Raw genomic sequence first — 70,699 nt, 5'->3', positions numbered from 1 at the left:
TCACATTTTCAGAGCAGGGCTGCCGGAAGAGACCGGTGCGGACCCCCAAAGATAATTTTGACATCTGAGATTGCAAAAGAAGCAATCAACCCCAATCTCTGTGCCTCTGTGCGAGCAGTGCCATGGGCAGATGAGGCTGAACAACATCTTTCCAGGCTAGCTCTTTCTGGTTGCGAGCTGTCTGCAGACGTTTGCACTTCTAGAGCAGAGCTGCCGAATGTGCCCTGCATGGACCACCTAAGATACGTTTGAAGTTTGAGGGGGCAAGACAAGCAAGCAGCCCCAGTCTCTGTGCCTCTGTGCGAGCAGTGCCATGAACAGACCAGGCTGAGAAAGAGCTTTCCAAGCCAGCTCTTTCTGCCTGCGTGTTATCTGCAGACGTTCGCATTTTCAGAGTAGGTGTGCCGGAGGCGGCCTCACGGACCATCTAAACTACGTTTGATGTTTGAGGTTGGAACACAAGAAAGCAGCCCTTGTCTCTGTGTCTTTGAGCGAGCAGAGCCATGGGCAGATGAGGCTGAGCAACAGCTTTCCAGGCTAGCTCTTTCTGCCTGTGAGCTATCTGCAGACGTTCGCATTTTCAGAACAGGCCTGCAGGAGGTCCTTTGCTCGGACCCCCAAAATTATGTTAGAAGTTTGAGGGGGCAAGACAAGCAAGCAGCCCCAGTCTCTGTGCCTCTGTGCGAGCAGTGCCATGTGCAGATGAGGCTGAGCAACAACTTTGCAGCCTAACTCTTTCTGTCTGCGAGCTATCGGCAGGCGTTCGCTTTTTCAGAGCAGGGCTGCCTGAGGCGCCTGGCACGGACTCCCAAATCTACGTTTGAAGTTTGAGGTGGCAAGACAAGCAAGCAGACCCAGTCTCTGTGCCTCTGTGCGAGCAGTGCCATGGCAGATGAGGCTGAGCAACAGCTTTCCAGGCTAGCTCTTTCTGCCTACGAGCTATCTGCAGACGTTCGCATTTTCAGAACAGGCCTGCCGGAGGTCCTTTGCTCGGACACCAAAGCTATGTTTGAAGTTTCAGGGGGCAAGACAAGCAAGCAGCCCCACTCTCTGTGCCTCTGTGCGAGCAGTGCCATGGGCAGATGAGGCTGAGCAACAGCTTTCCAGGGTAGCTCTTTCTGCTGCAAGATTTCTGCAGACGTTCGCATTTTTAGAGCAGGACTACCGAAGGCTCCCGGCTCGGAACCCCTAAGATACGTTTGAAGTTTCAGGTGGCAAGACAAGCAAGCAGCCCCAGTCTCTGTGCCTCTGTGCGAGCAGTGCCATGGGCAAATGAGGCTGAGCCACAGCTTTCCATTCTAGCTCTTTCTGGCTGCAAGCTATCTGCAGACGTTCGCATTTTCAGAGCAGGGCTGCCGGAGACCCTCTGCATGGATAACCTAAGCTACGTTTGAATTTTGAGGTGGCAAGACAAGAATGAAGCCCCAGTCTCTGTTCCTCTGTGCTAGCAGTGCCATGGGCAGATGAGGTTGAGCAACAGCTTTCCAGGCTAGCTCTTTCTGGCTGCAAGTTATCTGCAGACGTTCGCATTTTCAGAGCAGAGCTGCCGGAGACCCCGTGCACGGACCCCCAAAACTATGATAGAAGTTTGAGGGGGCAAGACAAGCAAGCAGCCCCAGTCTCTGTGCCTCTGTGCGAGCAGTGCCATGGGCAGATGAGGCTGAGCAACAGCTTTCCAGGCTAGCTTTTTCTGGCTGCTATCTATCTGCAGACGTTCGTATTTTCGGAGCTCTTCTGCCGGAGGAGCCTGACAAGAACCACCAAAGCTACGTTTGAAGTTTAAGGGGGCAAGACAAGCAAGTAGCCCCAATCTCTGTGCCTCTGTGCGAGCAGTGCCATGGGCAGATGAGGCTGAGCAACAGCTTTCTAGGCTAGCTCTTTCTGGCTGCGAGCTATCTGCAGACGTTCACATTTTCAGAGCAGAGCAGCCGCAGGTCCCTTGCACGTGCCACCTAAGCTACGTTTGAAGTTTGAGGTGGAAAGACAAGCAAGCAGCCCCAGTCTCTGTGCCTCTGTGCTAGCAGTGCCATGGGCAGATGCGGCTGAGCAACAGCTTTCCAGGTTAGCTCTTTCGGGGTACGAGCTATCTGCAGACGTTCGCATTTTCTGAGTAGGGCTGTCGGAGAGCCCTTGAACGGACACTCAAAGCTACATTTCAAGTTTGGGGTGTCAAGACAAGCAAGCAGCCCCTGTCTCTGTGACTCTGTGCGAGCATTGCCATGGGCAGATGAGGTTGAGCAACAGCTTTTCAGGCTAGCTCTTTCTGCCTGCGAGCTATCTGCAGACGTTCGCATTTTCAGAGCATGGATGACGGAGACGCGTGGCACGGAACACCTAAGACACTTTTGAAGCTTGAGGGGGCAAGACAAGCAAGCAGCCCCAGTCTCTGTGCCTCTGTGCGAGCAATGCCATGGGCAGATGAGGCTGAGCAACAGCTTTCCAGGCTAGCTCTTTCTGGCTGCCAGTTATCTGCAGACGTTCGCATTTTCAGATCAGGGCTGCCGGAGATGGCCGACAAGGACCACCTAAGCTACGTTTGAAGTTTGAGGTGGCAAGAGAGGCAATCAGTCCCAGTCTCTGTGGCTCTGTGCGAGCAGGGCCATGGACAGATGAGTCTGAGCAACAGCTTTCCAGGCTAGCTCTTTCTGCCTGCGAGCTATTTGCAGACGTTCGCATTTTGGGAGCAGGGCTGCTGTAGGTCCCAGCACGAACCACCTAAGATACATTCAAAGTTTGAGAGGGCAAGACAAGCAAGCAGCCCCAGTCTCTGTGCCTCTGTGCGAGCAGTGCCCTGGGCAGATGAGGCTGAGCAACAGCTTTCCAGGCTAGCCCCTTTTGGCTGCGAGCTAGCTGCAGATGTTCGTGTTTTGGGAGCAGGGCTGCAAAAAGGGCCCAGCAGGGACCCCTTAATATACGTTTGCAGTTTGAGGTGTCAAGACAAGCAAGCAGCCACAGTCTCTGTGCCTCTGTGCGAGCAGGGCCATGTGCAGATGAGGCTGAGCAACAGCTTTCCAGGCTAGCTCTTTCTGGCTGCGAGCTATCTGGAGACGTTTGCATTTTCAGACCAGGCTGCGAAAAGCGCCCGGCAGGCACCCCTGGTCTACTTTTGAAATTTCAGATAGCAGGACAAGCAAGCAGCCCCAGTCTCTGTGCCTCTGTGCGAGCAGTGCCATGGGCAGATGAGGCTGAGCAACAGCTTTCCAGGTAAACGTCTTCTTGCTGCGATCTACATGCCCTAATACTAGAAGCATATGTGTTTAGCACAGAAGAAAATTTGTTTAGGAATAACTACTGAAGAAGGAAACATCAGATATACAGTTTCTGTAATGAGATGTAACACTATTTGAATTAATTTTTTGTTTGGACATAGGGAAAGTGTACATAGCTAAGAACCTATCCCTGAGGGAATACATATATTTTTTTTTTGCAACCTGTCCAAGCAATTAATTCTGTTTTCTTTCTTTCTTCTCTTCTGTTGTGTTCACATGTAGTGTTCTCTTGCGTTCTGTAATGTTGTGTTGTGTTCTCCTGTGTTCTGGTGTGTACTCATGTTTAGTGTTCTGTTGTTTTTTGTTGTGTTCTTTTGTGTTCTGTTGTGTTCTGATGTGCAGTGTTCTGTTGTATTCTCTTGTGTTCACCTGTAGTTCTCTGTTTTTTTCTGTTTTGTTCTGCTGTGTTCTCTTGTGTTCTGCTGTGTTCTGTTTTTTTTCTGTTGTGTTCTGATGTGTTCTGACGTGTTCTATTGTGTTCTGATATGTTTTCTTGTGTTCTCATTTATATTGTTCTCCTGTGTTCTGATGTGTTCTGTTGTGTTCAATTCTGTTCACATGTGTAGTGTTCTCATGTTCTGTTGTGTTCTGATGTGTTCTCATGTGTAGTATTGTGTTCGGTTGTGTTCTTTTGTGTTCTGTTGTGTTTTCATGTGTAGTGTTCTGTTGTGTTCTGTTGTTTTCTGATGTGTTCTCATGTGTAGTGTTCTGTTCTGTTCTCACGTGTAGTGTTCTGTTGTGTTCTGTTGTGTTCTGCTGTGTTCTGTTGTGTTCAGTTGTGTTGTGTTCTCTTGTGTTCTCTTGTGTTCACTTGTAGTGTTCTGTTGTGTTCTGTTGTGTTCTGTTCTGTTCAAATGTGTAGCCTTCTGATGTGTTCTCTTATGTTCTATTGTGTTCTCTTGTGTTCTGTTGTCTTCTGTTGTGTTTTCAAGTGTAGTGTTCTGTTTTGTTCTGTTGTGTTCTGTTGTTTTCTGTTGTGTTCTGCTGTGTTCTGATGTGTTCTGTTGTGTTCTGATGTATTGTGTTCTGTGGTGTTCTGTAGTGTTCTCCTGTGTTCTGATGTGTTCTTATGTGTAGTGTTCTCTTGTGTTCTGTTGCGTTCTGTTGTGTTTTGAAGTGTTCTCATGTGTAGTGTTCTGTTGTGTTCAGTGGTGTTCTGTTGTGTTCTGTGTGTTCTGTTGTGTTCTGAAGTGTTCTCATGTGTTCTCATGTTTAGTGTTCTGTTGTTTTTTGTTGTGTTCTTTTGTGTTCTGATGTATTCTTTTGTGTTCTGCTGTGTTCTGCTGTGTTCTGTTGTGTTCTAATGTGTTGTGTTCTGTTGTGTTCTGTTGTGTTCTGTTTTGTTCTGTTTTGTTCTGATGTGTTCTGCAGCGTTCTGTTGTGTTCTGATGTGTAGTGTTCTGTTTTGTTCTGCTGTGTTCTGATGTGTTCTGTTGTGTTCTGTAGTGTTCTTCTGTTTTCTGATGTGTTCTTATGTGTAGTGTTCTCTTGTGTTCTGTAGTGTTCTGTTGTGTTCTGTGGCGTTCTGTTGTGTTTTGCTGTGTTCTCATGTGTTGTGTTCTGTTGTGTTCAGTGGTGTTCTGTTGTGTTCTGTGTCTTCTGTTGTGTTCTGATGTGTTCTCATTTGTAGTGTTCTGTCGTTTTCTGTTGTGTTCTGTTGTTTTATGTTGTGTTCTGCTGTGTTCTGATGTGTTCTGTTGTGTTCTGTTGTGTTCTCATGTGTAGTGTTCTGTTGTGTTCTGTTGTGATCTCTTGTTCTCTTTTGTGTTCTCTTCTGTTCACATGTAGTGTTCTGTTTTGTTCTGTTGTGTTTTGTTGTGTTCTGTTGTGTTCTCTTGTGTTCTGTTGTGTTCTCATATTTAGTGTTCTGGTTTTTTTTATTGTGTTCTATTGTTTTCTCATGTATTCTGTTGTGTTCTGCTGTGTTCTGTTGTGTTCTGATGTGTAGTGATCTTTTGTGTTCTGTTGTTTTGTGATGTGTTCTCATGTGTACTGTTCTGCTTTGTTCTGTTTTGTTCGGTTTTGTTCTGTTGTGTTCTCATGTGTAGTATTCTATTCTGTTGTGTACTTTTGTGTTCTGTTGTGTTCTCTTTTGTTCTCATGTGTAGTGTTCTGCTGTGTTCTGTTGTGTTCTGTTGTGTTGTGACGTGTTCTGATGTTTTCTCATCTGTAGTGTTTTGTTGTGTTCTGTTGTGTTCTGATGTGTTCTCACGTGTTGTGTTCTGTTGTGTTGACTTGACTTCAGCAAGGCTTTTGTCACTGTCTCCCACAATATCCTCCTAGGGATGCTCAGGAAGTGTGGGCTGCATGAGTGGTCAGTGAAGTGGATTGAGAACTGGCTGAATGGCAGAACTCAGAGGTTTGTCATCAGTGGCGCTGAGTCTAGTTGGAGGCTGGTAACTAGTGGTGTCCCTCAGGGGTCAGTGCTGTGCCCAGTCTTGTTTAGCTTCTTCATCAACGACCTGGATGAAGAGTTAGAATGTACCCTCAGTAACTTTGCTGATGACGCCAAACTGGGAGGTGTGGTGGACACAGCGGAAGGCTGTGCTGCCATTCAGTGTGGCCTGGATAGGCTGGAAATTTGGGCAGAGAAGAACCTGAGGAGGTTTAACAAAGGCAAATGCAGGGTCCTGCACCTGGGGAGGAACAACCCCATGCATCAGTACAGGCTTGGGGTGGACCTGCTGGAGAGCAGCTCTGCGGAGAGGGACCTGGGTGTCCTGGCAGACGACAGGTTAACCATGAGGCAGCAGTGTGCCCTGGCTGCCAAGAAAGCCAATGGGATCCTAGGGTGCATCAAGAAGAGTGTGGCCAGCAGGACGAGGGAGGTTCTGCTTCCCCTCTACACTGCCCTGGTGAGGCCTCAAATGGAGTACGCTGTCCAGTTCTGGGCTCCCCAGTTCAAGAAAGATGAGGAGCTACTGGAAAGAGTCCAGTGGACGGCTACAAGGATGGTGAGGTGAATGGAACATGTTCCCTACGAGGAGAGGCTGAGGGAGCTGGGCTTGTTCAGCCTGAAGAAGAGAAGGCTGAGAGGGGACCTAATAAATGCTGATAAATCTCTGAAGGGTGGGTGTCAGGAGGATGGGGGCAATCTCTTTTCAGTAGTGCCCAGTGACAGGACAAGGGGCAATGGGCACAAACTGAGGTACAGGAAGTTCCACCTGAACATGAGGAAGAACTTCTTCCCTCTGAGGGTGACGGAGCACTGGAACAGGCTGCCCAGGGAGGTTGTGGAGTCTCCTTCTCTGGAGATATTCAAGACCCGCCTGGACAAGGTCCTGTGCAGCCTACTGTAGGTGTCCCGATGTCTTGGGTTTGGCCAGGACAGGGTTAATTTTCACTGGACTCCAGGAAGGGGCACAGCCGGGGGGTGGGGGCTGACCCCACCTGGCCAAACAGAGCCCGGTATTCCATACCATGTGCCGTCACGCTGGCTTCTGGTGGGGGGGGCTGCGCAGCGGATAGGGACTCACGGCTTGGGGGGGTGCGGCGCCGGTGCTGTTCGGGAGAGCGGCTGTCTGGGTCGTGTGGTTCGTGGTTGTGTTTTCTCCTTATTTGTACCGTAGTTGTTCCTGTTTCCCTCTGTCTGCTGTTCTGTTAAACTGCCCTTATCCCGACCCACCAGTTTCTGCCTTTTTCTTTTCATTCTCCTCCGCACGCCTGCGGGGGGAGGGGCGGCTGCGTGGCGCTTTTGTTGCCGGCGGCAGCCGAAACTGAAACATTAAATTGGCGCCCAGACGTGGAGCGGGGATAACGGCAGGGCTGAGCAGCGGGTGTTAAAACTGCTTTCATAGATTTTGTTAAAATTTATTATACGCATTTACTGTGCTAGTTAAAGTCGCCGGTAAAAATGTTTCTGACTTTGATCAAATATCTGTGCTACGTAAATCCTTACTTGCTGTATGTGTTTGCCGCCATGCTGTTTGTTACCTCGGGAAAAAAGATCAGGATGATGATTTTTCTGTACTGTACGATATCGACTTATGATATGATAACATCACTGTGCATGAAATTAGTCTTGTATTTGCATGCGGGACTGCGGTCATTTCCGTACCTCGGGTCCTATGTCTTAGATTGTGTTAATAATCAGACCCAATCTGTGGGGAAAACCGAAGGGGATACCTTCCCCCACTCTTTCGCCCCCCCTCTCTTCCTCAGGCTGGTCCTTACTGCTTTTGAGAATTTCGAGTACCCGTGGGATGCTCAGGGCAGCACTCTCCTTTTGTTATGCCTCCTGAATGGGTTGCAGGTTTCGTTCAGGGTTAAGCAAGTCGTTAAGAACATCGTGCAGAGACCTGCCCCGGGGCCGGATAGCTGTGAGTGGCTGGGTGTGTGGGACAGCATGGGCAAGTACCTAGGGCAGTGGGCACCACCGGTGTTTTTTAAATTCACCCCTGAACAAATACAGAATCCAGACAGTCTAGTAAAATATCTGCAAAACTTGTGCTGCCACCCGGGGAACTCCAGAGAGACACAGATCACTGCAACAGGCTGGGGTCTGGCCCACGCCTACCGAGCTTCAGTGTTCAACACTGTTCAGTGCCCTAAAGGGGAAAAAGGGGGAAACGAAGCGGCAGGCACTGCGACTGGTGCTGCCGCCCCAGCCGGCCCTGCAGCCCCTCCAGCCCAGCAGGCAGTCACAGCCCCCCCGACTGGCACCACGGCTGCTGCAGCCACAGCTGCAGGGTCTGCCTCAGTTTCCCTGGCAGGCACAGCAGCTGCTGCAGCCCCAGCTCCAGCTGCAGGAATCGCGGCTGAGCCCAGTGACCAACCTGTGCCGGTAGCAGTCGCCCCCGTAAAACTAAAGAAAGACGCAAAGAGAGCAGATCGCTCCGGGAGGGATGACGATGAGCCAGGGTCATCACAGGAGATAGAGACAGAGATCATCACCCGGTCCCTGTCCCTGGGCGAGCTGCGAGACATGCGGAAAGATTTCAGCCGCCACTCAGGCGAGCACATTGTCACCTGGCTGCTGCGGTGCTGGGATAACGGGGCCAGCAGCTTGGAATTAGAAGGCAAGGAAGCCAAGCAGCTGGGATCCCTGGCCAGGGACGGGGGCATTGACAAGGCCATTGGGAAAAAGGAACAAGTCCTCAGTCTCTGGAGGAGACGTCTCTCAGGGGTGAGGGAGAGGTACCCCTTCAGTGACGATTTTGTATGTCATCCTGGCAAGTGGACCAATATGGAAAAGGGTATTCAGTACTTGAGGGAATTAGCTGTGCGGGAGCTGGTTTATAATGAACCAGACGATGACCAGTTACCCACAGACCCAGATGAAGTCCAGTGCACAGCATCTATGTGGAGGAAGTTTGTGCGGAGTGCACCCTCCTCATATGCCAACTCACTGGCAGTTGTAAACTGGAAAGGTAAAGAGGCACCAACAGTGGACAAGGTGGCTGTCAGACTCCGGCAATATGAGGAAAGTCTGTCTTCCTCCCTTGTCTCAGCTGTGAATAAATTGTCCCGACAGTTCCAGCAATTCAAAGAGGATATGTCCTACTCCCCACCTGTATGGGCCAGTGTCTCAGCTATTAGGGGCAGGCGTTTCTCTGCTCAGGAGAGGGAATACAGAGGCTATACACCCCGGGGCACCCTGTGGTTTTACCTGCGTGACCACGGAGAGGACATGAGGAAGTGGGATGGAAAACCCACCTCAAGTCTAGAGGCACAAGTCCGTGAGTTGCGAGGTAAAACAATCACAAAAGGGGATTCTGTTAGGAAAAATGCAGCTGCAGTTTCCAGAAGCCAGCTCTCCAGACCAGGTAGACAGTTTGACCTTGATTCCGATCCTCGGAGGGGACCTCCAAGTCATTCTTACAGCAAGTGAGCAGCAAATTCTCTGACGAGGATTAGAGGGGCCCTGCCTCCAGCCAGGTGGAGGAAAGGGACAACCGTGTCTATTGGACGGTGTGGATTCGGTGGCCTGGCACGTCAGATCCACAAGAGTATAAAGCTCTAGTGGACACTGGTGCACAGTGTACTTTAATGCCATCAGAGTTCAAAGGGTCAGAGTCCATTTGCATTTCGGGAGTGACAGGGGGGTCCCAAGAGCTGAGTGTACTGGAGGCTGAAGTGAGCCTCACTGGGCAGGACTGGCAGAAGCACCCCATTGTAACTGGCCCCGAGGCTCCGTGCATCCTTGGGATAGACTATCTTAGGAGAGGCTACTTCAAGGACCCAAAGGGGTATCGGTGGGCTTTTGGCATAGCTGCTGTGGAGACGGAAGAAATTAAACAGCTGTCCATTTTGCCTGGTCTCTCGGAGGATCCTTCCGTTGTGGGGTTGCTGAGGGTTGAAGAACAACAGGTGCCAATCGCGAACACAATGGTGCACCGGCGACAGTACCGTACCAACCGAGACTCCCTTCTCCCCATTCATCAGCTGATCCGCCAGCGGGAGAGTCAAGGAGTGATCAGCAAAACTCGCTCACCCTTTAATAGTCCCATATGGCCAGTGAGAAAATCTACTGGAGAGTGGAGACTGACAATAGACTACCGTGGCCTGAATGAAGTCACACCACCGCTGAGTGCTGCCGTGCCAGACATGCTAGAACTTCAATATCAGCTGGAGTCAAAGGCAGCCAAGTGGTACGCTACAATTGACATCGCTAATGCATTCTTCTCCATCCCTTTGGCAGCAGAGTGCAGGCCACAGTTTGCTTTCACCTGGAGGGGCATCCAGTACACCTGGAATCGACTGCCCCAGGGGTGGAAACACAGTCCCACCATTTGCCATGGACTAATCCAGACTGCACTGGAAAAGGGTGAAGCCCCAGAACATCTGCAGTACATCGATGACATCATTATATGGGGCGACACAGCGGAGGAGGTTTTTGAGAAAGGGGAGAAAATAGTTCAAATCCTTCTGAAAGCCGGTTTCGCCATTAAGCGAAGTAAAGTCAAGGGACCTGCTCAAGAGATTCAGTTTTTGGGAATAAAGTGGAAGAATGGGCGCCGTCAAATCCCAATGGATGTCAACAACAAAATAGCAGCTATGTCTCCACCAACCAGCAAAAAGGAAGCACAGGCCTTCCTGGGTGTTGTGGGTTTTGGAGGATGCACATCCCAAATTACAGCCAGATTGTAAGTCCTCTGTACCACGTGACCCGGAAGAAGAATGATTTTGAATGGGGCCTGAGCAACGACAGGCATTTGAACAGAGTAAACGGGAGATAGTTCATGCCGTAGCCCGTGGTCCAGTCCCATCAGGGCAAGATGTTAAAAACGTGCTCTACACCGCAGCCGGGGAGAATGGCCCAACCTGGAGTCTCTGGCAGAAATCACCAGGGGAGACTCGAGGTCGACCCCTGGGGTTCTGGAGCCGGGGATACAAAGGATCCGAGGCCCGCTATACTCCCACTGAAAAAGAGATTCTGGCAGCATATGAAGGAGTTCGAGCTGCTTCAGAAGTGGTTGGCACTGAAGCACAGCTCCTCCTAGCACCACGATTGCCGGTCCTGGGCTGGATGTTAAAAGAGAGGGTCCCCTCTACGCATCATGCCACCGATGCTACGTGGAGTAAGTGGGTTGCTCTGATCACCCAGCGCGCCCGAATGGGAAACCCCAGTCGCCCATGAATTCTGGAGGTAATCATGGATTGGCCATAAGGCAAAGATTTTGGAGCATCGCCAGAGGAGGAGGTGACACGTGCTGAAGAGGCCCCACTGTATAACCAGCTGCCAGAAGATAAGAAACAGTATGCCCTGTTCACGGATGGGTCCTGTCGCATTGTGGGGAAGCAGCGGACGTGGAAGGCTGCTGTATGGAGCCCTACACAACAAGTCGCGGAAACTGCCGAGGGAGAAGGTGAGTCCAGCCAGTTTGCAGAGGTGAAAGCCATCCAGCTGGCTTTAGACATCGCCAGTCGAGAGAAGTGGCCAGTGCTCTGTCTTTACACCGACTCTTGGATGGTGGCCAATGCCTTGTGGGGGTGGCTGCAGCAATGGAACAAGAACAACTGGCAGCGCAGAGGCAAACCTATCTGGGCTGCCCCATTGTGGCAAGATATTGCTGCCCGCCTGGAGCAGTTGGTTGTAAAAGTGCCTCACGTGGACGCTCACATCCCTAAGAGTCTGGCCACTGAGGAACATCAAAACAACCACCAGGTAGATCAGGCTGCTAAGATTGAAGTGGCTCAGGTGGATCTGGACTGGCAACATAAGGGTGAACTCTTTATAGCTCGGTGGGCCCATGACACCTCGGGCCACCAAGGAAGAGACGCGACATACCGATGGGCTCGTGACCGAGGGGTGGACTTGGCCATGGATACGATCGCACAGGTTATCCATGAATGTGAAACATGTGCTGCAATCAAAAAAGCCAAGCGAGTAAAGCCTCAGTGGTATGGAGGACGATGGCTAAAATATAAATATGGGGAGGCTTGACAGATTGACTACATCACACTGCCACAAACCCGCCAAGGCAAGCGCTATGTGTTCACAATGTTGGAGGCCACCACCGGATGGCTGGAAACCTACCCTGTGCCCCATGCCACCGCCCGGAATACCATCCTGGGCCTTGAAAAACAAGTCCTGTGGTGACATGGCACCCCCGAAAGAATTGAGTCAGAAAACGGGACTCATTTTCGTAACAGCCTCACAGACACCTGGGCCAAAGAACACGGTATTGAGTGGGTGTATCACATCCCCTACCATGCACCAGCCTCTGGAAAGATCAAGCGGTACAAGGGGCTGCTAAAAAACCTATCTGAGGGCAATGGGGGGTGGGACTTTCAAAAATTGGGATCCCCATTTAGCAAAGGTCACCTGGTTGGTTAACAACCGGGGATCCACCAACCAGCCTGGTCCTGCCCAGTCAAAACCTCAGTGCCCCGTAGAAGGAGATAAAGTCCCTGAGGTGCACATGCGGAACATGTTAGGGAAGATGGTTTGGGTTAGTCCTGCCTCGGGCAAAGGCAAGCCCGTCCGCGGGATTGCTTTTGCTCAAGGTCCTGGGTGTACCTGGTGGGTAATGCGGAAGGATGGGGAAGTCGGATGTGTACCTCATGGAGATTTGATTACGGGCGAGAATAGTCCATAAATAAATTGTATAAAGTTAATTGTTAAATAACCCTGTCACTGTCTGTCATCACTGTTATAATTGTTATATTTTGTACCAGTAGTAGCGTAGTAAGAATCATCCAGATTAAAGAAGGATGGACTTTTTCGATGAAAACCTAGCAGAGCACAGCGATGATGGAACTGGACCTGGTTTTCAACAACTGGCATCCAGCAACTTCATCAAGATCAACATCTCCTGCAGACTGTGGGCACGGGCCGCACCAGATACATCAGCCGTGAGCTCCGGATGCAGCAAGTGACCGACCATCACCACACATCACCCCTCCTGCCACGGGAGACCGTTACGACAGATGGAGCCCAAAGTCACGGATTAAATGAACTCAATGGACACTTTAGAGTGATGATCCATAGACTAAGGGAATGATATCTGGAGACAGGAGAAATGGTGGTGATCAACTGGACAATGGGGAACCTGGGCATGACGTAGATGGTATGGAATAAGGGGTGGATAATGCCCTGTGTTTGGCCAGAACAGGGTTAATTTTCACCGGAATCCAGGAAGGGGCACAGCCGGGGGGTGGGGGCTGACTCCACCTGGCCGAACAGAGCCCGGTGTTCCATACCCTGTGACGTCACGCTGGGTTCCGGTGCGGGGGGGCGGCGCGGCGGGAAGGCAGTCGCGGCTTGGGGGGACGCAGCGCCGGTCCTGTTTTGGGAGAGTGGCTGTCTGGGTTGTACGGTTCGTTGTTGTGTTTTCTCCTTATTTGTATCGTTGTTGTTCCTGTTTTCCCTCTGTTTGCTGTTCTGTTAAACTGCCCTTATCCCGACCCACCTGTTTCTGCCTCTTTCTTTTCATTCTCCTCCGCACGCCGGCGGGGGGAGGGGCGGCTGCGTGGCGCTTTTGTTGCCGGCGGCAGCCGAAACCGAAACAGTTTTTCAGCAATTTAAGTCACAGATATGATCTGTAATGGGACAGATGACACTAACTGCATCTGACCATCCTAATATACTCCAGATGTTTATCTTCGCAAATATTGTTAGCTTGCAGTAGACTTTGTGCAAAGGTAGCAAGAGGAAGAGAAGTCTGTCTTTGAATTTTAAAGCTTTCTTTGCAGGTGTCATTTTGTGTCCTTCTGTCTACGTGACTCACAGCACTACACTGCAGGTTCTGCGGAGCCCCTGATCTGCTAGTGACATTAACGGCTAGCTGGGTGGTGGTGGAAGGGTGCCAGTTCTCACAGTGCGATTTCAGTAAGGAATTTCAAACTAGTTAGACTTCCCTAAAATCCAGAAACTCATTTACCAGTTCAGGAAGAGGTGGTGGTGTTGCCTTGTCCTGCCAGTGCTGAGTGCTGTATGTCCTGGGTTCGGCCAGGACAGGGTTAATTTTCACCGGACTCCAGGAAGGGGCACAGCCGGGGGGTGGGGGCTGACCCCACCTGGCCAAACAGAGCCCGGTGTTCCATACCCTGTGACGTCACACTGGGTTCCGCTGGGGGGGGTGGCTCAGCGAGAACCCTCTCGCGGCTCGGGACTGTGCGGCGCCGGTGCGGTCCGAGAGAGCGGGTCTGTTTTTTCTCGTGTTTTCTCCTTATCTGTATCGTTGTTGTTCCTGTTTCCCTCTGTTTTTTGTTCTGTTAAACTGCCCTTATCCCGACCCACCGGTTTTCTGCCTGTTTTCTTTCCATTCTCCTCCGCACCGCAGCGGGGGGGAGGGGGGGCCGCGTGGCGCTTTTGTTGCCGGCGGCAGCCGAAACCAAAGCACTGTAGCTGTCACAAGAAGATGTGCAGATGTTGCAAACCTGCCTGACAATAAGAAAAGTAACTGTTTTGCTACCGTTTTCCTTTAGAACATCATCTTTCCCAGGCAGGCGTTTGACCTGTTCGTGGAATAACAACTGCCACTAGAAGTGGGCCGCATGGGAAGAGCATGCTGTTCTCCTGGAAGTCAGAGGACTGGCTTCCGTTCCTGCGTGTTGCTGATTTGCTTTATGACCTGCGAGTCCTCTCCCGCTATGTTTGCTTTACTTGTTTTCTCGATGGTGATCTGTTCAGTAGAGGAAATGCCTTTTACTTCTGTGCAAGATCTGGTCTCAAGTTGCTTGGGGGGGAAATTGCAGCTGGTTGAGAAGTCAGGCACTAATTTTTGCTAACCAAAGTGTAGCTGAGATAAATTTGCCTGAAAAGTACTTTCCTTTATTGGAAAGGACTCTATAGCTTTACACGCAATGAATTTAAAACCATGTAGAAACTTCAAAGTGCTTATGCCAGCTGAGCTTTTTGTCTTTTAAATGTGTTTGAAGCTGCTTCAGAGCAGAAGCTTTTGCTGCTCTAGGGAAAAAAGCTTTAATTCTAGATACTGCATCAATTTACCAGCGACTGTCAGACTTTCCTTGACCTGTCTCTGTAACGTAGTTTGTAATGGAGAGATCCTTCAGTTAATTGATGGAATAACCTTGTACCTCCAGCCTGAGGCTATTGCTAAGGACGGTTTGCTTGCTTGGATGCGCTGTTTGCCGTAGCCCCTGGCTGGAGTTGATACAGCATTTGAATTCAGGCTGGGAAGGTTTTGTTTCTACTGGTAGTGGAATTGAGACTGAAATAAAGCAGGTGAAATTACGACCTTACTGAAGTCATTAGCAAAGCTGCCATTGACTGAAGTAAGGCTAGGATCTCAGCCAAGGGTTTGGGTTGTTTAATTTATGGTAACATATTAATTGAGTTGTATTAAAACAAGGTTTTGAAAAAGTTAATCCTTAGCTTCGTGATACAATCTCCATTCCATAAATATTGTACATAGTGTTACTAAAAGTTTACCTTTTTTGGGCAGGTTGATAGAGGTAGATTTTAATTTATTTTTATAATCTGTGTGTTTGCACTCCTAGGAAAGAACTAAAGTACGCAGATGTCATTATTTCTGTAAATGAAAAGGACTTAATCCTAAATCTTCTAATTCTTTTATAGTATATGGCAGCAGAGCTATCTAACACTCTGTCCTGCAGGAAATATTTGGCATACTTGTAAGCTCCAGGGAGAGGAGAACTAGGATGATAACATCCATTAGCGTTGCTTTTGAATGAGAACTTGCATAAAGATTTTCTCGAGGAAAAAAAAAAATCACTATTAGATTTAAAGGCTTTTTAGCAAAAGGAATGTATTGCAAGCTTTCGACCTTCCTGTGCTGTATGAAGCTTTACTGGTGCGTATGCCAGAAAATCCTGTTGATTACTGGACTCTTCCAATGTGTGCTGCCCTTTTAGAAAGTCGACATCTGGACTGTATTTATTCTACTATTTTCTCGTCACTGGATGTGTCAGAGTAGATTTTCCTCCTTTAAATTTTGATAAACTTTGTTTCTATGATTTGGCAGAAAAGATTTTGTGCAATTTTAAAGGCACGACTAATAATGCGTTCCCAAGCTCTGATGACAGTTAGAACAAACGGTATTGTTTTAAAACGTAAATGTATATTTTGCTGCACTACTCTTCTTGCTTCTCTTATCTGCTAGAATAGTTTTAGCATTAAGCATATTTTAATATACATCTAGAAACAGGCAAGACTGCTTTTATTATATTATTATATTGCTTGAAGTCATGAATTATGTTAATGTAAACACTGTAGTAAAAGGGAGACTGTATTGGCACCTGAGGTCTTTTATTCCTGCTTGTCAGTCTTCACATTTGTCTTGTATGTGGAGACTCTGGCCTGGGTAGAAATGGGATTGTTCATTAAGAGTCAAAGTGTGTTCTTCCACTTGTAGCGGTCCCAAAGTACACCCAGTTTGTGTTGCACATCGATGGTATCTTGGCAAAAAGGAAACCGAGTTATCCATTAGCTAATTCTCAGAGTAATCTTCTTTGTAACCAGCTCTTCAAGTAATACCTTCCAAGTTTTCCCATGCAATGAGTAAAGCTAGCATAGTCAACAAGTTTCAAGGAACTACTCTCAATCACTGGAAAGTTTTGACTAATTGAGCACAGTGATTTTTAATCTCTGGTATTCTGTATTATTTTTCAGTGATGTTTGTCTTATGAGGAACAATGGAACAAAATGGTTTTGGACAGGTTGATGTAGTTGCTTCTGAGAATTCGGGAGCGTGCGGCGCCGGTGCGGTCCGAGAGAGCGGGTCTGTTTTATTGATGTATGCCATCAATAAAATCAGGTGCCTTGATTAACCCTCTAGTATTGCAGGCCACAACTTGGTAACTGAGGCTGTGATAAATATCCCATAGCTTGTCTGCAGAATCAACTTTTTTTTTTAGTGTTTTCAGTTAAAAGTTTTCTCCTGCAAAACCTAGGGACTGATAGTGTTCTGTCAGGTCAAACAGATAAGCTGTTTCACCTGAAGTTTGTACCTAGCTCTTGTAGGCTACTTTTCCATGATGGGTTTGCTAAGCTGCTGTGAGTGCACTTCCTCAGTCTCCATTGCTGCTTGCTCATGGGTGGAGGAGTGCACATATGGCCACCTCATAGCGAGAGGTCACCTCTGCTAGCGCAGCTGTCCCGTGGGCTTTCCGTCATTTGAGAGGGTTGGAAGGTAAGAAGAAATGACATTGCTTTAGAGTCCATTCTCTTTGAACATCTGGGGTGATATCCTTTCTGGGGTGATATTCTTTCTGGGGTGATATCCTTTCTGTGTATGCAAAGTTAAAATTTCAAGTGCTATATTGTCTCATTTTTGCGGAGGTTAGGTGTAATGTGAGGATAGGGATGCTTCTAAGCTGCCTATCTGATCAAGAAGTGCAGGTCTGAAGGTACTAAATACTCAAGTGAATGCAGACTAGCTGCAAAACTGACGTATGCAGCATGGTGGAGGAAGGTGAAGACTGTAAGAATGTGCTTAAACTCCCCCTGCTAAATTAACATTGCTGTTCTGAGTATCTTAGCTGAGAAATATGCAAGCATGCAAAATGTACACTTGTCATTCTTAAAGTAGTTGGTTTCCAAACTTTAATTTCTGAAGGACTGTTGAATGACGGAACTACTTTGACTTTTTCCACACAAATCCCTCTAATGAAATGCGTTTCTGCTTCACACCCGTCAGAGTTGCTAGTGGCAGTCACTGTCTCGCTTGAAATGGGATCTTTCTCCAGTAATCTACTGCCAGTTAATCATGGCTAAGTGAGACCTGGTAATCCCATTGATGTGCCTGGACTTATCTGAAGACAAGACCTAATTTTTATTTTTTTAAAAAGAGCTGTAGTAACATCATTTGTAATTATAGTGATATGAACTTGTTAACGCTTCCTGCCTACAATATCGTGTATGTAAACACTACAATAAATTCTGTCTAAACACGTTCTGCTTTAACTCTACCTCTGTCTTAAGAAGTAAATGTGCATTTGCTGTCTTTATTTATCTCTGTACTGTACCACTCTGCACTAATAAATTCATTTCTTAATGAATTCATGTAGCCGTATGGCCAGAAATATGTTTTTTAACTAGCTAAGAGTCTCTGATAAGCAGTGCAAAGAATCTGTTTCTTTAAAATATGTTTTACTGTACTTTGAAACTGGCTTCTAAAGATACTGAATGTTTCCATCAACTTGGTAATACTCATAACCAGCTCCTGGTATATACAATATATTAAAATGATGCTAAATATAAAAGTGTGTGTGCATAATGATTTTAAGAAAACTAATATATATGTCTCTGCACTCTGAATAAATCTGTCTCTGGACTTGTGATCAAGGCAGAGGACAGGGCTGTTTCTTGTTACTTAAGGTAACACAGGAATTCAGGCACATAGCAAAAAGCTTTTAATCACACTAATGTGATGCATTGTATCAACATCTTAATGCTAAGCTGATCTTTAGGATGAAGAAAGTATTTCAAACAAACACCATGTAGTTCCCTGCAACATCAGTGCTTTTTGTTCTAGACAGTGAAGGTCTGTTGTGTAGTCAAAGCCGTAAATGGAATGAAATGAGGTTGCTTTAAACAAAGGTTTCATAAGTTGTTGAAAATCAGTTTTGAGGAAAATGTCTGAAATGTTTTGCAGAGGTGAATCTGGTGCTGGGAAGACTGAAAACACGAAGAAGGTTATTCAATACCTTGCTCATATTGCTTCCTCTCATAAAGGAAGAAAGGACCATAATATTCCCGTAAGTTGGGATATTTTATCATTTGTTTATTGTTCTTTTTGAAAACCACCATCTTTGCATTTAAAAAAAAACATAACTTTTTTATTAAAGATAAGCTGTAATGTAATCCACATAATTTTCTCAACCGTTATTTTCTCTTTAGTAGGGGCTGAAATGAGCAGTTACATTAAAATTTCCAGTTGATGTTAGCTGTTTAACTTCTCTTCTGAAATTAAAGGCTTTATGCAACCATTGTAACTAGGAATGGTATCAAAGCTTTCTGATGCAGTGTATGCCAGTTTTCCAAAAATTTAATTAACTTGGGCAAGTCTTAGTGAATTTAGTTCCCTCAGATGCAGTTTTCAGTACTATATTCGTGAACAAGCTTTCTGTTCTTTCAAAAATTATCTTGTAAATAAGAAAAATCATCAAGCTTCAAAACTGCTGTAGACTTGATATGTCTACAAGCGAGCACCTAATAAAAAGCTCTAGTTTTAGTACATTACAGACAAAAGCATATGCAATTATGTCAGAGTCTTGGGCTTTTTGGTAACTTGTCACTAACTGATTTATGTAGAACTTTCTTCAGATTTACTGCTAGACTTCAAAATTCACAATGAGTTTTTATCAATATTTTGCTTTACAAGATATGAATGGGTTTGAATATCTGTTGCTATGAGCACTTGGATCTCTTTGCAGTGGAATATTAATTCAACTTGCTAGAAGCAAGTGGCTTGCTATATTCGATACTGGCGTATGTGGTTGGAAGTTTTCAAACTATATCAGACTCAGAAGCATCAGCTTCTGTAATTTCTAGTGTATAACACTTAATATTAAGATATTCTGGAATGTGTCAAGACTCAAACTCCTAGAAAACCAGGAGAGGACTTTTGACCAGTCTGTGAAGGAAAAAAAGCAAGAATTTGAAGTTGGAGAGAGAGAATGATTGCTCTGCAGATAGATTTGGAGGCCTTAGGAGGATGCTGTGACTGGAGTGTCGGCAGCATTAGCATTGTCATGTGCTAGGGGAATACATGGCTCTGCAGAATGCTATTTAGAAAGTCATCCTTCAGAACTTGTTTTCTGTGTGGGTTTTGGTTTATAAATATTCTTGGATTTATGGCTGTGCAGCCTTGAACAAAACTAGTGTTTTTAAAATTTCTACAGGAGTATAATTGCCTACAACTTTTTTTGGGGGAAGGGAATTATGCAGAGAATGGAACTGCACAGAGTTTGTATACCAAGTAATTCTAAACACACTATTGACAGCTTGGAATGCACCAGGTTGAAGAGACTTCTGTGAGCCTCTTGTCGAGCCTCCTTTCAAAATATGCTTCCCTTTAAAGCTGAGTTTTGAAAACCTTGTGTGATGAAGATTATACAACCTTTCTGCAAAACATTTCCTGTGCTTAACCACTTAAACAGCCAAAAATAGGGGTTTAAAAAGTACTCCTTGTTTGTTTGGCTGTGTTTCCATAAGCACTTTGTGCCAGTACCTGTGCTAAAAGTAGTCCTCTTTTTGAGTTTTGTCATCGTAACAATTCCTGTGGCCACTCACTGGGCTTGGAGACTGCAGGCTCAAACTACTGTTCTGAAAGTCATAGAATCATCGAATGGTTTGGGTTGGAAAGGACCTTCAAGATCATCTGGTTCCAACCCCCCTGCCATCAGCAGGGACATCTTCCACCAGACCAGGTTGCTCACAGCTCCATCCAACCTGGCCTTGAACCCTGCCAGGGAGGGGGCAGCCACAGCTTCTCTGGGCAACCTGGACCAGTGTTTCATCACCCTCATGGGGAAGAAATGAAGTCCATCTGGCTTTAGATGAAACAAGTTTCCTCTGTTTGTTGCGTGGATGCATAACTGATATGAAGTGAAGGCACAGAAAAAAGCTGGGGTGGAAGATGTTGATGAAGGGAAGGATGAGTTGCTCAGTCTAATGCAGTGCTGGCTAATTCTGTTTAAGTTGCTGGTTGAACTGGAATCTTATTCTCTACTTAGCAGCGTGATCAAATGGGACAGGAGTTTAAGATGGTGGGTGTAATCAGCTGCTTCGTGAGCCATCGAAGACTGTCACGATGAAGACTGGAAAAGTTTTTATTCTTTGTAAAACATAGTTCAGACACAGTAAAAAGAATAGGGTAGTGTCCTGAATAGAAGTTTGATACTTTGATTGTGCGCTTCATTCAATGCACTGCTATAGTAAGCACTGAATTAAGTATATGTTTATGAAAAATGCAAAATGTTCACGTAACCTAAACCATTTTGAAAATACAAATGAGTCTCGCTTCTGTAACAATTAATTTTTATTTATATACTGCAGATGAAGAATGTCTAATCTACACACCTAACACTCAAAAGTTAGGAAGTGTCAGAATTGGTTATATTTAAGCAGCCCTAACTTGTTCCTGTTCACATATACATTAGAAAACTGTAGAGGGCTGGTGGTGATCCGTAGTATCCATCTGTACAGCCTTTGCACTGACCTGTGCACAAAGATGATGCTAAACAGGCTTGTTAAATAGACAGCAAGTCATGGATTTACTTTTATCCATCCTGTAACGAATAATTATCAGTGCTATGCATATTACTGAGACTTCTGAAAGTTGCATGGATTTTTTTTTATGAACAATTTGTATGCTGATGAATAAATAATTATCTTCCCGACACCATTCTGAAGTGTAGGGTTAACTTTGTCTCTTTTGCCTGACAGGCAAACCTTTACAGGGTGCTGTAGAAGTATTACAAACAAACGCAGCCCCCAGTTTGACACCTCAGGCCGTGGCCAGAGTAACAGTAATGTTCTGCCATGCCACAAATGCTCACCATGTACGTTCTCCAGCGGCACTGGCTGTGAAATGTTTGGCTTACGCAAGGAGCATCACATAGGAGCTCTACTCATCCCTTCAACAGCCTTCTTGTGTCTGGCATTCAGCTGTTTGTCTGTGACAGTTTTCTTTCCCAGAAGCCCTGTTTCATCACAGCTAGTGGCTGTGTGCCTGCAGAGGAGTCCTGCGTAGCCCTTGGCACGTCATCCCCAGGCACAGGGGTCCTGTGGGGAATGGAGCCAGTAACACAGTGTAACCACGGAGGGTGGAATTACAGCGCCGAACAGCCTGAATACTAACGTTTCCTAGTTTTTGAGTGTTTGAATCTGTAGCCACACTGTCTCATTTCTGTTTAATCACAAAGAATGTTAAAGGTATTGTCTTGGGCACAGTGCTAGGAAGCGTGGGTGGGTGGTGGTGGTAAAAAGGTACAAGAGAAGCTTTAGTGCTTGTGGGACTTGGCAGAGCTAGGTGAGACTAGGGTAGTCCCTTCAATTAGGAATTGAGTCTGGGCTTTCTAGAGCCAGGTGATGGAGAGCAGGGAGAAGCGCATGGCAGTGAGTTATAAACAGGCTCATCTATAGATTGAAGGTGGAATGAAAGTGAGCCTGAATCCTTGTCTGCAGTGTGCTTGGTTGAGCATCAGAACTAACACGTGTACAGTTCTAGTTGGTGCGTAGCAAGGGAGAAAAGATGGAAGATATCTGTTGTAAATAACTGGAAGCTTTAGCTTCACATCCAACACATCTGCGCTCTAATGAATTTTGGGGGAGTGGGGTGGTAGTGTTAAGAACTTTACCAGTAAATCTGCATATTTTATCTGCACCAGGCATATTGTGGTTTATTCGGTTGTTAACCAGGTCATACATGGACCAGCTTTCTAAAGGCAACCATTGTGCTTTAGCCTGGGCATCTCAGACCAAAGGTGACCCACACTGGTGTCTGTTGGTCTGGTCAGCTATCCCATCCTCCTAGGCCAGCATAGGAGCCTCTCTTGCCTTTGCTCTCAATTATTCCTCTGTAGACTCAGGTGGTGTGGAGAAAAGGTTATTTAGAATGAAAGGGTGAGGAAGAGAACAAGGACAGGTAACTGGTGAGTGGAGGGGGAGGCTCATGTGTCCAGAGAGGGTTTTTGACAGATTAAGCAAGGAGGGTAGGGAGTAAACAGAGTCTTCTAAACTACTTGGCTTTGTGGCTCATCAATCCTGTGTGCACTAAGTGGCATGGGAAAGAGAGAAAAGAATGAAATCGTGTTAATGCATGTGTTAGAGCTGCTTTAATATGGTTAAGTAATGAGTCCTAATTCTGACTCTTGGGCTCTGCTTTAGTTTAGAAACTTTGTGTTTTTGAATGGGGAGGGAAGTCAGTGCAAAATGTAGAAATAACTAAAAAAAAGTTTGCATACACAGCGTTCCAAAAGAAGGAAAAGTGCTGGTTGTCACTCACTGCCTGGGGGCTGCCATGAACTTGCAGGTTCTCCAGGCTGCGTGAGGTTAAGGGGGTACTCTAAGCTGGACTGTGGCCATACCTGGACCCTATTCATGGTCAGATACCTGAAATAGGCAGGTGTGTTCCATCGTGGTAGTGTGTGAAGTAAAGTTCTATAAATAACTGCATCCATCTACCACCGCTGTATCCAGTTCTAGGCATTCTGGTACTGCGTACCTCTGGTTCAGGTGAATGGAATTAGACTTTTGTTCACTTCCCTGCTCCTCAAAGCCTTCACATCCCAAACCCACTCTTATTGTCACTAAAATTCAGGTTTCTAGGTGGTGCCGTTTTAAGCTTCAGAAATAGAAGCATAGAATCACTTAAGCTGGAAAAGACCTTTAAGGTCATCGAGTTCAACCATAACATAATTACTGGTACTTGCAGGTTAATGATGGCTTTCAGTGACTGCATTTGCCTTTGTAGCTGAAATACTAAATTGTTTAATCTGTTTTATGAATTTCAGAAGAAATATAATTGGCTTTGAAGTACAGGATCATGGGTAGGCTCATTCAGACTGAAGCTCCCCTTGGTGAGGATTTCCCAGATGAGCTTTAACTGCCCTAATTGAAACACAGAAGTTAAGTGTGTGTCTGATTATGTTCCGTTCTGTTTCTAAGTGAGGACAGAGATGGACACCCTGAGGAAGCAGTCTATCCTGTCTGAAGATAAGCAAAAGAAATGCCTCTTATGTTCCCAGGTGTACCTATCCTTCTCCAGTGATTTCGAAAGGAGCGGTAGCTTCATACTGAAACATCTAACCTTATTTTTAGATCCTGAGTTGTTTTCTGAGCAGGTATGATGCAGCTTTGCAAAATTCACATCACTTAGATGAGTAAACTAAACCTTTGCTAGCTTCTTTACAGAACTCTGTCAAAACTTGTTATTCTTCACGAAAACAGTGCTAGTTGCTAGTTATTTAAATTAGTAGACATAAACGGAAGAAGTGTGTATCTGTCTTGGTGTGAAAATTTCTTGTGGTCTGAGTTTCACCACCGCGTTTTCTCCCTAGGCTCTCCGGTGTGAAGCTCAAGATTGTTAAATTTGCTGACTGAGACGAGGGAATAGGGGAATTGAAAATTTCTGCGTTTCTGCAGAAACTGCAAATTTGGTTTTGGGGGATTTTTTTGTTTTGCTTTATTACACTCATGTTCCATTTACCCTTCTTTCTGGCAAAAGTTAAAGGTATTCCAGTTTTTTAAGACTTTGTTTCTCATGTGGACGGTAATTCTTGAAAGAAAGCTTCTGTCTCGATTGTAGGATTGCCTTTCTTAAGTACTTGAAGTACAGGGCAAAAACAAAGCCACAGGCTCTGTAAGTATTGCTTTCCTCTTGGTTCTTTCATAACCTTTTTGATTTTTGAAAAATAGTGATGATCTTATCCATACAAAAACACCTTGCAGTGACTAAGGCTGTCGAGACAGTTACTTGGTGTTGTGGGTTTATTTTTGTTGTTGTTTGTCAAAACTGTGGAAAGCAGGGCTGCCGGAGGCCCGGCCAGTCTGACTAATTGAAGTCTTGCTTGTCTTGCAAGCCCCCCTTTCTGTTTGTTGGAGGACCAAAATTCCAAATTTCTGAAGGTGAGACCAGTATGCGTGGTGGAGATTCTGCTCTTAAGTGATGGTAGTACCAAGTGATAGCTCTCAAAGCATTTCAGGCTGCTGTTGCGTTATCTATAGAGTTTGCGCCTGAAGACTTGTGGGGTTTGACCAAGTGGAAGCTGAGACACTGAGAGCTTTAAAAGGGAGATACTTGCCATGCATTCTTTCCAATTCCATGGGTCTTCCAAACCTAAGAGCTGGAAACAGTGTTTATCATAGCTACTGTTGTTCATTGCAAACAGACTTCCAAAAGTGTAAAACAAATGCTGTGCTAAAACCAGACCTCCTGTGTGTTCAATTCCAAGCCTCGCTTTCTTGGAAAACAAGTGTTCATGTCTCTGTACGGTTCCAGTTGATCCGTAGTATTGACAGGTCAGTCACTTGAAAAGAAATCTGTATTATATCTGGTGTATGAGACCTCTGTATGGATTTTGTATATTCAGTTATTTGTGTTGCTTAGAGACTATTGTTGTGGAGTCTCCTTCTCTGGAGATATTCAAGACCTGCCTAGACGTGGTCCTGTGCAGCCTGGTCTGGGTGACCCTGCTTCGGCAGGGTTGTTGGACTGGGTGACCCAAAGAGGTCCCTTCTAACCCCTACAATTCTGTGATTCTGTGATTCAAATTCTATTGTAGAAGTTATTCTTTCTCCCCTTTCTCATGGCTAGGAAAAGAAGCTGATGGAGGATCCAATTGCTGAATGTACTTCTCAGCTGGCTGAAGAAGAAGAAAAGGCCAAAAACTTGGCCAAACTCAAGAACAAACAGGAAATGATGATCACTGATTTGGAAGGTTTGTTCTTGCTACATTTGCCTGTTAACAGGTTGTACATCATGCGAGAAAGGAGTGGATCACTTATTACAGTGTATGCAGTATCTGGTCCAGTCTGCTAAGTGTAACCTTATATGTAGATGCCTTAATAGCTGTTGCTTTTATCTAAATCTTGAAAGAATAATTTATTGCTTGCAAGCCTTGTTGCATTTGGCTGCTCAGTCTTTCTCGTGTTTAATTTGTTAGCTTTTCATTTTTGAGAATCCATTTTATTTAATGATACACTCCAGAAATTCATGTTGTTGCATGCATCCCTTAGTAACAAGGTAAAACATCTGTCTCTTGGGAAGGCGCTACACTTTTCTATAATAACACATTAGAACAACATATTTCTGGAAAAATGTTAGTAGGGATTCATTAGTCTTCTAATATTTTTTGAATAAGCAAATCCGAATTGTTCTGCCTTTCTTGATGCTTTGTTTATCTAAAATGGTTCAATTTCTTTGGCCATTTATTTCTGATTGTTTTGCCTGTGTTGTCACGACTGAATTAGCCCTATATGTAACCTTTCATGATGTTATGGTGGGTTTTTTAATTACTTATGGTTGTAAATAGGTATTGTGCAACATTAATAAACTGCCAAGCCAAAGCTGCAAAATATAAGGCAATGTTGTTATCTGCCCTAATTTGGAAATATTTTTTTCACTTACTGTTATGGGTTGTCTTGCTACATATTTTAATACTGATGCGCTTATGGAAAAATACCAAAGTTTAGTCTTATCTGTGTAGGAAGGTATTGAAGTAATAGGAATAATAGATGATTGATGTACCTTTTATTTCAAAAGCCTATTCAGGGACTTTAAGATGGGCATAAGTAAGCTGTACTCATTGGAAAATAATGCTTGAGTAGTTGTGTACTTAAATTGGGACTAGTGTTTCTGAAGATACTTGACAGATGTGGTTGGTTATGGTGCTGTTCCCAGAGTGATGGCCTTAGAAATGGAAATTAAAGCTTAAATATAAGGCATGCAACTGCTTGGCTAGTAAAGCACAGTAAAATGATACTCTTTGAGACAATTCAAGAAGCCATGAAGGTCACTCTGCTAGCGTCTTGACACAGGTAAGTACTGAAATTTGGGGGGGGGGGGCAACAAAAACCCACAAAACCCAAAAAACCCCCACTAATTCAGTTTACTGTGAGTTTTCCCCATTGCGAAATTGTGTCTTATGACACTCTTCTGTCACCTGCCAGAAATATAATGTAAAAACAGAGAAAAGTGCTATTTTTTTTTTTGAATGAGGAGCTGTTTAGAGAAAAACAATGTTACTTTAGATTGTCTGGAAAATCCCAAATACCCCTCGGTAGCTCTAAGATATGATTCTTGAATATGGCTCCGTTTCCATGTAGAAGATGTCCTGATCTTGTAGCAGACTTAGGAGGGGTGTGAGAAATCCCTGCACTGAGAACCCACAAAGTATTGAACAAGTCTAATAACTTACATTTATTCTAATAGATGTTGAATTGTGCTAATGCTATGCTAAGCAAAACCTTCCTGTGACTTCAATATATTACATACCTGGTCATTAGCTAACTGTAGACAATGCAGCCAATAACTATCTTAATCAGACCACAGGCAGATCATCTAAATGTATTTTATTGCTAGGGCACTGATAACTGGGTGGTTTTCACAAAGAAATACCTTAGGGCAGGAGCATCTTGGCTACACAAGGAAATTACTGGAGGCTATCAGGGTTGCAAAGTCTTGCTAAATATCAATGGGATGTGAGTTAGTGGTACAGATACTTGCAAAAATTGTTTATCCAAGTTTTCTTTAAGTTACACTATTTTCCAGTAGACCTTTTGGAGTCTAGCCTAGCCCTTCCACAACTATGCAAGGCATAATTTTTTCCAGTCTGTAGTTCTTCATTTTTGAATCCTGATGTCTGCGATCACCTGGCCGAGCAGCTCAAACTGCTCTTCTGTTAGATTCTATTCCTTATTTTTCTGTCAACATGTGATTATGTTTGTTACCTTACTTCAAACTTTTTTCTCCAGTCATTGACTTTTTCTTGACTTTCTATCTGAATCATGCAGTTCTACTTTGCTATTTCATCTTTCCCAGTCACCCTTCCAGCTGCAGTCTGGAGAAAGAATTGACAGAGTGTATATTAAACTTCCCACCCTTCTTGCTGTCCCATTGCCCTGCCCCTGAACCTTCTGAGGATAACAACAGGAAAAAATTGCTTATAAATGTAATCCTTTACTTCCATAGAGTGCTTAAAAAAGGAGGAGAAGACAAAAAAAAGGGGAAGACAAAAAAAAAGGAGAAGACAAAAAAAGGAGAAGACATCTCGCAACAAGGCGGAAAAGCAGAAAAGAGATTTAAGTGAAGAGCTGGAGGCTTTAAAAACTGAACAAGAAGATACCTTGGATACCACTGCAGCACAGCAAGAGCTGAGGTAGGATCATGTGTCTGTATAAGCAGGCACCATTAAAATTCACCTTGAATTTACAAAAGACTAAAATGTTGATTTTTGATAACTATTGATGCTTCCTCTAGGACAAAGCGAGAGCAGGAGGTGGCTGAACTGAAGAAAGCAATTGAAGAGGAAACCAAAAACCATGAAGCACAGATCCAGGAAATCAGGCAGAGGCATGCTACTGCCCTGGAAGAGCTCTCTGAACAACTGGAACAGGCCAAAAGGGTGAGCAGAAAATTAATTACAGAAATACATTTTTCAGCTTCAGGACTTTTATAAGTAACATCAGTGGCGTGGTCACTTCCAGTGATTGTCCTCTGTACATACTTAACTACTGCAGTTGAATCAAATATATCCTGCTGGTTTGAACATATAGCAACTTTTCAAATAGATGACAAGACTATCTAAAAGTGTTTGTTAGACCTGGAAACAGTGCACCTAGAGATAAATTTATGTAGTACTTTTGTGGGAATTCTCGAGCAGCCTATGTGCTTATTTGGTGAAAAGCAGTTCTCTGCCTAAGCGAACTGCGGAATGGTTCCAAGTAAGGTAATTGTAATGTCGACACTCACAAATAACAAACTGTGAGTACGGGTAGCGTAAAAGCTCTTCCAGCCACTCTTCACTTTATGCTTGTGCCGTGACCTCCAGTGCTAGATATCTGTGGAGTATCTTGCTGATTTGCAGAGTTCTATTGTGTCTCTGGTAACCCCTGCCAGAGCAGAGGAAGCGGCACACCTGGACAACGTGGTTCCTACTAGTGCAGCTTCAGTGTCTTTGTTCAGAAGTAGAATTAATCCAACACTGCCAAAAAAAAAAAAAAGTATCTCTAGCTTGTAAAATTTTATTTCTAGTCATTCACAGATATATGGGTGGACAGTTCATATACTGTACTAATATTTTTGTGTAGGAATATTTCAGAAGCCTCCTTAGTTTAAAATACTACGTGAGAAATATAGTAGTTAAACCTGATGGAAATTATAGTTTATTCACCTGAAAATCTTACGTGTTTCCTGTGCTCCTTATTCATTAAATATTCTCAATAAGAGCATAAAAAGACAGAAAAATACCCTACAATCTTAAACAAAGGTCCTGTGATAAGATTGTCAGTTCTGGCAATATAGTAAGAATGGCACTTAAACATCCCTTATGGTAATTACTACCTTTTTAAAAAGGTTTTTGACAAATGTCAGCGCAGTGGTGAATAGTGCTTTATTATGCACCTCCAGGCTGCTATGCCTACTAAAATCAGGGCAGCTGTAGCTGATATCTTTCCTTTTATTTCTGTGAGATGAGCCATACTGATCTGTTAATGGGCACATTCCTTCCTGCTCAGTGCTACTCACATGGTCCTTTCACAGCACTGACATCCCAGATCTTACTGAATTCATAGAAATATCTTCTGGTCCTCGCTGTTACCTGTGATATCTGAGAGTGGATTAACTTGCATTACCTTAATTTTTTTGGCTAACATATGCAAAATGTTACACAGCAGGATTTTAAATGCTCCCTACTTAAAACTTGCTGAGCAGTTGTTTTATCTTTGAGCTTATAATCCTGATTTGCTGGACTGAATATTTTTAGCAGAAAACTTTATTGATATGTAAAAAAGTGTTGAAGTTCTTCCCGTTTGTTTTTCCTAGTTCAAAGCAAATCTTGAAAAAAACAAGCAAGGCCTAGAGTCCGACAACAAGGAGTTGGCCTGTGAAGTGAAGGTACTGCAGCAGGTCAAGGCAGAGTCTGAACATAAGAGGAAGAAGCTCGATGCTCAGGTGCAAGAGCTAACTGCTAGGGTCACAGAAGGAGAAAGACTGAGGGTGGAGCTGGCGGAGAAAGCTAACAAGCTGCAGGTAAGGCTGTATGGAATTCCTAAACTGCTGAACTATACACAAGAAAGTAAAAGCTTTAACCATATACAGAAGTGGCTAGGAGGAATGACTATCAAAGATGCAGCTAGGTCTACAGGAACGGGGACTGTAGTTGATGTGGGAGGCGATCTCAGTCATGTACTCGTGTACTTGAGGGGCTTGAAAGCGGTGACACACCTCAGATAGCTGGAGAGCCATGACATGAATCCTGAACTTTTTGGACTATGTAAGAATCACAGTGGCTTTGAAGTACATGGCTTCCCATTTTGGAGACCAAATCCTGTAGGAGGCTCTGCTGACAGCTGGCCTACAGGTTTTTGGCTTGGATGTGGAGTTGAGTAGAGTGGGCTGAGCTCATTTGTAGGCTTGAGCAAAAATGTACTGATTGATGATGGCCACACGTTTCCTTTTGTGCTTCAAAAGGAACTTGACAGATAGGGATTGCAAGTAAAGGGCTGTTCCTCTGCGAAATGGAGAAAATAGACAAAATGCAGTCAGAGCTGACTTCTTAGCCACAGCAGAGAGTACTATGAGTAAATCAAGCTAAAGTGCTTGAAAAAGGGAATTGCCCCATTCTTTTTGGGGGAAGCGTTTTGGCAGTCTCTCACTGTATATACAAGTAGCATAGCCTAAAATAGCAAGAATTGGCACCTGGCATTGACCTTTTCTCTTGCAGTGATGCTTTAAACCCAGCTGCCACCCTGATAATCCTTGAATTAATGGTACTGTAAAATACACGGTCCTATAAAATACATGATCCTATAATGAAAAATAGCTTTAAATATGACTGTAGATGTTGGAATGACATGCTCTGCTAAATACCATGGCTAACTCTTATTATGTTCTGTCTTAAGTTCAGGACTGACACGTTTCTAATCAAACTTCAGTGTTCTTAGCTTGTTGTACCTGGGATGTGTTGTTGTCTTGCCTTCCATGGAATTTGTGGAGGTTTTGTGTTCCGTGTCAGATGTAGGCTTTGCCATGGATCTGCTGCGCGTTATTACCTTTAGACTGCTTGCTTTGCAGAACGAGTTGGATAATGTCTCAAGTCTCCTGGAGGAAGCAGAGAAGAAAGGCATTAAGTTTGCCAAGGATGCGGCTAGTTTGGAATCTCAGCTTCAGGATACACAGGTGTGTGTGCAGTGAAGCTTGAACTTAACGCTGAAGCTTTGTTCCTCATTGAAATGCTAACTGCATAACAGAAAATACATTTTCATTCATGGTTTGGAAAGCCCCATGGGTAGAAGCTGTATTTCCTATTGAAGTCTAGTGAAATGCGATGTATGATGATTGCTCAGCTACATGTGGAGCCAGTTTTTCATTATCTAAGATTTACTGCTTGATAGACTGTAGCCTTTCAGTTTCTCTTTTTTATTTCTTAGTCTCTGTGGGAGATAAGCATTAAGTCAAAAAAACCTTTCCAAGTAGGATGTTAATGCAAATAAGGTCCTTGGGGTGTGTGAAAGGCACGAGGGACAATACCCTGTCTTTTACTGACTTAGGCTGAAGTTCTTTACTGACTTCAGCTTAAGTTGTTGAAACTGCCAGTGTTTGGTTTTTGGGTTAAATAGTGCAGCTTGATACATGTATTCATCACTTAAATATGCTCTTTTTTTTTTTCCCCTGTATAAAAATGCTAATGGTGACTATTTGAGTAATGTTCATTACAGTTGGAGAGTTCTGTGAGGAACAGGGTGAGGGAAGAGAGGGCTGGTGGTTACACTTTTCATTAGTCTCGGTTATGACAGAAGTTTCCACTGCCAAATTACAGCTGTCTTTAAACTGACCTTTACATTTAAGCAATGCAGTGAATCTTGAAAGCATGCTGTCATTGCAGGATTTGTTGCTATATATTCGTCTCAGGTGATTTAAACTAGGGACTCTATATGCTTGTTGGAAAAGAAAGATATATTTTGAAGGCAACTGCTGTGCTTGTCCCTTTGAAGATAGAAAAGTATCATCCATTGGCTTCTATGAACAGACAGTGGCATGGATTCTCTGAGAAATACGCTTCATAAAGGCTTAAGTGTGCCCCAAATGACTGAGCAGTACCTTTTTGAAAACCCAAATTACGGATGGCTTCATAAGCATGTCGTTGTACAAAACTGCTGAGAGAAAAATAATCAAACCTGAACCTCCAAGTAGAGTAATGGAGGGTGGTGGGCCAAGGCCACACTTAACACGCTATGAACCAAACGGAACTTTGAATATGCCTGTTTGTGTAACAGGAGCTGCTTCAGGAAGAAACCCGCCAGAAACTCAACCTGAGCAGTAGGATTAGGCAGCTGGAAGAGGAGAAGAACAACCTGGAAGAGCAGCAGGAAGAGGAAGAAGAGGCCAGAAAGAATTTGGAGAAACAGATGCTTGCCTTACAATCACAGGTAAGCTGTTGTACATGGCAAGACTTCTGTAAGGGCTGCACGTTCCAGGTGAGATGAATTGGTGTCCTAAACCTCTTGGAAAAATGTCATGTAACTTGCACGTATGCTCGACCACACTTTGGAATAAAATTTTCCATGGACTTTCTCAATTGCCATAGTGACCAGTACAACTAACTGCAGTGGACAGGACTTTCCCCTACTTGGACTCCTGTTAGCTCATAATTTTTGTGTTACTCTAGCTAGCAATAACACCTAGTTTTGTATTTTTGACTTGTTGCCTTTCTTTCCTTTTCATGATGTACCAAGGAACATTATTTTCTTTTATTTAATTTCAGTTGGCTGATGCTAAGAAAAAGGTAGATGATGACTTGGGAACCATTGAAGGCTTGGAGGAAAACAAAAAGAAATTACTGAAGGACGCGGAGTCCTTAAGCCAACGCCTAGAGGAGAAGGCAATGGCTTATGACAAACTGGAAAAGACAAAGAATCGTCTGCAGCAAGAGTTGGATTACGTGGTGGTAGACCTAGATCATCAGCGCCAGATTGTTTATAGCCTGAAGAAAAAGCTGAAGAAGTTTGATCAGGTAGTCTAGTTTCCTGTCATCTTGCTGATTTCTATGATTTTTAAATGGCATCTTGTTTGTGTTGATTGATAAATCTTTTGGGAGCAGCTTGGCCTTTGTTAGGAGTAACTTGTTGCTTCTAATTTCAGTGAGCTAAATGCCATCTTGGAGTCTTGTTAGATCAAGTAATAAGCTCTTTACATACAAAAAAGAAATTCTATTGGAACAAAAACTTCAGACTATTATTGTAATCCCTCAGGATAGACTAAGAAAGGGTGTGAAGACTGAATGATGGAAATAATAGGAAAACTATTTCATCTTGATTAGTAGCTTGCTTTCCTCACCTCATTCCAGAGTAGCTGTAGCTGTTTTCTTACTAGCCTTTGGATCAAGACTGAGAGACTAGACAGCTTCTGAATGCCAGTTAAACTCAGAGCATTAACCACTTCAGTGACTAAAACACCTCTGAGGCAGGAAGGATCTGATTATAGAACTGATGAGATGGATTAATTATTTCTTATATTCAGATGCTGGCAGAAGAAAAGAACATTTCTGCCAGATATGCAGAGGAAAGAGATCGTGCTGAAGCAGAGGCAAGGGAGAAGGAAACCAAAGCACTGTCTCTGGCTCGGGCTTTGGAAGAAGCCCTGGAAGCTAAGGAAGAGTTTGAAAGACAGAACAAACAGTTGCGGGCAGATATGGAAGACTTAATGGGCTCGAAAAATGATGTGGGCAAAAATGTAAGTAACTTTCCACACCCTATTTTGTTATGAACTGCACAGGGAACAACACAGGAAAATTCCCTGGTTGGAGAAGTGTTTTTGACACAAATATGGAACGTTTTGAGGCTGATTTGTAACCCAAAATTCTGGAGGAATTAATGCTCAGAACAAGAGGGTGGTCTCTATTAAGATGAGGCCTGTTCAAAAGATGTGAAGACTTGGAGAGCAGCAGTTGCTGGCCAAATGCCTAATGGCACTTGTGCTGGATTTAAGAGCTTGTCTTACTACTACTACTTTTTCTCTGTGAATATTGCACAGCTCATCTCTCCATTCATCTGCACGGATGTTTGTTTGGTTCTCTAATCTGTATCTTAGAGATGCTGCTCTCCCTGTTCTGATTGTCCAGTTTGGAGCATCACAAAGTGTAGTGTACTGAGTTCATATAATGTCTACTTTTGCTGTTAACTGCTGATTTTGAGAGGGTCTGATTAATGTTTGTGGCTTAGGTCCATGAACTGGAGAAATCAAAAAGAACTTTAGAGCAACAGGTTGAAGAGATGAGGACTGAGCTTGAGGAACTGGAAGATGAACTGCAGGCCACAGAAGATGCTAAACTTCGTTTGGAGGTGAACATGCAAGCTATGAAAGCCCAGTTTGAGAGAGATCTGCAAGCCAGAGATGAACAGAATGAAGAGAAAAAGAGGATTCTGGTTAAACAAGTATGTATCTTACTGTGCTTCATAGTGGGAAGGGCGTGATGATCTTTGACAAAGCTCTATGGCTTTGAGAACTTGCTACCAGGAAAATAAAACTCTATGCTTAAAGATCCCATCCTATAGAAGTCCCAAGCATGGATCTTTACCAACAAGACAATAGGTCTTGTTGTGGATTACAGAATCACAGAATCACAGAATCACAGAATAGTAGGGGTTGGAAGGGACCTCTGTGGGTCATCTAGTCCAACCCCCCCGCCGAAGCAGGGTCACCTACACCAGGCTGCACAGGACCTTGTCCAGGCGGGTCTTGAATATCTCCAGAGAAGGAGACTCCACAACCTCCCTGGGCAGCCTGGGCCAGTGCTCCGTCACCCTCAGAGAGAAGAAGTTCCTCCTCATGTTCAGACGGAACTTCCTGTGCCTCAGTTTGTGCCCATTACCCCTTGTCCTGTCACTGGGCACCACTGAAAAGAGCTTGGCCCTATCCTCCTGACACCTACCCTTCAGATATTTGTAGGCATTTATAAGGTCCCCTCGCAGCCTTCTCTTCTTCAGGCTGAACAAGCCCAGTTCCCTCAACCTCTCCTCATAGTGGAGATGCTCCAGTCCCCTCACCATCCTTGTAGCCCTCCGCTGGACTCTCTCCAGTAGCTCTTCATCCTTCTTGAACTGGGGAGCCCAGAAATGGACACAGTACTCCAGATGAGGCCTCACCAGGGCAGTGTAGAGGGGAAGGAGAACCTCCCTTGTCCTGCTGGCCACACTCTTCTTGATGCACCCCAGGATCCCATTGGCCTTCTTGGCAGCCAGGGCACGCTGCTGGCTCATAGTTAACCTGTCGTCCAGCAGGACACCCAGGTCCCTCTCCGCAGAGCTGCTCTCCAGCAGGTCCACCCCAAGCCTGTACTGGTGCATGAGGTTGTTCCTCCCCAGGTGCAGGACCCTGCACTTCCCTTGTTGAACCTCATCAGGTTCCTCTCTGCCCAGCTCTCCAGCCTATCCAGGTCACGCTGAATGGCAGCACAGCCTTCTGGTGTATCTACCACACCTCCCAGTTTGGTGTCGTCAGCAAACTTGCTGAGGGTACATTCTAACTCTTCATCCAGGTCGTTGATGAAGAAGTTAAACAAGACTGGGCCCAGTACTGACCCCTGAGGGACACCACTTGTCACCAGCCTCCAACTAGACTCAGCGCCGCTGATGACAACCCTCTGAGTTCTGCCATTCAGCCAGTTCTCTATCCACTTCACCGACCACTCATCCAGCCCACACTTCCTCAGCTTCCCCAGGAGGATATCATGGGAGACTGTGTCGAAAGCCTTGCTGAAGTCAAGGTAGATAACATCCACAGCTCTCCCTTCGTCTACCCAGCCAGTCATGTCATCGTAGAAAGCTATCAGATTGGTCAGGCATGATTTCCCCTTGGTGAATCCATGCTGACTACTCCTGATAACCTTCTTTTCCTCCACTTGCTTGATGATGGCCTCCAGGATAAGCTGCTCCATCACCTTTCCCGGGATGGAGGTGAGGCTGACCGGCCTGTAGTTCCCTGGGTCCTCCTTCTTGCCCTTTTTGAAGATTGGAGTGACATTGGCCTTTCTCCAGTCCTCGGGCACCTCTCCTGTCTTCCAGGACCTCTCAAAGATGATGGAGAGTGGCTCAGCAATGACATCCGCCAGCTCCCTCAGCACTCGTGGGTGCATTCCATCGGGGCCCATGGATTTGTGGACATCCAGATCGCTTAAGCGATCCCTCACACAGTCCTCCTCGACCAAGGGAAAGTCGTCCTCTCTGTAGGCTTCCTCTCTTACCTCCGGGGCCTGGGATTCCTGAGGGCCAGTCTTAGCACTGAAGACTGAAGCAAAGAAGGCATTCATTAGCTCTGCCTTCTCCGCATCCTCCGTCACCAGGACACCCGCCTCATTCAGCAGCGGCTCCACGTTGTCCCTAGCCTTCCTTTTGCTGCTGATGTAGCTGAAGAAGCCCTTCTTGTTGTTTTTGACATCCCTTGCCAGCTTCAATTCCAGGTGAGCCTTGGCCTTCCTCGTCGCATCCCTGCATGCTCTCACTACGTTTCTGTACTCTTCCCAAGTGGCCTGTCCCTCTTTCCACATGCCATGCACCTTTCTCTTCTGCCTGATCTCCGCTAGAAGCTCCTTGTTTAACCATGCAGGTCTCCTGCCTCCTTTGCTAAATTTCTTTCTCAGGGGGATGCATTGCTCCTGTGCATGGAAGAAGTGTTGTTTAAAAAGCGACCAGCACTCATGGACCCCCCTGCCTTCGAGAGCCCTGGCCCACGGGATTCCTCCCAGTAGCTCCTTGAAGAGGGCAAAGTCAGCCCTCCTGAGGTCCAGGGTTTTGATCCTGCTTATCGCCCTGCTTCCTCCACGCAGGATCCTGAACTCGACCATTTCATGGTCACTGCAGCCGAGTCTACCTCCAACCTTCACGTCCTCCACCGGTCCCTCCTTGTTTGTTAACACGAGGTCCAGCAGCGCGCCTTTCCTTGTTGGTTCCTCCACCACTTGCATCAGAAAGTTATCATCGATGCTCTGTAGGAACCTCCTGGATTGCGCCTGCCTAGCTGTATGGTCTTCCCAGCTCATGTCAGGGTGGTTGAAGTCCCCCATGAGAACCAGAGCCTGTGACTGTGAGGCTGCTTGCAGCTTCCTGTAGAAGGCTTCATCAACCTCCTCCTCCTGGTCGGGTGGCCTGTAGTATACACCCACCGTAATGTCACCCGTGTGAGCCTGTCCGTTAATTCTAACCCACAAGCTTTCAACTCCTTCTTCACTTGCCCCCAGGCCAAGCTCAATGCATTCCAGTTGCTACCTCACATATAGAGCAACTCCCCCACCTCTCCTTGTTGGTCTGTCTTTCCTAAAGAGTCTGTAGCCATCTATGACAGCATGCCAGTCATGCGAGTTGTCCCACCACGTTTCTGTGATGGCGACCAAGTCGTAGCCGTCCTGCTGTATAATGGCTTCCAGCTCCTCCTGTTTATTGGCCATACTACGTGCATTGGTGTAAACACACTTGAGCTGGGCTGTCAATCTCACCCCTGGCCTTGGCACTCCAAGCCTAGGCTCATCCCTAGTGAGCTGGGCAATATCCCCTACTAGCCACTGTTAATGTTAGTCTACCAGTGATGGTTCTCCAATTCAACTGTACCTTGCCTCAAAAGCACTCAACATGCAACTAGATTTGGCTGTTGCTGCATGGGTGTCCTTCAAGCCCGTCCTGTTTGGTGTACAGCAACAAAACCATGGATGCCGACATAGACTGAAAGACTGTAATTAAGTGAACAGTTTCTTAAATGAAAAACGTAGCAAAGATTCCAGATTTGCCAGACTTGAGTCTCTTCAGATCTGCTTTATGATACTAGAGTTCTAAAGAAATGCCTTTAAAATTTCATGCTTGTAGGAGAAGATAGATCTAAATTAACATTTCTAAAGCTTTAAGGAAAAAGCACCTAATATTTCAAGATTTATCACAAGAAAAGAAAAACTTACTGAGAATCACCTGTATAGAGATCTCCTAGAAATAAATAAAAGCATTGACCTGGAAGGCTTTTGATGTTCCCTGCAATGCTGAATTGCTATTGTCTTGCACTGGACAAGAGCTCCTGACCTGGCATGAGGAGGGAGGCTTGATTCAAAAGAAACATATTCCTTCATGTTGGTAACCTGTGGCACTTCTGGCTCACTTTTATTGTTGTATGAGTTCATCTTAGTTCTTGTTAGTTGCTTTCTTAGATACTTTGCTTCTCTGTTTTCTTTTGAAAAAAAGAAAAGCTGTTGGTGTATACATTCTAGTAGCACATCTGTTTCAAAGAGAATTATTTCTTTTTTTTTTTTCTTGAGAATGTGTGGTGATTCTATGTCGTATTTTCCTCTTAGTGGTTCGATCAGAATTAGCAACATCTGCCCCCAAGTCATACCTAAATGTAGACATATGTACTGGGCCAGAAGCTGATCATGAAGTAGCTGAACAGATGAAATGGAAATGCTTCAGACGCTGAGCTCTTTTCCTTATTTTCCTTTTGTCAGTTCAGAGATCTCTGCTTCCAGTTTGTGGATTTTTTTGCCGTCTGCAGTGTCTTCCCATGTAGCTGAGTTCTGTAGGCTCTTCGAATCAAGTAATGCTAATTCTGATCTGCAAAGGCCTTTTGGATTCATCAGCCATTTTGTTAGGATTTTGTGTTTGCTCTGTTCCTGGAGCTTGAGCCTGTTAAATCCCTTGATTTCACAGGTGCGAGAGCTGGAGGCAGAACTGGAAGATGAGTGCAAACAGAGGGCTCTTGCTGTGGCAGCCAAGAAGGAAATGGAGATGGATACGAAAGACCTGGAAGGTCAGATAGAAGCTGCAAACAAGGCTCGAGGTGAAGCAATCAAACAGCTACTTAAGCTCCAGGTAGGCACAGCAAATCAGCTGAGCTGCTTTCCCTCCTGCTGACAGTGTGTCAAGGGTGCTGCTTTTTGTTACATGCATTTGTAGTGTGAAGGCAAGAAGGAGTATCAGACTCAGCTATGCTGGCACACGTCACAGTATCTGGCCTGAACTTATCAGCCGCTCAAAACTCCTCTCATCCTTTTGTTGCTAAGGAGTTAAGATTGTCCCCCACGTGCTTCTATTCAATAGTCATCATTTTCAACGCTTTGCATAAGGATTTACTGAGGATTGCTTTTTAGGCTGAATCTTTAAAATTTATGGTTGTTTGTATCTTTGAATTTACTGATTTCAGCTCAGCTCTTGCTGATTGCTACTTCCTCTAGTTGAGGAAGCCAAAAAAGCTCCAGAGAAATAGGAGGAGTAAATTTTAGTTGCTTTGAAAAAGCTCCAAGATGCCTATTCTTTTTAGATTGGCAAGAAGAATCCAGTACTTGTGTCAAGGATTTATTTCCCATTCCCAGAGAAATACTCCGTCTTTAGTAGAGGTCAGTTTTCCCAAGGCTTTCAGTGCCATGGCCCAAAGCTGCAGGAGTATGAGGCCGTGGCAAGACCATGTAAAGCATAGAGCAAACTGCATTGCCTTTCTGCCCTGTCCACTCTATTCCTTGGCAATCCTACTTCAACTGAATGAGGGCAATTTTGGAACTTGGTCCAGGCGCTGGATGAGAAGGGAATGGAGATTAAAGCAAGAAATGCTGGTACCTAGCAGTAGCGGCTTCTCTATTCCCAGAGGCTGAGTCAGTTACAGAGTTCATACCTGATCTCTGTACACTTTCATGCAAGCACCTGAAATAAGTGCTCTCATGATTAGTGGTATTGCGAAGATGCAGGTACAACTTCAATGCAGTTTCTCCAGCTTTATTCTTTTAGCATCTGAAGTCAAACTTGTGTGAATTAAGATATCAGTCTGTGTTAAGTGTCTTACGGGAAGGAAAGTATGTGCTTCTACGTTATATGTGCAAAATGGTGAATTGTGGTACTTCTACACTGAGAAGTTTCTTACCTTGAGTACTTGTAATAGGTTTTATCAGTCAATTTAAGTAAATAGGTTTGTTTTTTTCCAAGACAATTGCAAGAGCATTACCTATCTACTACAAAGGTATCTCTACTACCTCTATTAGAGGTTTTTTCCTACAAGAAATATACTAATAAATGAAGTGAAGTCTTCTAATGGGATATTTCTGATGAGGAGTGAGTGATGGAAAGATGAGAAAATGAAGAGTTTAGACTGAAAGAGGGTAGAATTACATTGGATATAAGAAAGAAATTCTTCACTCTGAGGGTGATGAGGCACTGGCCCAGGTTGCCCAGAGAAGCTGTGGCTGCCCCCTCCCTGGCAGTGTTCAAGGCCAGGTTGGATGGGGCTTTGAGCAGCCTGGAAGGTGTCTCTGCCCGTGGCAGAGGGATAGAACTCTGATCTTTAAAGGTCCTGTCCAACCCAAACCATTCTATAATTCTATGAAAATAAGAACTGAAAATAAATATATTTAAGTGGAATGAAGCCACTTTAGGAGGAAGGTCTTGCCTCCTAAGGGCAAAAAAGCTTCAGAGCTACTAATAAATCTTGTGGTTGTCCTGCTGTATCATGGCTTATTCTTTCCTCTGCTATCCAACTGCAGGCTCAAATGAAAGACTACCAGCTGGAGCTAGAAGAAGCCCTTGCATCCAGAGATGAGATCTTTGCACAGTCCAAAGAAAGTGAAAAGAAGCTCAAAGGTCTTGAAGCAGAAATACTCCAGCTCCAAGAGATGAGATTGAAATCCAAGAAATCTGGTTTTCTTTCTAGAGAAAAGGGGAAGGCCAGAGGGTGTTTGTTTTTTTAAAAAAAAAGAAAAAGGAAAAAGCTATCCAGTGGGTTGAACAGAAAAGTGGGAGCCTGGAGATGTTTCTCTTCCTTACTGCCCCAGGTCATTAGTGAGCTTATTATATCTTTGTAGGAATCCTTCTAGTAGTCTGGACTTCCTTTCCCTGCCTGGGTAGCAGGGAAGCCTTACTACTGCTTAAACAGATTTCAAGCCTCACTAAAATTTACAAGGTGGTTTGAGAGTCTCTGGAAGCTGTGGTGCACACTGTCAGTACTAAAACTGGTCACTGGAAGTATATAAAAACCTAACAATCTCTCCAGTACCTCAGTGGACCATTTAAGTCTGTGGAGGTTTATCTCTCTGCTATCTGAGGTCCTCATCCCTTTCTTTTACGGGCATCTGTTCCCTCATTGTTGGCAATTCATGTAAGAGCTCCAAGTCGTGCTACATATCACTGTCACTTATCTCCGATTATCTCCGTTGTCTGCCACAAGGTTAAACGTTTGAGGTTTGAAGGCAACAGAATTGCCTAGTGTGAGAGACGACCTCTTTTTACCCTGTTAGCTGCAAAGGTTGAAGCAATCACTCAGCTTACACTGCACTTAATGTTTGAGACTTTTACCTACAACTTACTAGAGCTTCTCCATGTCATTCTTTCACAGACTTCAAACTAGTCAGTCTTGCACTTGCAGTGCATTAGATTGTGTCCTTCTTGGTGAATGTCTGGGTGTTTCTACCACTCAATACAATTTCACAATACAAGATTCAGCGCTGTTATACTTTTGTGCTAAAAATTCATTTTCTATACTTTGCTTTCAGTCATGCTACGTACTCTGTAGGAACCTAAAAAATTTGCTTAATTTAGTGCCCACGTTATACTTAATGAATTAAAGCATGTGACAGAACGGTTTTCTCCTCCTGCTTAGGGCTTGAATGTTACTGGCCTTTTCAGGGGACGGAGAGAAGTAAATTCATAGTAGTCATGTGGCAGTTACAGGAGGGAAAGATAAAGGTGATGCGTCCTGCTAGCTTTTACAGCTGTTGGTTCTGTTTATCCATTAAAAGACCTCGGCGATATCACACTTCACAGCATCTCCCAGAAGTTATTAGAAGGCATAATTGTATGCAGAAGTTTTGAGATTCCTAATGCTGTAATGAATATTTCCTAAACCTTCACAGGAGTTTGCTGCGTCTGAAAGAGCTCGTCGTCATGCTGAGCAAGAAAGGGATGAGTTGGCTGATGAGATTGCAAACAGCGCTTCGGGAAAGTGAGTCATCAAATGTATTAATTGTGCATCTGAAGAACTTCAGGCACCAGCAGCTGCAGTTCTTGGTAGCCTGCTTGCAATTTCTGTATTGACCTGTTGTCCCGATAAAAATTCCTTCTTGTTACGAAGAGAATTGCTTACACAGTAGCTTCTCGTTACAGTTTGGAATGTCTAAAGTATCAAAAGCAAAATAGCCAGTTGCTTTGTATCAGATCTGAGCGTGTCTTGACCCAAATACTTCTTTTCTAGGTCAGCGCTGCTGGATGAGAAGCGCCGGCTGGAAGCTCGGATTGCACAATTGGAGGAAGAGCTCGAGGAAGAGCAGAGCAACATGGAGCTTCTCAATGAGCGGTTCCTAAAGACCACGTTGCAGGTGAGTCTGTTGGTGGCAATGCTGTAGGGGCAATCTATGTTTCAGTGTGCAGATAAGTGGAGGATCTCAATAGCACCAAATGATCTTCTATCCTTCTCCTCTGAAAGATTGACACGCTGAATTCTGAGCTAGCTGGGGAGCGGAGTGCTGCCCAGAAGAGTGAAAATGCACGGCAGCAGCTAGAAAGGCAGAACAAAGAGCTGAAAGCCAAGTTGCGGGAACTGGAGGGATCTGTGAAGTCGAAGTTCAAGGCAACAATTTCTACTCTAGAAGCCAAGATTGTGCAGCTAGAAGAACAGCTTGAGCAGGAAGCCAAGTAAGGAGAAAAAGAAAAAAAAGAAATCTGTTTGCTTGTGTTTGCCATGTCTCAAAACTCTGTGCCTTAGGTTTTTGTAGGGCTGAGATATGAGCTTCCGGCAAAGGCATTGGGGTTTCTGATCAGGAAACCTACTGTTTGGGGGACACATTTTGACAAGAGAGCTGCAAAGTAACTGGGGTTGAAACTTTCAGAAACGATTTGCTCGGTAACTAAAGCTGCTGAATTAACTCTGGACATTAACCAGGTGAATATGTTGACTGGTAGTCCCAGGATGCACAAGGTGATGCAGAAGTTTCTTGAGACAAGATGAAACATCGCCTTGAGACACCTGGTCTCCTTGGTTAGAGGAAGCCAGTTGAAGAGCTTAGGTGTGACAGCTTTAGTTGGTTGAGATGAATCCTGTACTCTGCAGAAGTCTTTCTGCAGTGAGCTCTTCCTGTCTATCCTTGTCATCTTGGTCCTCCAAATATATGTATTTGTTTTAAGCTAGTTCCTCCCAGAATCTGAAGGTCTTATAACAATCTTTGTTCTTTTTGTGCTTTTGGCTCTATGGGAGGAACATGTTACTGGTTAGCAATAACTCTGTAAGAAGCACCTTGATATCCCTCTTTTGAGCCTGCATACCATACTGGTATTGCTCCAGTGCTAAGGCTTCATGTTTTCAAAGCTGCATCCCAGCCAACCACCAGCACGCTAAAACTGTTGCTGCTGTTGATGGTGGCAGGCGTGTTAGGAGAACTGAAGTATCAGTTACACCATGAGGCGAGAGCCTTTCAGAAGGAACAGATTTTGTCTTCCTGGCCTTCAAGTACTGGGACAAATGACGGCTTTTGATTATTCTAGGGAAAGAGCAGTTGCTAACAAACTGGTCCGTCGTACGGAGAAGAAATTGAAGGAATTCTTCATGCAGGTGGAGGATGAGTGTCGACACGCAGACCAGTACAAGGAGCCGGTAGGTGGAAGGGCTTAGCTTTTGAGGCCTATTTCTCAGAAAAGGTAAATAAAACCATACTTTAAGTAGAAAGGGCTTGCTAAGAAGCATGTTAATGAAAAGATGTTGGGGAATCTATCTTGATGACTAAACCACTAGAGTAGTTCCCAGTGGTCAAAACCTCCCCGTGATAGCTCTGATGTGATGGTCCGTTACGCTTCCTGGTCTCCCAGACTCAGGAGCTCTGCAGTGTTTCCAGGAGCCCGGGCTGGAGTCTGCGGTGAGGCTGTGTTGGTTCATCTCCAGCTGGAGTGGTTGGGTGGACAGGACGTTGGCTAACTCCTGGTCGTGGCGTTGCAGGTGTCTAGTTTGATCCTGGGTCCCTGGGTTTATATTTCAGATGGAAAAGGCAAATGCCAGAATGAAGCAGCTCAAACGCCAGCTGGAGGAGGATGAAGAGGAAGCCACACGTGCAAATGCTTCCCGATGTAAACTTCAGCGTGAGCTGGACGATGCCACAGAGGCTAACGAGGGCCTGAGCCGGGAGGTCAGCACCCTGAAGAACAGGCTGAGGTAGGTGGTGCCAGTGGCGGTGGGCAGGGTTTGTCTGAGCCCTCGTGTGCCCACAGACTCTCCGCAGTGTGCATCCTTGGGGAGTATCCAGCTGTGGCGCTGCTGGTGTTAGGGATGTTCAGCTCAGGAAGTGTGGGCTGGATGAGTGCTCGGTGCGGTGGATTGAGAACTGGCTGAATGGCAGAGCTCAGAGGGCTGTCATCAGCGGCGCCGAGTCTGGTTGGAGGCCGGTAACTAGTGGTGTGCCTCAGGGGTCAGTACTGGGCCCAGTCTTGTTTAACTTCATCAGTGACCTGGATGAAGAGACGGAGCGTACCCTCAGCAAGTTTGCTGATGACACCAACCTGGGAGGAGTGGTAGATACACCAGCAGGCTGTGCTGCCATTCAGCGAGACCTGGACAGACTGGAGAGTTGGGCAGAAAGGAACCTGATGAGGTTCAGCAAGGGCAAGTGCAGGGTCCTGCACCTGGGGAGGAACAACCCCAGGCACCAGTACAGGCTGGGGTGGCCCTGCTGGAGAGCAGCTCACAGAGAGGGACCTGGGTGTTCTGGCGGACGACAGGTTGACCATGAGCCAGCAGCGTGCACTGGGTGCCAAGAAGGCCAATGGGATCCTGGGGTGCATCAAGAGGAGTGTGGGCAGCAGGTCGAGGGAGGTTCTCCTTCCCCTCTACACTGCCCTAGTGAGGACCCATCTGGAGTGCTGTGTCCGGTGCTGGGCTCCCCAGTTCAAGAAAGATGAGGAGCTACTGGAGAGAGTCCAGCGGAGGGCTATGAGGATGGTGAGGGGACTGGAGCATCTCTCCTACGAGGAGAGGCTGAGGGAGCTGGGCTTGTTCAGCCTGAAGAAGAGAAGGCTGCGAGGGGACCTTAGAAATGCTGATAATTATCTGCAGAGTGAGTGTCAGGAGGACGGGGCCAGACTCTTTCCAGTGGTGCCCAGCGACAGGACAAGGGGCAATGGGCACAAACTGAAGCTGAGGAAGATCCAGCTGAACACGAGGAAGAACTTCTTCCCTCTGAGGGTGACGGAGCCCTGGCCCAGGCTGCCCAGGGAGGCTGTGGAGTCTCCTTCTCTGGAGATATTCCAGCCCCACCTGGACGCGGTGCTGTGCAGCCTGCTCTGGGTGACCCTGATTGGGCAGGGGGTTGGGCTGGGTGACCCACAGAGGTCACTTCCAACCCCCACCATTCTGTGGTTATGTGATTTTTCCAGTGGCTGGCACCAATCCCTTTTTTTCCCATACCCACTCCAGTGGGAATGTCTCAGCATTTTCCTTGAGAGCAGCTCTTGGAGATCAAGGTCTCTACCGAGTACAGATTGTACAGATTGTACACAGACAGCAGTGGTGAGGTTGCTGCAGAACAAAACCATCTCGGGGGTAGAGAGAGGCTTACAGGAGCGGCAGGAGGGGTGCAGCGCAGCGCTGCACAAACGAGTAGTTGGTATTATTTTAGAGACCCTGCTCTGTTTAGGACTTGGTCTGTGCTCGGTGCTTGTACAGAGGCAATATTTTAGGTTGCTTGGGACTTGCAAAATTAAGATGATGGTACGCGCTAAGCAGGAATACCAGAATACCGGAATGTTTGCGCACAGCCTGTCTTCTCCTTGGTCAGAGAAGGGGTTTCAAGACCCTGTGTGTGAAATTTGCCCCGTGGCTGGGGGCAAACTGTTCCTCCATGGTTCAGTGCGGAGGTCTTCCCGGAGCAGCCACCAGCATGGGGCCGTGGGCTGTGGGCGAGCCACGACCCTTCGTGTATTGTCTAGTTGCTGTTTGCAGGAAGGGGGGGCCCCATCACCTTCTCCTCGAGTCGATCCGGGAGATGCCAGCTGCACTTCGAAGGGGCCTCGCTGGAGCTCTCGGACGACGATGCGGAGAGCAAAGGCAGCGACGTGAACGAAGCGCAGCCGGCGCCCGCCGAGTAGAGCCCCATCACACCGTTTGCATGCAGAGACCTTTGACACAACAGTCGGCAGGAGGAGGAGGACTTTCCTGACCACCCAACTGCCTTGTGGCCATCAATCTGCCTTACGAGACATCGGCATGCTACAATGTTACTTATCCTAGGTCAACTATGTCTTAAGGCTCTCCAGCCTCACCATACTGTACCCTGCTTCAGATATAGTTACAACTGCTTTTTTTCTGTAGTAAATAAAATGGAGTTGTCTCTGTTCAGTGCATCTATTTTCCAGATACTCATTGTATAGCCATTTTATAAAGCATCATGTGAAGGATGGAACTTTTTTTTTTATCAACACGGAAACTTCATTCCCAGAGGGTAGGTGGTTGGGGCAGACCCGTCGTCATGACTATGCATGCTTTGTTGTACAGACAGCATCCTTCCGTTTCTCCTGTGCTCAGGCGGTCCGTGGCTGTATCGAGTCTGGTGGATCATTGAAGACCAAACTGCACCTGTATTTATTTTTTCTTTTCTCCTAATTGTTGTGATCAGCACACAATCAGCGAGTGAACTGTGAAAAGGCCTTGGGAAGTGTTAGAGGGAGATGTAGGGATGAACGAGTAGCGTCCATTTTTAACCTGCAATACTCTTTTGAAGTGTTCTCAGCACCTGCTTCATCAGTTAGCGTTCCTGCAGTACAGGCAAACTGAAACAGCGTCGCCGTTCCTCATCTGTACAGTACTTCTGCGTTTGTAGAGACCCGCTATCACCACGCCCGACAGATCTGTGTATATATTAAGGCTACTATAATGTGAACACCAGTGGAAAATAAACAGACAACGCAGGCGAAATTAATTTATTAATTTAGGGCTGAGTGAGTTAGCCTTCAAGCCGCAGAGCCAAGCGGCTGCACGGTGCGTGGAGGCCAAGGCGGTGCGGCGGCTCCGGCGGGAGTGGCTACAGGGCCGCGCGGGGCGGGTGCGGAGCCAGCGGTGGCAGGGGTTCAGCGACGGATGTTGCCTGCCTAGGAGTTGACATGCCAGTGGATGTGAATCCTTTTTGTTGTTGTTGTGTTTTGGTTTTTTTTTTTATTTTGAACAGTATTACAGCGAGTAGTTAGCATTCTTTTTGTTTAAATATCTGAAAAACTGACATTACAGAAAGTGCCTTAGACACTACAGTACTAAGACAATGTTGCATATATAATTTGCCTATATAACAATGATTTAATGTATTAATTTTGACTGTGCTTCATATCACGTACCTCTCTAGTCCAAGTGGTATTATTGATATTAGTGACAATGAATCAGTGTTAACTAGGAACCTTCCTCTGCCACATACTCAAAAACCGTGGATTTCCTTTTTTGGTTAAAAGCTTTAACATCTGTCACAAAGGTTTTTTTGTGTGTGTTTGGATACTTTTAATCAAACTGGCTGTTGACCACCAGGCATCTGACTGCAAATATCTTGTTTTCTTGTATACCCATATTTCTAGATAATGATTTTTGTAAGACAATAAATTTATTCATTATAGATGTGGCCGCATGCTCTGTTTACTTACAGGAAGAGCTATCTCCTGAGGCTGGCGTAGACCTTAATAAAGAAGAATATGACTGGAAGCTGCATTTACCCTTCTTCCTCTTTTGTTTGCTCAGGGTTTTTTTTCTCTTTTGACCTAAACACAGTGTAAATGGCCTGGTCAGGGCTGAGCCTTTGTGTTGCCATTAGAGTCCAAAGTCCCCTCCTGCTGACCTGCAGGGCTGGGACCCAGGCAGAGGCCCCATGGCTGCCTTCAGCGGGGTCTGGGCTTTCTGCTGGGCGGTGGAATCTCCTGTTTCGGAGGTCCCAGTGTGCAGTACCTACTCCCCTGGCCCAAGGCAGTGATGGCGTTGGGTAAGGCCAAGGCTGGCACTGGTGCCCTGGGGCTGGTCCCTGCACAGAGAAGGTGGACCAGCGTGTGGAGCTGATAGGAGCAGCGTGATAGGAGCAGGTGATAGGAGCAGCGTGTGGAGCTGATAGGAGCTGATAGGAGCAGGGAGATGGTGAGCTTAAAACTGGAGTGAGAGGAGAGGGGTGGGGGAGAGCAGGAAGCCCCTGCCTGGGCTCTACAGTCCAGGGCTGCTGTCAGTGGTCCCTCTGGTCCCAGCAAGCCTGGGCTGAGGGAGCCTCCAGCACCGAAGGGCTGCTGGGGACCAGAGCTGATCCCAGGCACCCGCTCCTGGAACCACCGACTCTGCACCTCCAAGCACCGAGTTAAAACGCACGCAGCTTATCATTGCAAATGAATTCATTTACCCATGACCAAGGTGGGGAATACGACCTTTTCACGCCTAGTGAAGAAAAATTGAAACAGTTTATGCACACGATAAAGACATTCTTGGCCATAACCCTGGACGCAAGGAATGGGGCAAAGCAAAGGTGTTCAGCTGAACCTCACCAGACCTCTCCCCTTCCACCTCTGCCCAGGCAGACGAGGGGTCCTATTTCAGCGACAACCAGCACTCCCACCATACTCCACGGCCGCAAGCGCGTGACCCAGATAAAAGCCTGGAGCATTGCAAAGCATGTTACAGGACATGGGATTACTCACCTGCATCCGAGGTACCCACACGTCCCTCTTTTCCAGGAAAATTTTTTCATAAGGCGGACTAGGGAACGGGAAGACCGCCCTGCTTTCACTGCCTGATGTATTACGATCAGGGTTGGGGTAACTGTGTGCACTGTGTAAATATCCCTACTTGTTCACGGGACTGCTACAAGTGTGCAAGCAGAGGTGCTTCTCACATTCAAACCTGAGCTTGTTTGAATAAAACAAAGCCCAGCAGATTGACCAAAATAACCTAAGCATAAACACCATCTACAAGGACTTTGATAAGAGTGCAGGCAGGGGAGTGGGGGAGCAGTGAACACGGAGTTCATGCCTCAAGCAACAAACACTACATGCTGGCTCACATGCTGCCTCAGCTCTGCTGTTCAAGTGCCAAGGCTCTGCAGAGCCCATCAAAGTCAGAGCCATTTTGTTCCCCAACTGGATCGAAGTTAATAACCAATTAAGAAATATTACAACACCAAAAAAAACAAGTATCTATTCGAGAACATCCTCAGGTGCTGTTCGGCCATGCCCGGGCATCCGAACAGTAACAGCACATTCCTGAAGGAACAAGTCTGCAGGAATCTAATCTCACAGCAGACATTGAGTTTGGAAAAAGTAGGCAAGTCCTGACTCTTCCAATTCCCCAGCAAAGCCTCGCTGCGGGCCCAGCTGTCCTCCAGGCCTCTGCTAAAGTGACGCTCCCCTATGTCAGCTCCTGCCCATCGCTGTCTTCGGCTGCCTGCTCAGCTCCGCTCAGCAGGCAAAGAGCAGATGTTTGACAGGAGATGGAGACTGGCCAAACACTTTAACCAACAAAATGGCAGAGGAAGGAAAGTAAGGGGAAATGTAATGCTGCAGCTGAGTTACCTCTGTCCCATTCCCACCACCCAACAACGGGCTGCTCTTTAGGCAGTGGCTGCAGATGGGATGGCATCTACAATCACATGTGGCTGTTTCAGGCTCCAGCAACAATGAGGGGCAGGGAGGAGAGTACAGGGGCTGGGGAGAGAGGAGGAGAGGGGATAAGCAAGGCATGCCTTGCCTCAGCCCCTCGTGCCCAGCCACCGCCGCATGCTCCAGGTCCGACTCCTGCCAGCGCGGCTGGAGCTGGGCGGCTGCTGCAGCGTGCGGGCGTGATGGGGCTGACCACATTGCGGTTCAGAGCTCGGTTCAGCTTACACGTGCAAAGTTGTACAGGTTTTACACGGCAGCCACGGAGACGCGTGCCCAGCACAGACACTGCGATCAGCCCCAGCACTCAGAGACCTCCACAGGGGCAGCAAGATTGAGCAGGAGCCGATGCGGGGAAGAGGCACAGGCCCTCCGCTGTCAACAGCATGTGGGCGCGCAGAGGAGGAGGACAGGACAGCAGGGATCTCTAACAACCTACCGATAAGGACGTCAGTCATTTCCACCCCCTTTTCTAGCCCACTAACATCCTCCAGCTCTGCTGTAGAAGTTAGTTTTCAGGAGGGTGGGTTTCTAAATCTTTTTCAGCTACCACCTGCTGGTAACTCCAGGCAGCCAGCCCAGATAGCAAGTGTGATGACAATCCAGATAATTAAAAGTGACCCCACCCCACACAGCAATCAGCTTATTTGTCACACCACAACTCGATATAGCCATGCTGCCTCCTAAGAACAGCTATAATCTCTCCCTAGCAACTACCCTGACAGCTTGTACCTGAAATTTCGCCCGTGCCCTGCAAGTGTGAGCTGCCGTGGTGATGCACAGACCCCAGCCAGCCTTGCAGTGCACAGACGACCCAAAAGTCTGTCCGATTTGCACAGGACACTGACTTTGTTATGTCTCTAAACTCTTCTTTTCCAAAACCAGCAAACAACAGTGACTCTAAAAAAACTCCGAATACCAGTTTCTAAGATGCAACTTGCCCCGCTACCCACGTAGCAACACAATTCAGCTCAAACGAGGATGATTGTAGGAAGCTCAGCTTGTCTGCTCTGTATACGGCACTCTTCAGGTCGGCAACTGCTCATTTACTTCTCCAAAATGAATTCTGTATTGAGGATGTGCAGAAAGCCCTGACCACGGGCGAGTCACGGGAGACACACGGGGTCGTTTCTCCTGTGAAAGCAGTTTCTGGCTTCACGGCTGACGCACAGCACAGACAGCATGGAAGCAGTTGCTCCCTCGATCAGCCAGAACTATGCCCTTAATGACGTTTTCTTTTTCCCCTCATAGAGGGGGAAGTAGAGCAAACAGGGCACCACCCTCCAAGCGAGCATTTGCTGCCTGCACTCAGCTGTTCTCACCAAGGGAACCTCCAGATTTGCCATCACGTACTTCCCCCGTGTGAGCACACCAGTAGCTATGGCAACTCCACCGCTACTTACTTGAGATCCTTTCGAAGGGCACGTTCACTTCACCAGCAGGTTTGCTGCCTCGGTTGATTTTTTTATTACCTGAGATGCAGCTGCCAAGAGATTCGGCAGCAGAGGGACAGGACAGGCACTGGCACCCTGCCAGCTACGAGACAATCACGCTTGCTTTGCTCTTTGCTTTAAAGAAATCAGCACTGTCACCCTCCCCATCCCCTTGAGACTGGCTCCACAATTTATTTGTCCTATAGGATGAAAGCTGTGGTGGCCTAAAGACAAACCAAGAATAACTTCTGCTCCAAGTAGCATCCTGAAACACACTCCCTTTCAGGATAAAAGCATATCCTTACTTACCCTTTGTCAAAGAAAGAAGTATGTCCCGGATGAGGGTACTTTGTGCCATTGCTGTTCATCACACCGCTGTTAACATTCCCTGAAATGTAGGATTTCCGTGATGCCTGGTCCTTTGCAAAATTTCTGCAAGCAGCTAATTTGGATTCTAAGGCCTGTGAAAGAGGAAAAAAAAAATGACGTCAAAAAAGTAATACCTTTAAGAGGAAGTATTTTGCTGCTCAAGTTAAGGCTTTGTCATGACCCCAAGATCACCACGATCAGGAACCCAGTGTGATCACCTTTGGCGAAAGCTGAACTGAATGGGAACAAAGCTGTCATTTTCTCTGTCATCCAACCACAAAGGAAACCCACACAACGAGATGTTGATGGAGACCGCCACGCATGACTCAGTTCCATCCGGGCTCAGATTTTACAACATATCAACACTCAATTAATTACCTAAAATAAGGAAGCCAATTCCTAGCAGAAGTTACCAAAACTTCCTGCTTCAGCAGCTGCAGTAAGGCTGGCATAAGCTAATCAGAAGTCTAAGACAGAGCCTAAAGCAGAATCCTCAAGTTTTGCGAGGGACTTTGTATTTGGAAATTCGAATTTTTTTCTCCAGGGCAATGCCTTCTAGCATTTCTTTCTTAATCTTGGCCTGCAAAACAAAGCCAGTTTCTTAAGTGCCATTGGTATGCTTCAGAACAAGAAGTGCTACAGCATCAGACGAGGAACCCAAGGCAGCAACTAAGCCTGTCTCTGTGGTCTGTACCTCACCTGTACTACTTCGCAGCAAGCCTGGTGAGATCTTGTTCCCCTGTACAAGGTGACAGTCTCTGCCTCATCTGCTGACTCCTGCCAGAAGGGAGGCCAAAATCCTGATTCTCTCCTTCACTGCAGCACACCCCCTGCCCTTTCTGCTGTCTGTCACAAACTGAGGCTTTGCTTCAATAGCAGTCCGGTCTAGCAGAAAGTCCTTGCAACAATTTATTACATCCACCCTGCGCATGGGAGCATTCATACACTTGCAAATGCATACAGCGGAGACAAAACCTCATCTCCCCAAACACGGGGCTTGGTCCCATTCCACGTAGAAAAATATTCCACTGATAAGACACTGGCATGCTATCACAAGTAAGTGAACACTACACAGTGTTCTAGAAATCCATGCAAGCTTACTCAGTGGCTATATAGGCAGATATATTGTGGTCAGCAGGTCGAGGGAGGTTCTCCTTCCCCTCTACTTGGTCCTAGTGAGGCCCCATCTGCAGTACTCTGTCCAGTTCTGGGCTCCCCAGTTCAAGAAAGATGAGGAGCTCCTGGAGAGAGTCCAGCGGAGGGCTGCAAAGATGGTGAGGGGACTGGAGCATCTCTCCTACGAGGAAAGGCTAAGGGAGCTGGGCTTGTTCAGCCTGGAGAAGAGAAGGCAGAGAGGGGACCTTATAACTGCCTAGAAACATCTTCAGGGTCGGTGTCAAGAGGATGGGGCCAGATTCTTTTCAGTGGTGCCCAGCGACAAGGGGCAACAGGCACAAATTGAAGAATAGGAAGTTCCAGCTGAACATGAAGAACAACTTCTTCACTCCGAGGGTGACAGAGCACTAGAACAGGCTACCCAGAGAGGCTGTGGAGTCTCCTTCTCTAGAGATACTCAAACCCTCCTGGACAAGGTCCTGTGCAGCCTGCTCTGGGTGACCCTGCTTCGGCAGGGGGCTGGACCGGGTGACCCACAGAGGTCCCTTCCAACCCCCACCATTCTGTGACCCTGTGAGATATAGATAACTACCTACCTCTTGGTCTCAAAGCACCTATCAGCTGGAAATAGCCTGTGTGATCTGTGCCAAGTGACTCTATCTCAGCTGCATGCAAAAAAGCTGAGGGGAAACTTCTTGCAGAGAAATGGAGTCTGAGGCTCAGGATGAGGCATCATATGAGTAGCCAAAGCCACAGAAAGCCTAAACATCCTCTAATCATTACTGAACAAATGCATGAGCTGGAATTTTGTACCAGTGGCAGAGCGTGTGTCTCGGAGCAGGCTGGGAACAAGCATGCTTATTTGGCATTTCCTGTCCTTGCAGAGTAATCACACGGGATTGTGCTTAAGCTCTCTAAATCCCCTGCAGACTCTTACTCACAATGATCCCATTTTAAACATGTCACTCCATAACCCCGAGTTATCCTGCTGCCCTTTCAAACCAGCTACGAGCTCACCGACTCCAAACATGAACAGTGAGTTAATTTTTAATTTCAAACTTTGCTAAAACAACTGCCTGTACTGCAGCTATTGCTGTTCTCAGTGCTAACCACAAGAGACAGAGGAAAGCCAGCACCGGTGGCGAGACACGGAGGCTACCCATGCTTCCACTCAGAACACCAGCCACTGAGGCACATCCACAAGCTTCTCATAACTCAAGAGTCGCCTTCATTCAACTGGAAAGCCTGGCATCCTAAACAACACTGTAACAGATGTTTAAACCACTTCTTCCTTGCTTATTGTGGTAATCCCTTTAAAGGCTCACGCATTTCACCTCCCCATCAACTACAGATGGGAACATTTGGCTTTCTCCTGATTTATTTTCTCACTTTCTTATCACAGGCTTCTACTTTTTTTTCTGTTTTCAGCACCTGTTGCAGATCTCCCCAGGCATGATCTCAGCTCCCCTCCCATGACACACAGTTACTGTGCAGCAGGAACCCAGAGTCTGAGTGCCAGTTCTGCATCTGGGTCTCACTAGAGAGGAAGCCACAGGCCACACCTGAGGTAAGAACAAGTGGCTGACAGTGTCTAACCCCATACACCAAAGTGCTTGAGAAACTTCTTACTCCAAATATGAATTTCATCACCCAAAGTTGGAATCAGAACCTTAGTAATATGCTTTCCAAATCAAGATCATTAAAAAAAATACATTATCACATACTAAACACTGAATATGGATGCTTTGGAAACTACAGCACAGGCCAAGACCTTGTGATTGTGCACAAGGATGAAAGCTCAGTGACAACCCCACCGAGACAGGAATACTTCAGTTCAGAGCACTCACCCCCACTTTCCGCAACAGATCTCCCACAATGTTGAGTGCAGATATTCTAGCCGAAGGAGTAAGGGGGCTGGTACCAAATCCATTTGGTATAGCTGCAAACACAGACACATTTTATTACCTGCTCCACTTCTCCACAGGTTTTTTTATTTGGTTTTTTTTTGTTTGTTTCAATTTCAATAAATCAACTCCAAAGTAAAAAAGTAAATCTAAAATCCTACTGCAGGCTATTCACACAATTACCCCACAATAACACGCAGACTACATGATCACTAGCCATGGAAAAACGAAAAAGCTTAATTCCTGTCCACTGCCCTCTTTCCCATTAGAACTACACACAGAGCTCTCGTACTCTCCATCTGCAAGGCTATTGCCCGCAATCCATCTAATCCAGCCAGAGCTTCCCCTGGAATCTATTCTTTCTAATTTGAAAAATAACGTACTAATCCTTGCAGTTGTCCAGAGCCTTGCAGACAGGGAAGCGGACTGGACTAACACCCTGCTGCCTCATAGAGAAAACAAGACCCCCAAAAAGTGTGTGTTGTAACCGGGGCAGTCTAAACTGTTTGAATTACTGCCCACCATTTATTCACCACTGCTGCCCCACATTTAAGCAGAAATATCAGCCACTGCACTTCCCTGCGATCTCAAAGGTCTTCAGAGCTCTGCTGCAGGCATCCACTGCAGAGCACAAACCCTTGCCCTGGTAAAAGCAGTATCTAAGCTTCACCATCCTGCTTCTCCATGCTGTTTACTGATTATACTCCTTAAATGCACCTGATGCTGCCCCAGGATTTAAACACACCTGTTCCAATGCAGGTGGGATCCACACCTACCTACACTTACTTCAAGTTCACCAACAAGCACCTGGCCTGAAATTGTTTGTTAACAAGCTGCAGGTACTGCCTAACAACTAGACACAGTTTCTACAAATGATACCTTTTGGGGAAGGAAAACTATTTTCCAATCCTTTTCCAACAGGTGTAGCTGGCAAGGAGAGAGATGCCTGGACAGCCGAATCCATCTTTTCACAGTCTAGAGTCGGAGAACAGGACGCTGACTTTCGGGTGACTTCTTGTTGCCTCTCCCGTACTGCTAGCTCTTGCCGTAAGTCTGAGGGTTGAAAGAATAAAAAACCCACACGTCTTGGTGACCGAGTTCCCTAATAAACACTGTCTCTATTCATTTGGGAGGGATGAGGAGGAAACACTTTGCAACAACTCTGTATTAACTGCCTGCTGCTGTCTTTCTGCAGTAGCGAGGACCCCCACCTCAGGGCAGTGACAGCCCCAGACCATCACTGCCTGTCACGTGTAAGCACAGCAGGTGACTTTTCCGCAGTATCTTCCCCATCTGTGGTGCGAGTCCCATGGAAAGTGCGTTACGCGAACTGCAGCTGGTCACAAATGCCTGCAGAACTACACTCTGCTCCTGCTCAAACAGCGGTGGGGAAAAGGGAGGAATGACCCATTCTTACGTTTCCAGCTCCCCACATCATTCTTCCTGTTAAGCTGTGAGCTATGTGCAGATGTTTGCATATTCAAGGCAGGGCTGCCGGAGGCCCCTGGAATGGAAAACCTAAGCTACATTTGAATTTTGAGGGGGCAAGACAAGCAAGCAGCCCCTGTCTCTGTGCCTCTGTGCGAGCAGTGCCATGGGCAGATGAGGCTGAGCAACAGCTTTCCAGGCTAGCTCTTTCTGGCTGCGAGCTATCAGCAGACGTTCGCATTTTCAGAGCAGGGCTGATATAGGCCCGCTGCACGGACTCCCAAAGATGCGTTTGAAGTTGGAGGTGGCAAGACAGGCAAGCAGCCCCAGTTTCTGTGCCTCTGTGCGAGCAGTGCCATGGGCAGATGAAGCTGAGCAACAGCTTTCCAGGCTAGCTCTTTCTGGCTGCGAGCTATCTGCAGACGTTCGCATTTTCAGAGAAGGGCTGCTGGGAATGCCCGACACTGACCACATATCTACGTTTAACATTTGAGGTAGCAAAACAAGCAAGCAGCCCCAGTCTCTGTGCCTCTGTGCGAGCAGTGCCATGGGCAGATGAGGCTGAGCAACAGCTTTCCAGGCTAGCTATTTCTGCCTGCGAGCTATCTGCAGACGTTCGCATTTTGGGAGCAGGGCTGCCGGAGGCGCCGGGTAAGGACCACCTAAGAGACTCTTGAAGTTTGAGGGGGCAAGACAAGCAAGCAGCCCCAGTCCCTGTGCCTCTGTGCGAGCAGTGCCATGGGCAGATGAGGCTGAGCAACAGCTTCCCAGGCTAGCTCTTTCTGGCTGTGAGCTATCTGCAGACGTTCGCATTCTCAGAGCAGGGCTGACAGAGGCGCCCGTCAATGGCAACCTAAGCTACGTTTGAAGTTTGAGGGAGCAAGACAAGCAAGCAGCCCCAGTCTCTGTGCCTCTGTGTTAGCAGTGCCATGGGCAGATGAGGCTGAGCAACAGCTTTGCAGGCTAGCTTTTTCTGGCTGCGAGCCATCTGCAGACGTTCATATTTTTGTAGCAGGGCTGCCGGAAGCGCCCCTCAGGACCACCTAAGCTACGTTGAAATTTTCAGGGGTCATGGCAAGCAAGCAGCCCCAGTTTCTCTGCCTCTGTGCGAGCAGTGCCATGGGCAGATGAGGCTGAGCAACAGCTTTCCAGGCTAGCTCTTTCTGGCTGCCAGCTATCTGCAGACATTCGCTTTTTCAGAGCAGGGCTGCCGGAGGCACCCGGCACGGACCACATAATTTATGTTTGAAGTTTAAGGGGGCAAGACAAGCAAGCAGCGCCAGTCTCTGTGTTTCTGTGCGAGCAGTGCCATGGTCAGATGAGGCTGAGCAACAGCTTTCCAGGCTAGCTCTTTCTGGCTGCGAGCTATCTACAGACGTTCGCATTTTCAGAGCTGGGCTGCAAGACGCACCCCTCACGGACAACCTAATATACTTTTGAAGTTTGAGGGGGCAAGACAAGCAAGCAGCCCCAGTCTCTGTGCCTCTGTGCGAGCAGTACCATGGGCAGATGAGGCTGAGCAACAGCTTTCCAGGCTAGCTCTTTCTGGCTGCCAGCTATCTGCAGACGTTCTCATTTTCGGAGCACGGCTGTCGGAGGCTTCCGGCATGGACCCCATAAGCTACGTTTGAAGTTTGAGATGGCAAGACAAGCAAGCAGCCCCAGTCTCTTTGCCTCTGTGTGAGCAGTGCCATGGGCAGATGAGGCTGAGCAACAGCTTTCCAGGCTAGCCCCTGCTTCCTGCCAGCTATCTGCAGACGTTCGCATTTTTGGAGCAGGGCTGCAAAAAAGGACCATCACGGACCCCGAAATCTAGGTTTGAAGTTTGAGGGGGCAAGGCAAGCAAGCAGCCCCAGTCTTTGTGCCTCTGTGCGAGCAGTGCCATGGGCAGATGAGGCTGAGGAACAGTTTTCCTGGCTAGCCCCTTCTGGCTGAGAGCTATCTCCAGACGTTTGCATTTTCAGAGCAAGGCTGCGAAATGCGCCTGGCAGGCACCCCTGGTCTACTTTTGAAGTTTCAGATAGCAGGACAAGCAAGCAGCCCCAGTCTCTGTGCCTCTGTGCGAGCAGTGCCATGGGCAGATGAGGCTGAGCAAGAGCTTTCCAGGCTAACCTCTTCTGGCTGCGATCTACATGCCCTAATACTAGAAGCATATGTGGTTAGCACAGAATAAAATTTGTTTAGTTATAACTACTGAAGAAGGAAACATCAGATATACAGTTTCTGTAATGACAAGTAACACTATTTAATATTTTTTTTGGGCATAGGGAAAGTGTACATAGCTAAGAACCTATCTCTGAGGTAATATGTACATATTTTTTTTGCCAGCTCTCCAAGCAATTAATTCTTTTTTTTTTCTTTCTTCTCTTCTCTTGTGTTCACATATAGTATTCTCTTGCGTTCTGTAATATTGTGTTGTGTTCTCCTGTGTTCTGGGGTGTACTCATGTTTAGTGTTCTGTTGTTTTTTGTTGTGTTCTTTTGTGTTCTGTTTTGTTCTGATGTGCAATGTTCTGTTGTATTCTCTTGTGTTCAAATGTAGTGCTCTGTTGTGTTCTGTTGTGTTCTGTTTTTTTCTGTTTTGTTCTGCTGTGTTCTGATGTGTTCTGTTGTGTTCTGCTGTGTTCTGTTGTGTTCTCTGGTGTTCTGCTGTGTTCTGATGTGTTCTTTTGTGTTCTGATATGTTTTCTTGTGTTCTCATTTATATTGTTCTCCTGTGTTCTGATGTGTTCTGTTGTGTTATGTTGTGTTCTGTTGTGTTCTCTGGTGTTCTGATGTGTTCTGTTGTGTTCTGTTGTGTTCCGTTGTGTTCTCTGGTGTTCTGATGTGTTCTCATGTGTACTGTTCTGTTGTGTTCTCATGTGTAGTGTTCTGTTCTGTTCTGTTCTCTTGTGTTCAATTCTGTTCACGTGTGTAGTGTTCTCGTGTTCTGTTGTGTTCTGATGTGTTCTCAGGTGCAGTGTTCTGTTCTGTTGTGTTCTGTTGTGTTCTCAGTTGTAGTCTTCTGTTGTGTTCTGTTGTGTTTTTATGTGCAGTGTTCTGTTGTATTCTCTTGTGTTCACCTGTAGTGCTCTGTTGTGTTCTGTTGTGTTCTGTTTTTTTCTGTTTTGTTCTGCTGTGTTCTGATGTGTTCTGTTGTGTTCTGATATGTTTTCTTGTGTTCTCATTTATATTGTTCTCCTGTGTTCTGATGTGTTCTGTTGTGTTATGTTGTGTTCTGTTGTGTTCTCTGGTGTTCTGATGTGTTCTGTTGTGTTCTGTTGTGTTCCGTTGTGTTCTCTGGTGTTCTGATGTGTACTCATGTGTACTGTTCTGTTGTGTTCTTTTGTGTTCTGTTGTGTTCTGTTGTGTTCTCATGTGTAGTGTTCTGTTCTGTTGTGTTGTGTTCTGACGTGTATTGTTCTGTTGTGTTCTGTTGTGTTCTCAGTTGTAGTCTTCTGTTGTGTTCTGTTGTGTTCTGATGTGTAAGGTTCTGTTGCGTTCTGTTTTGTTCTGATGTGTCCACATGTGTTCTTATGTTCTGCTTGTTCAGCCTGAGGAAGAGAAGGCTACGAGGGGACCTTATAAACGCTTACAAATATCTGAAGGGTGGCTGTCAGGAGGATGGGGACAAGCTCTTTTCAGTGGTGCCCAGTGACAGGACAAGGGGCAATGGGCACAAACTGAGGCACAGGAAGTTCCACCTGAACATGAGGAAGAACTTCTTCCCTCTGAGGGTGACGGAGCACTGGAACAGGCTGCCCAGGGAGGTTGTGGAGTCTCCCTCTCTGGAGATATTCAAGACCCGCCTGGACAAGGTCCTGTGCAGCTTGCTGTAGGTGACACTGCTTCGGCACGAGGGTTGGACTAGATGACCCACAGAGGTCCCTTCCAACCCCTACTATTCTGTGATTCTGAGTGGTTCTGTAATGCTCTGTTGTGTTCTGTTGTTTTCTGATGTGTTCTCATGTGTAGTGTTCTGTTGTGTTCTCACGTGTAGTGTTCTGTTGTGTTCTGTTGTGTTCAGTTGTGTTGTGTTCTCTTGTGTTCTCTTGTGTTCACTTGTAGTGTTCTGTTGTGTTCTGTTGTGTTCTGTTCAAATGTGTAGCGTTCTGATGTGTTCTGTTATGTTCTATTGTGTTCTCTTGTGTTCTGTTGTCTTCTGTTGTGTTTTCAAGTGTAGTGTTCTGTTGTGTTCTGTTGTGTTCTAATGGGTTCTCATGTGTTCTGATGTGCAGAGATCTGTGTGTTCTGTTGTGTTCTGATGTATTCTTTTGTGTTCTGCTGTGTTCTGTTGTGTTCTGTTGTGTTCTGTTTTGTTCTGATGTGTTCTGCAGCGTTTTGTTGTGTTCTGATGTGTAGTGTTCTGTTTTGTTCTGTTGTGTTCTGTTGTTTTCTGTTGTGTCCTGCTGTGTTCTGATGTGTTCTGTTGTGTTCTGTAGTGTTCTGCTGCTGTTTTTGATGTGTTCTTATGTGTAGTGTTCTCTTGTGTTCTGTAGTGTTCTGTTGTGTTCTGTTGCGTTCTGTTGTGTTTTGCTGTGTTCTCATGTGTTGTGTTCTGTTGTGTTCAGTGGTGTTCTGTTGTGTTCTGTGTCTTCTGTTGTGTTCTCATGTGTTCTCATGTGTAGTGTTCTGTTGTTTTCTGTTGTGTTCTGTTGTTTTCTGTTGTGTTCTGCTGTGTTCTGATGTGTTCTGTTGTGTTCTGTTGTTATGTCTTGTGCTCTTTTGTGTTCTCTTCTGTTCACATGTAGTGTTCTGTTTTGTTCTGTTGTGTTTTGTTGCGTTCTGTTGTGTTCTCTTGTGTTCTGTTGTATTCTCATATTTAGTGTTCTGGGTTTTTTATTGTGTTCTATTGTTTTCTCATGTATTCTGTTGTGTTCTGCTGTGTTCTGCTGTGTTCTGCTGTGTTCTGATGTGTAGTGATCTTTTGTGTTCTCTTGTTTTGTGATGTGTTCTCATGTGTACAGTTCTGTTTTGTTCGGTTTTGTTCTGTTGTGTTCTCATGTGTAGTATTCTGTTCTGTTGTGTACTTTTGTGTTCTGTTGTGGTCTTTTGTGTTCTGTTGTGTTCTCTTGTGTTCTCATGTGTAGTGTTCTGCTGTGTTCTGTTGTGTTCTGTTGTGTTGTGACGTGTTCTGATGTTTTCTCATCTGTAGTGTTTTGTTGTGTTCTGTTGTGTTCTGATGTGTTCTCACGTGTTGTGTTCTGTTGTGTTGACTTGACTTCAGCAAGGCTTTCCACACTGCCTCCCATAATATCCTCCTAGGGATGCTCAGGAAGTGTGGGCTGCATGAGTGGTCGGTGAAGTGGATTGAGAACTGGCTGAATGGCAGAACTCAGAGGGTTGTCATCAGCGGCGCTGAGTCTAGTTGGAGGCTGGTAACTAGTGGTGTCCCCCAGGGGTCAGTGCTGGGCCCAGTCTTGTTTAGCTTCTTCATCAATGACCTGGATGAAGAGTTAGAATGCACCCTCAGCAACTTTGCTGATGACACCAAACTGGGAGGTGTGGTGGACACAGTGGAAGGCTGTGCTGCCATTCTGCGTGACCTGGATAGGCTGGAAAGGTGGGCAGAGAGGAACCTGAGGAGGTTCAACAAAGCCAAATGCAGGGTCCTGCACCTGGGGAGGAACAACCCCATGCATCAGTACAGGCTTGGGGTGGACCTGCTGGAGAGCAGCTCACAGAGAGGGACCTGGGTGTCCTGGTGGACGACAGGTTAACCATGAGGCAGCAGTGTGCCCTGGCTGCCAAGAAAGCCAATGGGATCCTAGGGTGCATCAAGAAGAGTGTGGCCAGCAGGACGAGGGAAGTTCTCCTTCCCCTCTACACTGCCCTGGTGAGGCCTCAAATGGAGTACGCTGTCCAGTTCTGGGCTCCCCAGTTCAAGAAAGATGAGGAGCTACTGGAAAGAGTCCAGCGAAGGGCTATGAGGATGGTGAGGGGACTGGAACATTTTCCCTATAAGGAGAGGCTGAGGGACCTGGGCTTGTTCAGCCTGAAGAAGAGAAGGCTGAGAGGGGACCTAATAAATGCTGATAAATATCTGAAGGGTGGGTATCAGGAGGATGGGGCCGAGCTCTTTTTAGTGGTGCCCAGTGGCAGGACAAGGGGCAACGGGCACAAACTGAGGCACAGGAAGTTCCGTCTGAACATGAGGAAGAGCTTCTTCCCTCTGAGGGTGACGGAGCCCTGGAACAGACTGCCCAGGGAGGTTTTGGAGTCTCCTTCTCTGGAGATGTTCAAGACCCGCCTGGACAAGGTCCTGTGCAGCCTGCTGTAGGTGTCCCGGTGTCCTGGGTTTGGCCAGGACAGGGTTAATTTTCACCGGACTCCAGGAAGGGGCACAGCCGGGGGGTCGGGGCTGACCCCACCTGGCCAAACAGAGCCCGGTATTCCATACCATGTGCCGTCACGCTGGGTTCCGGTGGGGGGGGGGTGGCGGCCGTGCGGCGCCGGTGCGGTCCGAGAGAGCGGGTTTTGTTTTTGTCGTGTTTTCTTCTTATTTGTACCGTTTTGTTCCTGTTCCCTCTGTTTGCTGTTCTGTTTAAACCGCCCTTATCCCGACCCACCGGTTTCTGAATGTTTCTTTTCATTCTCCTCCGCTTGCCAGCGGGGGGAGGGCCTGCCGTGTGGCGCTTTTGTTGCCGGCGAGCAGCCGCACCAAACTATAACATTTAATTGGCGCCCAACGTGGGGCGGGGATAACGGCAGGGCTGAGCAGCAGGTGTTAAAACAGCTTTCTTAGATTTTGTTAAATTTCGTTATAGGCATTTTTCTGTGTTAGTTAAATAGTCGCCGGTAAATCATGTTTATGTCTGTGGTGAGATGGCTGTGGTTTTTGAATCCTTACTTGCACTATGTTTTCCCTGTGGTGCTGTTCATCATCGCAGGGAAAAAGATCAGGATGATGATTTTTTTGTAATGTAAGATGTCGACTTATGACATGATAACGTCAATGTGCATGAAATTAGGCTTGTATTTGCATGCGACACTGCGATCATTTTCATACCTCGGATCCTATGTCTTAGAATTTGTGAATAATCAAACCCAGTCTGTGGGGAAAACCGAAGGGGATACCTTCCCCCACTCTTTCGCCCCCCCTCTCTCCCTCAGGCTGGTCCTAACTGCTTTTGAGAATTTCGAGTACCCGTGGGATGCTCAGGCCAGCACTCTCCTTTTGTTATGCCTCCTGAATGGGTTGCAGGTTTTGTTTAGGGCTAAACAAGTCGTTAAGAACATCGTGCAGAGACCTGCCCCGGGGCCGGATAGCTGTGAGTGGCTGGGTGTGTGGGACAGCATGGGCAGGTGTCTAGAGCAGTGGGCACCACCGGTGTTTTTTAAACTCACCCCTGAACAAATACACAATTCAGACAATCTGGTAAAATATCTGCAAAAAGTGTGCTGCCACCCTGGGAACTCGAGAGAGACACAGCTCACTGCAATGTGCTGGGGTCTGGCCCATGCCTACCGAGCCCTGTTCAACCTGATTCAGTGCCCTGAAGGGGAAAGTGTGGGGGAACGAAGCAGCAGGCACTGCGGCTGGTGCTGCCCCCCCAGCTGGCCCTGCAGCCCTTCCAGCCCCAGCTCCAGCCACAGGCATCGCGGCTGAGCCCAGTGACCAACCTGTGCCGGTAGCATTCGCGCCCGTAAAACTAAAGAAAGACGCAAAGAGAGCAGATCGTTCCGGGAGGGATGACAATGAGCCAGGGTCATCGCAGGAGATAGAGACAGAGATCATCACCCGGTCCCTGTCCCTGGGCGAGCTGCGAGACATGCGGAAAGATTTCAGCCACCACCCAGGCGAGCACATTGTCACCTGGCTGCTGCGGTGCTGGGATAACGGGGCCAGCAGCTTGGAGTTAGAAGGCAAGGAAGCCAAGCAGCTGGGATCCCTGGCCAAGGACGGGGGCATTGACAAGGCCATTGGGATGAAGGAACAAGTCCTCAGCCTCTGGAGGAGACTTCTGTCAGGCATGAGGGAGAGGTACCCCTTCAGTGACTATTTTGTGTGCTACCCTGGCAAGTGGACCAGTATGGAGAGGGGTATTCAGTACATGAGGGAATTAGCTGTGCGGGAGCTGGTTTATAATGTACCAGATGATGACCAGTTACCCACAGACCCAGATGAAGTCCAGTGCACAGCATCTATGTGGAGAAAGTTTGTGCGGAGCGCGCTCTCCTCATATGCCAACTCACTGGCAGTAGTAAACTGGAAAGGTAAAGAGGCACCAACAGTGGATGAGGTGGCTGTCAGACTCCAGCAATACGAGGAAAGTCTCTCTTCCTCCCTTGTCTCAGCTGTCAATAAATTCTTCCAGAAGGTCCAGCGACTCGAATAGAGTATGTCTTACTCCCCACCTGTATGGGCCAGTGTCTCAGCTATTAGGGGCAAGCGTTTCTCTGCTCAGGAGAGGAAATAGAGAGACTACACACCACGGGGCACCCTGTGGTTTTACCTGCTTGACCACGGAGAGGACATGAGGAAGTGGGATGGAAAACCCACCTCAAGTCTACAGGCAAGAGTGTGTGAGTTGCGAGGTAAAACACTCACGAAAGGGGATTCTGTTAGGAAAAATGCCACTCCAATTTCCAGCAGTCAGCTCTCCAGACCAGGCAGGCAGTTTGATTTTGATTCCAATCCTCTGGAGGGGACCTCCAAGTCATTTTTACAGCAGGTGAGCAGCAATTTCTCTGACGAGGATTAGAGGGGCCCTGCCTCCAGCCAGGTGGAGGAAAGGGACAACTGCGTTTATTGGTCGGTGTGGAGTCGGTGGCCTGGCATGTCAGATCCACAAGAGTATAAAGCTCTAGCGGACACTGTTGCACAGTGTACTTTAATGCCATCAGAGTTCAAAGGGTCAGAGTCCATTTGCATTTCGGGAGTGACAGGGGGGTCCCAAGAGCTGAGGGTACTGGAGGCTGAAGTGAGCCTCACTGGGCAGGACTGGCAGAAGCACCCCATTGTAACTGGCCCCGAGGCTCCGTGCGTCCTTGGGATAGACTATCTTAGGAGAGGGTATTTCAAGGACCCAAGGGGTTATTGGTGGGCTTTTGGCATAGCTGCTTTGGAGACGGAAGAAATTAAACAGCTGTCCATTTTGCCTGGTCTCTCGGAGGATCCTTCCGTTGTGGGGTTGCTGAGGGTTGAAGAACAACAGTTACCCATCGCAACCACAATGGTGCACCGGCGACAGTATCGTACCAACCGAGACTCCCTTCTCCCCATTCATCAGCTGATCCGCCAGCTGGAGAGTCAAGGAGTGATCACGAAAACTCGCTCGCCCTTTAATAGTCCCATATGGCCAGTGAGAAAATCTACTGGAGAGTGGAGACTGACAATAGACTACCGTGGCCTGAATGAAGTCACACCACCACTGAGTGCTGCCGTGCCAGACACGCTGGAACTTCAATATCAGCTGGAGTCAAAGGCAGCCAAGTGGTACGCTACAATTGACATTGCTAATGCATTCTTCTCCATCCCTTTGGCAGCAGAGTGCAGGCCACAGTTTGCATTCACCTGGAGGGGCATCCAGTACACCTGGAACCGACTGCCCCAGGGGTGGAAACACAGTCCCACCATTTGCCATGGACTAATCCAGACTGCACTGGAAAAGGGTGAAGCTCCAGAACATCCGCAGTACATCAACGACATCATTATATGGGGTGACACAGCGGAGGAGGTTTTTGAGAAAGGGGAGAAAATAGTTCAGATCCTTCTGAAAGCCGGTTTTGCCATTAAGCGAAGTAAAGTCAAGGGACCTGCTCAAGAGATCCAGTTTTTGGGAATAAAATGGCAGGATGGGCGCCGTCAAATCCCAATGGATGTCATCAACAAAATAGCAGCTATGTCTCCACCAACCAGCGAAAAGGAAGCACGGGCCTTCTTAGGTGTTGGAGGTTTTTGGAGGATGCACATCCCAAATTACAGCCAGATTTTAAGTCCTGTGTTCCACGTGACCTGGAAGAAGAATCATTTTGAATGGGGCCTGAGCAACGACAGGCATTTGAACAAATTAAACAGGAGATAGTTCATGATGTAGCCCTTGGTCCAGTCCGGTCAGGGCAAGATGTTAAAAACGTGCTCTACACTGCAGCCGGGGAGAATGGCCCAACCTGGAGTCTCTGGCAGAAAGCACCAGGGGAGACTCGAGGTCGACCCCTGGGGTTCTGGAGCTGGGGATACAAAGGATCCGAGGCCCGCTATACTCCCACTGAAAAAGAGATTCTGGCAGCATATGAAGGCGTTCGAGCTGCTTCAGAAGTGGTCGGCACTGAAGCACAGCTCCTCCTAGTACCACGGTTGCCGGTCCTGGGCTGGATGTTCAAAGAGAGGGTCCCCTCTACGCTTCATGCCACTGATGCTACGTGGAGTAAGTGGGTCGCGCTGATCACCCATCGCGCCCAAATGGGAAACTCCAGTTGCCCAGGAATTCTGGAGGTAATCATGGACTGGCCAGAAGGTAAAGATTTTGGAGCATCGCCAGAGGAGGAGGTGACACGTGCTGAAGAGGCCCCACTGTATAACCAGCTGCCAGAAGATGAGAAACAGTATGCCCTGTTCACGGATGGGTCCTGTCGCATTGTGGGGAAGCAGCGGAGGTGGAAGGCTGCTGTATGGAGCCCTACACAACAAGTCGCGGAAACTGCTGAGGGAGAAGGTGAGTCCAGCCAGTTTGCAGAGGTGAAAGCCATCCAGCTGGCTTTAGACATTGCCAGTCGAGAGAAGTGGCCAGTGCTCTGTCTTTACACCGACTCTTGGATGGTGGCCAATGCCTTGTGGGGGTGGCTGCAGCAATGGAACAAGAACAACTGGCAGCGCAGAGGCAAACCTATCTGGGCTGCCCCATTGTGGCAAGATATTGCTGCCCGCCTGGAGCAGTTGGTTGTAAAAGTGCCTCACGTGGACGCTCACATCCCTAAGAGTCTGGCCACTGAGGAACATCAAAACAACCACCAGGTAGATCAGGCTGCTAAGATTGAAGTGGCTCAGGTGGATCTGGACTGGCAACATAAGGGTGAACTCTTTATAGCTCGGTGGGCCCATGACACCTCGGGCCACCAAGGAAGAGACGTGACATACAGATGGGCTCGTGACCGAGGGGTGGACTTGGCCATGGATACGATCGCACAGGTTATGCATGAATGTGAAACATGTGCTGCAATCAAAAAAGCCAAGCGAGTAAAGCCTCAGTGGTATGGAGGACGATGGCTAAAATATAAATATGGGGAGGCTTGACAGATTGACTACATCACACTGCCACAAACCCGCCAAGGCAAGCGCTATGTGTTCACAATGTTGGAGGCCACCACCGGATGGCTGGAAACCTACCCTGTGCCCCATGCCACCGCCCGGAATACCATCCTGGGCCTTGAAAAACAAGTCCTGTGGTGACATGGCACCCCCGAAAGAATTGAGTCAGAAAACGGGACTCATTTTCGTAACAGCCTCATAGACACCTGGGCCAAAGAACACGGTATTGAGTGGGTGTATCACATCCCCTACCATGCACCAGCCTCTGGAAAGATCAAGCGGTACAATGGGCTGCTAAAAAACCTATCTGAGGGCAATGGGGGGTGGGACTTTCAAAAATTGGGATCCCCATTTAGCAAAGGTCACCTGGTTGGTTAACAACCGGGGATCCACCAACCAGCCTGGTCCTGCCCAGTCAAAACCTCAGTGCCCCGTAGAAGGAGATAAAGTCCCTGAGGTGCACATGCGGAACATGTTAGGGAAGACGGTTTGGGTTAGTCCTGCCTCGGGCAAAGGCAAGCCCGTCCGCGGGATTGCTTTTGCTCAAGGTCCTGGGTGTACCTGGTGGGTAATGCGGAAGGATGGGGAAGTCGGATGTGTACCTCATGGGGATTTGATTACGGGCGAGAATAGTCCATAAATAAATTGTATAAAGTTAATTGTTAAATAACCCTGTCACTGTCTGTCATCACTGTTATAATTGTTATATTTTGTACCAGTAGTAGCGTAGTAAGAATCATCCAGATTAAAGAAGGATGGACTTTTTCGATGAAAACCTAGCAGAGCACAGCGATGATGGAACTGGACCTGGTTTTCAACAACTGGCATCCAGCAACTTCATCAAGATCAACATCTCCTGCAGACTGTGGGCACGGGCTGCACCAGATACATCAGCCGTGAGCTCCGGATGCAGCAAGTGACCGACCATCACCACACATCACCCCTCCTGCTACGGAAGACCATTACGACAGATGGAGCCCAAAGTCACGGATTAAATGAACTCAATGGACACTTTAGAGTGATGATCCATAGACTAAGGGAATGATATCTGGAGACAGGAGAAGTGGTGGTGATCAATTGGACAATGGGGAACCTGGGCATGACGTAGATGGTATGGAATAAGGGGTGGATAATGTCCGGGGTTTGGCCAGAACAGGGTTAATTTTCACCGGAATCCAGGAAGGGGCACACAGCCGGGGGGTGAGGGCTGACCCCACCTGGCCGAACAGAGCCCGGTGTTCCATACTCTGTGACGTCACGCTGGGTTCCGGTGGGGGGGTGTGGCGGCGGGAAGGCACTCGCGGCTTGAGGGGACGCAGCACCGGTCCTGTTTCGGGAGAGCGGCTGTCTGGGTTGTACGGTTCGTTGTTGTGTTTTCTCCTTATTTGTATCGTTGTTGTTCCTGTTTTCCCTCTGTTTGCTGTTCTGTTAAACTGCCCTTATCCCGACCCACCTGTTTCTGCCTCTTTCTTTTCATTCTCCTCCGCACGCCGGCGGGGGGAGGGGCGGCTGCGTGTCGCTTTTGTTGCCGGCGGCAGCCGAAACCGAAACAGTTTTTCAGCAATTTAAGTCACAGATACGATCTATAATGGGACAGATGACACTAACTGCATCTGACCATCCTAATATACTCCAGATGTTTATCTTTGCAAATATTGTTAGCTTGCAGTAGACTTTGTGCAAAGGTAGCAAGAGGAAGAGAAGTCTGTCTTTGAATTTTAAAGCTTTCTTTGCAGGTGTCATTTTGTGTCCTTCTGTCTACGTGACTCGCAGCACTACACGGCACGTTCTGCGGGGCCCCTGATCTGCTAGTGACATTAACGGCTAGCTGGGTGGTGGTGGAAGGGTGCCAGTTCTCGCAGTGCGATTTCAGTAAGGAATTTCAAACTAGTTAGACTTCCCTAAAATCCAGAAACTCATTTACCAGTTCAGGAAGAGGTGGTGGTGTTGCCTTGTCCTGCCAGTGCTGAGTGCTGTATGTCCTGGGTTCGGCCAGAACAGGGTTAATTTTCACCGGACTCCAGGAAGGGGCACAGCCGGGGGGTGGGGGCTGACCCCACCTGGCCGAACAGAGCCCGGTGTTCCATACCCTGTGACGTCACGCTGGGTTCCGGTGGGGGGGGCGGGGTGGCGGGAAGGCACTCGCGGCTTGAGGGGGCGCAGCGCCGGTCCTGTTTCGGGAGAGCGGCTGTCTGGGTTGTACGGTTCGTTGTTGTGTTTTCTCCTTATTTGTATCGTTGTTGTTCCTGTTTTCCCTCTGTTTGCTGTTCTGTTAAACTGCCCTTATCCCGACCCACCTGTTTCTGCCTCTTTCTTTTCATTCTCCTCCGCACGCCGGCGGGGGGAGGGGCGGCTGCGTGTCGCTTTTGTTGCCGGCGGCAGCCGAAACCGAAACAGTTTTTCAGCAATTTAAGTCACAGATACGATCTATAATGGGACAGATGACACTAACTGCATCTGACCATCCTAATATACTCCAGATGTTTATCTTTGCAAATATTGTTAGCTTGCAGTAGACTTTGTGCAAAGGTAGCAAGAGGAAGAGAAGTCTGTCTTTGAATTTTAAAGCTTTCTTTGCAGGTGTCATTTTGTGTCCTTCTGTCTACGTGACTCGCAGCACTACACGGCACGTTCTGCGGGGCCCCTGATCTGCTAGTGACATTAACGGCTAGCTGGGTGGTGGTGGAAGGGTGCCAGTTCTCGCAGTGCGATTTCAGTAAGGAATTTCAAACTAGTTAGACTTCCCTAAAATCCAGAAACTCATTTACCAGTTCAGGAAGAGGTGGTGGTGTTGCCTTGTCCTGCCAGTGCTGAGTGCTGTATGTCCTGGGTTCGGCCAGAACAGGGTTAATTTTCACCGGACTCCAGGAAGGGGCACAGCCGGGGGGTGGGGGCTGACCCCACCTGGCCGAACAGAGCCCGGTGTTCCATACCCTGTGACATCACGCTGGGTTCCGGTGGGGGGGGCGGGGCGGCGGGAAGGCACTCGCGGCTTGAGGGGGCGCAGCGCCGGTCCTGTTTCGGGAGAGCGGCTGTCTGGGTTGTACGGTTCGTTGTTGTGTTTTCTCCTTATTTGTATCGTTGTTGTTCCTGTTTTCCCTCTGTTTGCTGTTCTGTTAAACTGCCCTTATCCCGACCCACCTGTTTCTGCCTCTTTCTTTTCATTCTCCTCCGCACGCCGGCGGGGGGAGGGGCGGCTGCGTGGCACTTTTGTTGCCAGCGGCAGCCGAAACCGAAACAGTTTTTCAGCAATTTAAGTCACAGATACGATCTGTAATGGGACAGATGACACTAACTGCATCTGACCATCCTAATATACTCCAGATGTTTATCTTTGCAAATATTGTTAGCTTGCAGTAGACTTTGTGCAAAGGTAGCAAGAGGAAGAGAAGTCTGTCTTTGAATTTTAAAGCTTTCTTTGCATGTGTCATTTTGTGTCCTTCTGTCTACGTGACTCGCAGCACTACACGGCACGTTCTGCGGGGCCCCTGATCTGCTAGTGACATTAACGGCTAGCTGGGTGGTGGTGGAAGGGTGCCAGTTCTCGCAGTGCGATTTCAGTAAGGAATTTCAAACTAGTTAGACTTCCCTAAAATCCAGAAACTCATTTACCAGTTCAGGAAGAGGTGGTGGTGTTGCCTTGTCCTGCCAGTGCTGAGTGCTGTATGTCCTGGGTTCGGCCAGAACAGGGTTAATTTTCACCGGACTCCAGGAAGGGGCACAGCTGGGGGGTGGGGGCTGACCCCACCTGGCCGAACAGAGCCCGGTGTTCCATACCCTGTGACGTCACGCTGGGTTCCGGTGGGGGGGGCGGGGTGGCGGGAAGGCACTCGCGGCTTGAGGGGGCGCAGCGCCGGTCCTGTTTCGGGAGAGCGGCTGTCTGGGTTGTACGGTTCGTTGTTGTGTTTTCTCCTTATTTGTGTCGTTGTTGTTCCTGTTTTCCCTCTGTTTGCTGTTCTGTTAAACTGCCCTTATCCCGACCCACCTGTTTCTGCCTCTTTCTTTTCATTCTCCTCCGCACGCCGGCGGGGGGAGGGGCGGCTGCGTGTCGCTTTTGTTGCCAGCGGTAGCCGAAACCGAAACAGTTTTTCAGCAATTTAAGTCACAGATACGATCTATAATGGGACAGATGACACTAACTGCATCTGACCATCCTAATATACTCCAGATGTTTATCTTTGCAAATATTGTTAGCTTGCAGTAGACTTTGTGCAAAGGTAGCAAGAGGAAGAGAAGTCTGTCTTTGAATTTTAAAGCTTT

At 47.0% G+C, this 70,699-nt stretch overlaps 1 protein-coding gene across 1 annotated transcript; it reads left to right on the top strand.

The window, feature by feature from the left end:
- The first annotated feature begins 10,844 nt into the window (after nucleotides 1-10,844).
- Nucleotides 10,845-45,812, top strand: LOC142363304 (myosin heavy chain, embryonic smooth muscle isoform-like). Its single transcript, XM_075436823.1, has 17 exons — nucleotides 10,845-10,857; nucleotides 27,335-27,521; nucleotides 27,623-27,767; nucleotides 29,186-29,392; nucleotides 30,437-30,541; nucleotides 31,639-31,791; nucleotides 32,127-32,375; nucleotides 32,882-33,094; nucleotides 33,583-33,795; nucleotides 38,044-38,205; nucleotides 39,864-39,990; nucleotides 41,227-41,317; nucleotides 41,567-41,690; nucleotides 41,798-42,006; nucleotides 42,853-42,961; nucleotides 43,341-43,513; nucleotides 45,296-45,812. Exons 1-17 carry the CDS (start codon nucleotides 10,845-10,847, stop codon nucleotides 45,510-45,512), a joined length of 2,697 nt encoding a protein of 898 aa, XP_075292938.1. The 3' UTR covers nucleotides 45,513-45,812.
- The last annotated feature ends 24,887 nt before the right edge of the window (nucleotides 45,813-70,699 follow it).

The sequence above is a fragment of the Opisthocomus hoazin genome, chromosome 15 (genome assembly GCF_030867145.1).
Source record: "Opisthocomus hoazin isolate bOpiHoa1 chromosome 15, bOpiHoa1.hap1, whole genome shotgun sequence".
NCBI classification, from domain to species: domain Eukaryota; kingdom Metazoa; phylum Chordata; class Aves; order Opisthocomiformes; family Opisthocomidae; genus Opisthocomus; species Opisthocomus hoazin.
Note: the sequence above shows the minus strand (reverse complement) of the source record. Positions and strands in the feature narration are given on the sequence as shown.

What these genes read in the sequence shown, in the direction of transcription:
- LOC142363304 (XM_075436823.1), top strand. An exon ending in AGCTGAAGAAGTTTGATCAG is followed by an intron (nt 32,376 to 32,881) that starts GTAGTCTAGTTT and finishes TCTTATATTCAG; the next exon opens with ATGCTGGCAGAAGAAAAGAA. An exon ending in ACCCTGAAGAACAGGCTGAG is followed by an intron (nt 43,514 to 45,295) that starts GTAGGTGGTGCC and finishes TGCTGTTTGCAG; the next exon opens with GAAGGGGGGGCCCCATCACC.